Below are 72,089 nucleotides of genomic sequence, written 5' to 3'. Positions count from 1 at the left end.
AATTTTTCGGTAGGGTTTTCCTTGTGGTTTTTAATTATACCGGTTAAGTAGAGTTAGTAGTTAAGTAACGGTCACTCTTAGAGAGTAGTAGTAGTAAGAAGGGTGGTCGTTACAGTTGGTATCAGAGCAGTTCCCATTCTCCAGTATCACACACACATCAGCATCATCCTTGCCGTCTTCAAGTAAGAAAGTATTTAAGTTCTTTCTTTATTGTTTTCCTTTATTATTATTTGCAGTATAGAGTGATTGCTTATAAGTGCTTAAGTAGATAAAAGTTTTTGCTATTCTTCCTTCTTCAAATACAAATATGTATGTTTAGAAAGGATAGAGAAATGTTTAGAAGTACCTACTCATAGGTGTTGAAAGTCAAGAATCATGTATAAGTAAGATATATCTAGAAAGTATAGTGATAATTTTAAGTTTTCTTTTCCTCTGCCTGACTTGATGGTAAGAAGAGGACGTCCCCGTACCGTTCGTACTGAGAATCAAGATCAGGAGAACGAAGAGCCCAGAACCCCTGGGCCTATTCTCCCTGAAGTTGTTGCTCAACTTCAGAGACAAGTAGCGAGCAGCAGCAAGTGATTGCCAATCTAATAGCCAATCAGAAGCCAGCTCCTCCCACTTCCCCAACCATTAATGTGGAGACCCCAGTGGTGACTGAAGTCCTATCGGTTGTCCTAGAAGTCGCCACAACATCTAGAAGACAAGAAGCATACCTCATCTAGTGGCTGAAGCTGAAACCAGAAAGCTTCTCAGGCACGACTGAGCCCTAGGATGCCAGGCTTGGTTCAAGACACTGGAGAGCACCATGAAGCTTCTTGACTGGCCAGAAGTCGAGAAGGTCAAGTGTGCCTCTTTCTGTCTATCTGGAGATGCTCGTATGTGGTGGGAGCGAGTTAAGAGTAAGAGAGCAGTCAACCAGATGAGTTGGGTTGATTTCGAGACAGAGTTTTACGAAGAAGTCTTCCGTCAACGGATCACCAATAAACAGTATGAGGAGCTTATGGAATTCAGACAAGGTGACCTGCCAGTAGAAGAAGCGGTTAAAAGATTTAACAGGCTAGCTCACCTTTGCCTAGAGTTAGTAAGTACAGTGAAAGAACGAGTCAGACTGATGCTCCGAATGCTGAGACCAGAAATAACACCTAATGTGAGTAGTGAAACTCACCGACCATAGATTGGTGAAGAGTTAGTCAGCAGGGCATTAATGAGCACTATTTGAACAGCAACAAGGCACAACAAACACAACACGAGCCAGTCAAGATAGAAGATAAGACAGTGGGGAAACAGAGACCCCAGTCAAGTAATCAGAACTGGAAGGATAAAGATAACAAGAAAGACCCGAGCAGGAAAACGTTCGGGTAGTCTGTGAATATCCAGAGGTATTTCTAGAAGAGCTACCTGGATTCCCTCCCAACAGAGAAGTGGATCCAATTTCAAAAGCTCCATACCGCATGTCTCTAGCAGAGCTAAAAGAGTTATAAGAACAATTTCAGGAGTTACTTTGACAAGGGTTTCATCCGCCCTAGTCATTCACCCCGTGAAACTCCAGAGTTGTTCGTTAAGAAGAAAGACGGATCCATGCCAATGTGCATAGATTTTAGAGCACTGAGCAAAGTAGCAGTTAAGGACAAATACCCTCTTTCTAGAATAGATGATCTATTTGATCAGCTAAAGAAGACAACAGTGTTCCCTAAAATAGACCTGCGTTTTGGGAACCATCAGTTGAAAGTGAAAGAAAGGGAGATCAGAAGCTTCCTTGGTTTAGCTAAGTACTACAGAAAATTCGTGGAGGACTTTTCTAGAATTGCCTCTCCACTAACAGCCTCACCAGGAAGAACAAGAAGTTTGAATGGTTAGATAAATGTGAGCAGAGTTTCCAAGAGCTCAAGAAGAGACTGATCAGTGCTTCTATCCCGACAGTTCCAGAAAGTGACAAGAGTTTTGACATCTACAGTGATGCTTCCAAGATGGGCTTAGGAGTTGTACTCATGCAGGAAGGAAAAGTTATAGCTTATGCTTCAAGACAACTCAAAGACTACGAGAAGAACTATCCCACTCATGATCTAGAGCTGGCAGCTGTAGTCTTTGCACTGAAACTCTGGCGACACTACTTGTATGGAGTCCAGTGCAGAATCTTCACAGACCATCAGAGTCTTAAGTACTTCTTCACTCAGAAGGACTTAAACATGAGACAGCGCAGGTGGTTAGAGTTGGTCAAAGATTATGACTGTGAAATCCTCTACCACCCAGGTAAAGCTAATAAAGTGGCAGATGCACTAAGCAGAAAGTCCAGTGCATCCTTGATGTCCTTATCATCATTAGCCCTGCCACTACAGAAGGAGTTGTCAGATTTCGGACTTGAAATTATTTATGGGCAACATTCTGCATTGACCCTAGAGTCAACCCTGCTTGAGGATGTACAGAAAAAGCAAAGCGAAGATCCAGATATTCAAAAGATCAAGCAAGGGATACAAGAAGAAGGAAGTTCAGAATTTCGAGTATCAGATAGTGGAATTCTTTATCAGGGAAATCGCCTTTGTGTTCCCAATGATGAAGAGCTGAGAAAGAAAATTTTAGAAGAAGCCCATAGTACACCATACTCAATGCATCCTGGTTCTACCAAGATGTACCAAGACGTGAAACAGAAGTTCTGGTGGTCTGGACTCAAAAGAGATGTAGCTAAATATGTCAGTACCTGCTTGACATGTCAGAGGGTCAAAGCAGAACACCAGAGATCAGGAGGAGTTTTACAACCTCTTCCAATACCAGAGTGGAAGTGGGAAGACATATCCATGGACTTCATAACAGGTCTCCCAAGAACCGCAAATGGATATGATGCGATATGGGTGATAGTGGACAGATTGACCAAGTCTGCTCATTTTCTAGCCATCAAAGTGTCTCACTCTATAGAGCAGTTAGCACAGCTGTATGTTAAAGAGGTGATCAGACTTCACGGAGTTCCCAAATCTATTATTTCTGATAGAGATGGGCGCTTCACCTCTCACTTTTGGGAGTGTGTACAGACTGCACTAGGCACCAAGCTCAAGTTCAGCACAGCCTTCCATCCTCAGACTGATGGACAGACAGAGCGAGTAAATCAGATCCTAGAAGATATGCTCAGGGCTTGTGCACTAGATTTTAAAGGCAGTTGGTGCAAGTATCTATGCTTAGCTGAGTTTGCCTACAACAATAACTATCAAGCCACCATCAAGATGGCATCTTATGAGGCGTTGTATGGTAGGAAGTGCAGATCACCTATTTGCTGGCAAGAAGCGAGTGAAAGAAAAGAAATGGAAGTAGAGCTGGGCATTTAGACTGAGATGATAGATGAGACCACTCAGGCTATCCAGAAGATCAGACAGAGGATTGAGACTGCCCAGAGTAGGCAGAAAAGTTATGCTGACACACGTCGTAGGCCACTTGAGTTCCAAGTAGGGGATTCAGTTTTTCTCAAAGTCGCTCCTATGAAGGGAGTGATGAGATTTGGCAAGAAGGGCAAATTAAGTCCTCGCTACGAAGGACCTTACATGATCATAGAGAGGATTGGGAAGTAGCTTACAAGCTGGATTTACCACAGGACAGGTCAGCAATACACAATGTGTTTCATGTCACCATGTTAAAAGAAGTGCCTCCATGACCCTAGCCAAGTGATTGAGCCTCAGTCAGTGCAGATCCAAGAGGATCTTAGTTTTGAGAGTAGACCTACACAGATAGTCGACAGAGCAGTCAAGAGACTAAGAAGCAAAGAAGTACCACTAGTGAAGGTCGTCTGGCAGAACTAGAAGCACGAGGAAGTCACTTGGGAGCGGGAGGAAAGTATGAGACAGAAGTATCCAGAATTGTTCTAAGTTCGAGGACGAACTTTTTATAAGGTATGGGGAATTGTAACGACCCAATTTTCCTTATTCCGAGTTCCAAATGTCCATAAAAATATTTGGAAATACTTTTAAAATATTCTAGAGATTTTTAGGAATTTTTAGAGTATTTTTACGTAATTTTTGGAGGTCGTTTGATATTTTTACAAAACGAAAGGAAGTTGACAAAAAATTTGTCAAAACCGAAGCTCGAACCCACGACCTCGGGTCGGACTGACCCAACAGGACACGACTCAACCAGCTTAGCTATATGGGCTTTGTTAACCTTATATGGACAGAATTAAGTTTAAGCAATAGTTAGGTAATCGAATATTGGGGTTATAAAGGGAGAACTTAGGGCTTGATTTCCCGTGACCTAATTCCTACCTCTCTTCTTCCTCGCGCGTGCGCGGCGCCGACCCTTCTCGAGCGAAATCGCGGCAGCGAGCGATCACGTCTCCGACGGCCGGTGAGGTTGTTCTCCGAGGGGTTTTCTTCACTTCTCGTCAAGGAGAAGCTTTAAGCACGAAGAAGAGCCGAGATTTGAAGCTTTACCCGAACCCTAGATCTCTTCCTTTTCGGTTGTAAGTCCAAGAACAGCGAGGTGAGTTGCTTCTCACCTGCAGTAGGAGTAGTTCCCTTCGATTGGTTTTTGAAAGATTTTGGTTTTGTGCTGCTGTGAGTTTCCTGAATTGGGATTTGGTGTTTCCTTGTTTCTCTTGATTTTTTTGAAGCATGCTGTGAAGTTGTTGCTTGTTTGTGAATAAGATTGTACTCGGTTTTCCTTTGGGATTTACTGATGCGAGATGAAGATTTATTGAGGATGTTTGGTATAGGTAAAGTATGCGGTTTGTTTCCTGCAGGCTTGTATTGGAAATTCGGAGTTGATCAAGGATGATGTTATGTATAGTTTCAGAATGTTGGACTATATTGATAGTGAGGATGTCAATGGATGTTGTTCTGTCATTGAATTGCAATGAATCTGGTGTGGTATTCGGTTTAAATGTGTTTTACAAGTTGTAACATAGTCTTGGTATTCTGAATAAACAAGTTTAGTTACTGGTTTTATTAAACCCAAGTTATAGTCCTTATACATGGGGTTCTGGATTCTCTATATGTGGTTTAGTATTCACTATATGGTTTTCCAGTATGTGGTCAAATGATTCTTATAGTTTCCTTGCCGTAGAACAGAACAGGAGGATTAGTGGTGGTTTAGGCTTGCTTTTGACTTCCTTACTGCCTTGAATATCATATCAGATTAAAATGTTATTTAAAGATTTCATAATTAAGATTTTAGTTAGCTATGGTGACCATGTATCTATGATTTCACTAATTTCTGGGCATGCATAACTTGAGGACTTGAATCTCATTGTATATGTTTCACCTGCCAAACCTTTGAGAGGAACCTGCTGGCTGAATATTATGGTATAAATGTCACGAACAACCCCTTTAGAGTTTAAGTGCAGAATTTTCCACCTTGTTCTTTAGTGGTGCAGTTTGGTTCTTCATTAAGTGTAGATTTAGTTTAGTTCTTTAGCAAATGTAGATTTTCAATAAGAGTATATTTTCTAGTTAGGTTTGCTATGAGTTGAGCATGACCAATTTTCTTTGCTATTAGATATGCACGAGTATATGGTTTAGTTTCTTTAGAGTGCAGATTTGAAGTTTACTACTTCCTTAACGAGCAAGAATGACTCTTTAATTACATAAGCATGAGTTTCTGTCTTTAAGAACTATAAGCAAGAAAGACTAAGGTTTAGACTTGATTTCAATTCCAGAATATTGAATATCAAAAGCGCACACAAGGTGTTTGCTTAAATGCCAAGTAAGGGCAAGTATAAAGAAGTTATAGTTAAAAAGAAAGTATTTTACTTTTAAAGGGCATGTACCGGAGACAAGTTCCAAGGGATGGGCTCCAAGTTGCCCCTAGGCACATGGCCTAGAAGTATCTTAGTAGTTTCGGGATTAGCTACCTCGATTCTTATTAAGAATGCGCGCAAAGTGGTACAATGCCGGGCTCAAGAGAAGTTGATTATTATTTTGAAGTATTAAAGTATAAGTTTTGAAACAAATGAAACAAGCTTCAAATATGATTAGAATTAGAAAGTTTAGTTTCTTGTTATTTGAAGCATGTAGTAGTAGTTTCAATTGTTTCCTTGCTACTAGATTATTCAGCATGTTTAGCTTTACATGTTTAGTAGTTTTACATGTTTAGTAGTTTTACATGTTTAGTAGCTTTACATGTTTAGTAGCTTTACATGTTTAGTATGTTTCCTTTATTGGATTTTGAGCATGATTAGCTATACATGTTTAGTATTTCAGATAGTATGATTCCTTTGCTATTTATGAGCATGAGTAGTTTTATATGTTAGCATTCAGTTTTAGCATGTTTTTATTTATATACATGCATATCGAGTTTTTGTGAGTAGATAGCGCTCACTAAGCTTTATGCTTATAGACTGCACTTCCTCCTACTGCAGATAAAGGAAAGGAAAAGATTTAGCAAGGAAGGCGACAAGGTGGTGGTGATGAAGGTGTGTGATGACTGGACTATGGAGAGATCCAGAGTTTGCTAGCAAATGTTCAGGATTTACCTGTTTAGAGTTTCAGTTTATGTTCTACTTCTCTTTAAATGTTATTATGAGTTGAGATTGTAATTAAGTTTATTCCGCACTTGTAGTTGGGTCCTATTGTTGGAGTGATATAGTTGTTTGCTATTGTTAGAGTAGTTCCTTCTTCTTATTGTGTTATTATACTGCGTGGTTGTGAAGATATATGTTCCAATCGCCTGTGGCTGAGTATAGTATATTTGTATTGATGATTTGGTCACCGGTACAGGGGAGACTCTGTCGAAATTTTTCGGTAGGGTTTTCCTCGTGGTTTTTAATTATACCGGTTAAGTAGAGTTAGTAGTTAAGTAACGGTCACTCTTAGAGAGTAGTAGTAGTAAGAAGGGTGGTCGTTACATCAACACAGCAACATCAATTCTAACAGAAGAAAGTGTGATCTTGTACGCTGCTCCGAAAGCTTCAACTAGACTCTGCTACTCCGACAATCGACAACCACTTCATTCATCTTTGTATTTGTCGATATAATCTTTTAAAGTCTTATACTTTTACTTATTCACTTGTAAAGATTTGCGCTATATAGTTGTTACCCACCGAAAGTGGTCAACGACTGCGGGCCTTCGAGTAGGAGTCGAGATAGGCTCCGTACGAATTAATTCGACTTTGTCTTCTGTGTGTGCTTGCATTTACTTTCCACTGCGTTTAGTTACTCAAACGATTTCCGAAAACCCTAAAATAGCCGTGAGCGCTATTCACCCCCCCTTCTTCTAGCGCTATCCAACAATATGTTCCTACAACTATAGCAGCAACTCTTACGCCATTGCCTACTCGTAGGTCCACTTCGCCCTTTGTCAATATTATACTATTTCTCAAGCCCTACACATTAGTACAAATGTGAGATGTACATCCGGTATCTAATACCCATGAAGAAGAAATGGATAGATTAACTTCTATAACATGTATACCTAAGGCAGAAGTTTCACTTCTCTTCCTTTTCACTTCCTCTAGTTATAATTTGTAGTTCCTCTTCCAATGTCCGGTCTCACCACATTGGAAGCAGGTTTCTTCCTTAGCCACCCCCACCTTTGGGTTTCAAAGCATGAGATTTGCCCTTGCCTTTGGCTTGGGTCTTACCCTTACCTTTGGGCTTCCATTTGCCTTTGCCCTTTGGCACCATTAAAATGGTGCTAGGCTTTGCCTTCTTAAGGTTGTGTTCAGCATTTCTCAACATGCTCAACATCTCAGGCAATGGTTTGTCAATTTCATTCATGTTATAGTTCATGACAAATTGACTATAGCTTTCGGGCAATGATTGCAGGATTAGGTCAATGGCCAATTCTTGTCCTAGTGGAAATCCCAGTCTTTGTAGGTTCTCCACATACCCGATCATTTTGAGCACATAAGGCCCTATGGGACTTCTTTCTTACATTTTGCATTGAAACAGAGTTTTAGAGATCTCAAATTTCTCATGCCTTGCTTGTCCTTGATATAGTTGTCTAAGGTGTTCGACCATATCATAAGTGCCCATGTTCTCATGTTGCTTCTGAAGCTTAGAGTTCATGGTAGCGAGCATAAGGCATGATACATCTAATGCATCATCTTGATGCTTCTTATAAGCATCCTTATCAGCTCTAGTGGCAGTAGTGGGGGGTGCTTCAAGAATCGGCTGCTCTAGGATGTATAGTTTTCTTTCTTGCTTAAGAACTATTCTCATGTTTCTGTACCACTCTAGGAAGTTAGCTCCATTGAGCTTGTCCTTATCAAGGATAGATCGCAGAGAGAGAGAGTATTTGACGTATTTGACGACATGATGATCTACAACAATAAAATGTAGAAATAAGTATCATATTTTGATCATTTAACTAGGCCTTTAATTAACTAATTCTCCCACTAAATTGTAAAGCTTTGGTAGAAGCAAGTCATGGATATGGTTTTACCGACACTACTAGCTCCAAATCCAATCGCGATAACATTTATGTGGAACAAGATCCATATTATACCGCATCTTGAGTTAGCTTTGGCTAATCGCCCAAACTTAGTATAATTTAGGTAGGCAACATTTACCAATTACATCATATGTAACTCTTGTATCATTGTGTGAACAAGACTATTTGTTCATTTGCCCATCTTATGAAATCAACATTATAACACATCTTGAGTTAGCTTTGGCTAATCACCCAAGACTAGTATAATTGAATTATATCGTATGGGATATTCCTCTAAGTTCTCAACTTAGTTAAATCATACCTAAAGTTCAATAGTCGGACATCATTACTATCCTGTCGCACTCTACCAAGATAAAATGAGTTACTTTGCTTTGGCAAACCTGACTACAAATGATCGAGGTAGTAGTGGGTATCGAACTTTGGTTGGCATATTTGAAAGACCTAATCATGATTAAACTACACATGCATCGCATACAATCATAGCATATCATGGCATACATCGCATATATGCATAAAAGAAATCGTGACATGGTTATGGCCCCATAATCTATGATCCTCTCAAGCCAATGAGAAGATCGAAAAGTCAACCTAGGCAAAAGCATCTTCTTCAAGTGCTTCCTTGGTCGTCATGTGTTGTTGTCCTTCTCCCTTTCTCATCATCGTCAAGTAGACTTATTCTTCTCTAATTTAAACATTACAAAATATAAAGAAAACTCGAGTTACATTCGAGTGTAGTCTAAATTTACAACTAGAATAAAAGAGGAGAGGCATGACACACAGGTCGTATTATGAATTACAACACATACATCCAATCACATCGGGGTTTAAGGGTCATAACCATGCACCATGTCATATAAAATTCTCAATCTATTATGACAAAATTTACTATGATTTAAACAACTAATTATGAGCCACAAAGCCATGATGGTTTCGCTAAAAACCTCTTGGTCAAAACTTGGTCATAATCATGCAAATCATAATAAACATGTCATGCAATTTCTATATCACATATGAAATTCTAACTACTTAGTATATGCCTTCGCAAGTGGCTCTGATACCACTGTAAGGAACTAGAGCGCTAAACACACAAAAGCGTAGCGAAAAACATCTAGTTCCTTTCCAGAAATCCATGCGAAAGTAAACCATATACTAAGTACTAATTTTTATACATGAGAAAGTTATACCTTTGTTGTGTGCCCTTCACAATCTCGATAGCAACGTTTCTTTAGATGCAGATCTTAGTGCGATCAAGTGGTCGCACCTCTATGGTATCCACACGAACAAGTCTCGTTTGTCTCACAAACTCACCAAGAGGAGAATGAAACAACCAAAGGTTGTGCTAGCAACCCTTCTTGGAAGTTTCGACCAAGTGGAAGAGAGGAGGAGGAAGAAGAGCAAGAACACCAAAAACTCATCATGAAAATGAATCCAAAATCTCCCTTTATAGATTCATGAAATTGCCTCATGCCTTAATGTCAATTGCCTTGAATGACATTAATATTTGTCTTCATCCAATGAATCCAATGCATCCTATGTATGAGCAATTCAAATGGTTCACTCTTCATCCAATGAATCCAATGCATCCAATGCATGCAATGTATGAGCAATTCAAATTGTTCACTCTTCATCCAATGCATCCAATGCATGAGTAATTCAAGTTGTACACTCCTCTTTCTTCATGAATTCAAATTCATGAAATCATATAATGAGTCCAACTCATTAATCATCAAATAATTCATGAAATCATATAATGAGTCCAACTCATTAATCATCAATCGAATTGATTCAATGAGTCTAATTTGAATTGAACTCAATCCAATAGTTGGATTTAACTGTCTTACTTAATGAGTCCAATTTCAGTTAGACTTAATCCAATGATCCATCATATAAATCCATCTCCATTGACTTGTTCTTTGTGTGTGACCCAATAGGTTCTCGTAACGTTGGCAATGTATCCAAATCAACATTTAAATACATAAGCAATGAGTGACATCTAGCAAGGCATCATTGCTACCCAAGTGATGAGAATGTCGAGATCCGACTTAACCTTTCCATGGCTATTACCTTGTATGACTCAATCCTTCTATCCTCGATATCTAGATTGATCAATGAGGCATAGACCATGTCATCCTCTTATCAATCTTTATGTTTCTTGATCTCTAAGTTGACACACTCAATTAAGCAAGCTCAATATCGCATATTGACTCATTTAAGCATAGTCATGCATTCTTGTGTCAAACTAATCAAGGGGCTCATAGATATCACTTCCGTCATATGGAAGGGATAGATCCCATCTACATCACTCACATCCCTCCGCATAACTTATTGCATATCCAGTGATCGACTTTATGGTCCACCCTGTTACGAGTGACGTTTGTCGATATCAAAGTATACAACTCCTTATGTAGGGAACCGTAGTGACTTCAGGTCTAAGGACTATTCATACTAATAGTCACATGAGAATATTTATGACACTTATATAATGATCTATGAAACATTCTCATGGCTGGTCATTCAGTATATATTCTCTAATATATACTCATGTGTCAACCTAATGTCTCATATCCATGACTTATGAGATTAAGTCATTCGTTGACCTACATGTTAGTCTCAACGCATTAATATTGTGCTTTCATATTAATGCTTGACTAAGAATAGTTAAGAGTAGTGTTCTATGTATATTTACAATATCTCACTATCAATTCAACCAATTGATATGTTGTAGATTAGATCCTCCTACTCTAAGACATTATTATACTTATTCATTCGGCACTGAATTAAAGTAAATATAATAACTAACTTTGCCTTTATTAATAATGAAATATGATACAAAAGGAGCTCTTTACAATCATCTCATAATTGGTAATAGGGCTAATACTAACACTCCAGACTTGGCCTTCGTGTTCGATTGAGTCACCTTCTTCTTCTTTAGTGCTTTCTGAACTAGTTTGAGTAATTCAGTGGTGATTTCATTTTCGAGATCCGATTCATCTTTGGATTTGGGTTCAATTTGGCACTTGATTTTTGGTTCTCTTATTCTACTTTCACCTGCAATCAAAGCAATACCTTTCTCGGCCAGATGTGTATTAATTTGTTCGTGCAATTCAAATTCTGAAAATAACTCATCTAGTCTAATTAAAGAAAGGTCCTTGGATACTTTGTAAGCATCTATCATTGATGTCCACAAGGTATTCCTCGGAAAAGCATTATGTGTATACCTTATTACTTCGCGGTTCTCCACTTTCTGCCCGATCGCGTGAAGTTCATTCACTAGATCTTGTATTCGCGCGTGAAGTTGGCTAGCCGTCTCACCTTCCTGCATTTTTTATGTTATATAACTTATTTAAAATTAGATCGTGCGTACTTACTTTCATATCGAAGGTGCCTTCGTGCAGCTCAATTAGCTTCTCCCATAATTCTTTCACACTTGACAATGTACCAACTCGGTTCAGCTCTTCCTTTGTTAGACCACAGTGAAGAGTACACGTTGCTTTGGCATTAACCTCGACCCTCTTTATTATACTTGCGTCCCAGTTCTCACATGATACTAGTTTTCCCATGTTGTCGAGTGGGAGTGAGATGTCAATTTTGATGATCATCCACATCTCAAATTGGGTTTGGAGGTAGGACTTCATTCGACCCTTCCAATAGCTGAAGTCTTCGTCGGAGAAGAGAGGCAGGCGGGCTTTGTTGTAGCCTTCTTGGTGGGCCATTGTAGAGGAAACTCTCACACACAAAAAGAAAAAGAACCAAATATTCCAAGACTTGGTCTTGGATTAGTAGTGCGGGAGAAAAATTAACAATAACTAAAATTTTATTAAAAAAATAATAAAATATTAATAAAATAAAAATATTAAAAAAATATTATTATAAATTTTTGAAAATGTGATATTTCGCTAATACCAACTAATAGTGAAAAGATGAAAATGAATTTTTAAAAAAAATAGTTTTGGAGGGAAAAAATGAAAGGCGTACCGTTCAGAGCGACCCCGCTCTGATACCAATTGTTGGATCGAAAGCGCTAGAGGGGATGAATAGCGCTCATAGCTATTTCGTTCGTTTAAGAAAACTCAAAGTAAAACACGCAGCAGAAATGAGAGAGAAAGAGAGATAGAACAAAGACACCAAGAATTTAATTGGTTCGGAGCCTGTGGCAACTCCTACTCCAAGGCCCGCATGTAAGAGTACTTTCGATGGACAATCACTAAATCGATCCGGAATAAGTACAAGTACAATGATTGATTACAAGTAATAAGAAAACTTTAAAGAATACCAACAACTCAGAAATATGGATCTTCAGTGTGACTATTATCGGAGCAGCTTTTGAGCATCGAGGAAGCATTTTCTGAGTAGCTCGAAGGAGCGAAAGTCGTTCGTTGTGTTGTTCTGCAGCATCTAGTCGAGGCTCCTTATATAGGATGTTCCGGGTGCCCGGAACCCCTCTGGGCGCTTGGACCATGTGGCTCAGTCACTCCGCACGCGCCACGTCAACTTCCCCATAACTTTTGGATTCCATGCACCTGGACCGACTCTGGGCGCCCAGACCAGCTCGGGGCGCCCGGACTAGTTCCGGGCACCCGGACCCCTTATGGGCGCCCGTGCCAACTTTATCCAGCTCCTTATTTTCTACAAAACAAAGTAAGTCCAGAAAAAAATAATATAATATGAAATTATGGTAGTCACTGACTATTCGGTTCTGATTTCGGATTTCCATCCGGAAACCCTAGGTTGAATCGACGCTTACTGTTCCCTCACCGAGGAATGCTTCCTCACCTACTCCACTCAGGAGAGTTTACCTGTTGCCAGTTGATCCTCCAGACCAACTGGATTTTTGCTCAGCGTCCGAAGCTTCCGGTCTTCATGTTGGACGTCCATGCCACGACCCGTCCTGTCTTCCACCCGGTTCGCGACACTAGGATTTTAACCTAGGGTTACCACCCCCTGGGATTTTGCTAAAATCTCTCAACCCGCCAAGACTTTCCGCCTAGGCTTACCACCTCCTAGGACCTAGGGTTACCACCCTTTAGGATTTTCCACCTACCTAACCGCAGCTAGGACTTTTTCCTAAGTACACTTAGGGCATTCCTACAAACTCATTCAAACATGTTAGACCATAAATATTCTTAACTTTGAACCCTTTTCCATTATCAAAACTTAGGTTCGATCGTCGGATGCTTCCCGCACCAACATCTATCTTGTTTAGAAGAATAAAAGAAGGCTATCATCACACATATCACCAGGTTAGGGGTTGAGGCGTTGTGACATAATGTTGATAGTTCAAGATACATGACTATCATCTCGACTTCAAGCAGTCCATGGCTAGAGTTCGTAACAATTTCGAAGGTTTGCAATATCGGCTATTGGTGCATCACCAACCAAGGTACAAGATTTAATTTCCAAAAAGGAGAAGTAAATTATGTGTTATACTTTTATAAACTTCTGACATTGATATTAGAGCCAAGTTGGTGTCATGCACTTCGTTGACCAACTAATCAATGAATTTACAAGTGAGAAACTGGTGAACCAGATTGAATATCACACGCGCAGAGTTTTCTTAGGATATCTAGGCATGTAGAGATGCTCAGGAAGGCCGAGAAGAAATGCTCAACATGCGTGTTCAATCACACACAAAACTTCTCATTTGTGCTCTTAGTATAGGTGCTTGGGAACACGATCGAGTCGTGGTGCTCGAGAAGAACTACAGTGCTTGGGTTCTCGACACACGAATGTGATTCTTGGGAGTAGAGGTCTGCAGTTCTTAGTATGTAGAGATGCTCAGAACGAAGGGTTATGCAGCATGCGTACTGCTCGACACTTGTCTGAATTACACTCAGTTTATAAATCAGAGTGGGAGGCAACCACTTGACCTTGGATTGAACCGAGCGTCTCAAGGTAAGATGAAGAGGTCCAACTCCAAGATGTGTGACATAAAGCTACCGGTGTTTGGCGGTGTGTGGATTCACAGTGACACATAGGTTAGCCTAGAGAGTATAAAGTGACTACTTGTGTACAACATCTTAATCCGAATGGTGAGAGGCAATTCAGGTTGTGGTGTATGGTGTTTGTCGACTCATACTCTCATCTTGAAATTTATATTCGAGTCATTTTAATTAAGATGATTTTTAGGGTACACAAAGTTAAGATATTAAGCATCAAATGTCACTAACGTCTCTCTATTCTATGTAAAAGAGATATGGCTGTAACAAAGAATGTCATATTGGATCTCGTGAAGGGAGACAAGATGAATGGTGATAACTATAAAATATAGCACTGGAAGGTTCAGTTTGTTTTTGAGGAACAAGAACTTAGGGAGGTTCTTAAGCATGAGATGGTAGACCCCCGGGAAGGTACCACAACACAAGCAAGACAGGATTAGGAGGTATATAGTACTTGGAAAAAGAAGGATGACCAAGCTAGGGTAATTCTTCTCAGTAATATATATGATGAACTAATCCCAATTTATGAGCAGTATACTACAACTATGTTAGTCTAGAATGATCTTAAAGAGCATTATAGTACCACGTCAACTCCTAAGTAAGAAGAGGTTTGATCATACTATGAAGCAGCATTTAATACATATGTCGAGCATGATTGCCTCTCTGAAGAATATGGGGGAGCCTATGTCAAATGAGCTTTAAGTATTAGGAGTGATACAGTCCTTGCCTGACTTTTGGGATACTGTTAAGACCTATCTCACACACACTGAAAGTATCCGTACTTTCATGGATGTGAGTAGGCATTGTGAACTCAAGGAGTATCAGGAGGTGATCAGATCTACTTCAGGTTATGCTCACTTTGCAAAGTTGAGTAAGGGCTCCTAGGGTACAAAGCACAAGTGGCGCAAGTATGAGAAGAAGACCAAAGGTTGTGGCAAGAAGAAGCCATTTATAAAGACCGATGAAAAAGGACAAGGACAGAAAGGCAAGAAAAAGGAGCTCATAAAGAGCAATGTCCGATGCTACGTATGTGGTAAGCCAGGGCATTTCGCACGTGAGTGTAGCGAGCAAAAGGCATATCCTTCTTCTTTACATGGTATGAGTTATGTGTCATCTAGTGTGATGTTCGCTAACTCATCTTCTTTATGGATTGTAGACTCAAGAGCCAAAGACCATGTAAGTCGTGATAGGAGTGAATATGTGGAATTTCATCATTTAAGCCTACATGCGAGAAGATTGTATGTGGGAAATGGGGCATTTGTGGAGGTGAGAGGGATTGGCACTTGTAAGGTGTTGCTGTAAAATAATCAAGTCATGTATCTTCATGACATGCTATATGCTCCAAAAATAAGGCAGAATTTAGTTTTTGTTCATAGTCTAGACCAATTAGGATATTGTGTTGTAATTGGAAACTCTAAGGTTTCCATCTGGTATGATAGTACTTTAATATGTTTTGGTTTAGTACATAAGGGACTATATGCACTGAAATTGATTTCCTTTCATGAGTTTTATCCTATATCTACCATTGCCACTACAAGAAAAAAGCTAATAGACAACGCTTTTAAAGCGTTGTCTTTGTGCCTGAAAAAGCGTTGTTAAATGCACTGTTGTTAAAAGTCTGCTCAACGACAACGCTTTTAAAGCGTTGTCATTTGTAGCAAAGACAACGCTTTTACAACGCTTTAAAAGCGTTGTGTATTTTTTGCAAAAACATCATTATTACAACGCTTTAAAAGTGTTGTTGTTTTTGGCAAAGACAATACTTGTGCAACACTTTAAAAGCGTTGTCTTTTAAAAAAAAATCTATTTACAAAATCATTTTTTTATATTTACAAAACTATTAATTTTCTTTTACCATGTCCAAATTCGAATTTGACATATAAAATAGCATTAATTAGCTTAGCTAATGATTTCAAACTCGTACCAAACAATAGAATTCAACTACAAAGTATTAGTATTTACAGGAGAATTCAACTATACACAAAGACTGAATATTTCTGTTTCAAAGTAGTTAATGACATTCAAATTTAAAACAAAAAAAAGCACAAATCCACCAGACTTAGCATCCCTTGTTTGGTTCCTGCTTTTGGTGATCCTGGTTGCCGTCTCAAACTCAATAGCCTCCATTCTCACCTTCCCCATTGAATATGTATTCCTAATGGAACTGAGAAGCTTGAAACCTCCTGATGCAGCTATATACTGCTGGAGGATGTACTGTGCTGAAGAAGTCTCCTGCCACAACAAGTTAAAAAACAAATGCTTAAAAGCTATGTTTAACAAGGAAAATATGAGCTGAAAAATAGGATGAATTTATCAAATTATGGAAGGAAATGCGTCATGTATTTTTATTATCAAATCCTACAAATAGGAATTTTACTTGAGGAACCGGAGAATGTAAAAGTCAACAGGATTAGCATTTCGTCTGACAAGTTGCATTACCGGGATTAAAATAACCGTAGTAAATCATGTGAAATATGATATTATTACCACCTAGATACTATTAAATACTCACAACCTTCAGAATTGCCATAGTAGCCCTTTTCAATCTTCAGAATATAAGGAATTCCATTTTTATTTCAGGTAACTCTCTCAGGACTGGTTTAAGTTTATAAAAGAAATTGAACATAAAAAATCCAACTTACTATTTGATCCTGCAAAATTGAAATGACAGAGATCAAGACACATGACAAATTGGGAATATCTTCAATTCACAAAGTAACTTCTATTCCTTGATAACGAAAGCAAAGTTTAAAACATAAAGAAAATTGCAGATATTCACATCAGAATCCTTCTCTTTGTTGTGAATGAATTAAGCTAGAGTATAAGCCCTTATGTCATTTGTAGAGAAACTATAGAATCTGATCTTGAGTGTGTGCATATGCACAATTCTGTGACAATATCAATAGGAGATAAAAAAGAATAAATGCAGTTAAATCCATGTACGATGGGAATATTGAACTTATGTCATATTTTCCAATGTATGAATAAATTGAATAGAAAAAACTACAGTAAATTGATTAATAATCACCAGTATATCTAAAAATTCTCTAGTATATTAGTTTGTGTTAAAACATATTTGAAATGGAGACGACCAAGTAAATAATATCCTTTATGAATATGACATGCTCTTACATTGCCACAAAATGCTGAGAATGAATAAATATAGTTGCTACAAGAAACATAAACCAAAAGAATGTTGAATTATATTGGGAAGTTATGAAAATTAATACAGGCATATAATGGCCAGATGCATGCATATGCATTTTCACTGTCAATTTAATAATCTTCAATAGAGGAGGAAATATAATTAGCAGGCAGAAGATAATCGGCTGCATAAAAATGAATAAGCATTTCCCTGCTAACCTGATTATCTTAACAGTGATCATGCAATTCAATAATGAAGGCACATTATATTTTACTCCCCCGATCTTCTTGTTTGGTCAAAACCAATACTATGTTGTGTTAGCTTTCAACATGTAGATAGTCTAATTCACAACTATTTTGGGTCAGCGCATGGATCTTTCCCATAAATTGAGCTCTATGCAAGACAACTTGTAACATTCAAATCAATTAGACGTTTTTATTATATTAACTTGAATTTTCATTGGTCTGACTCTACCTCTTCCACCTTTAATTCTAATTGATTCAACTTATCCAATTCCATGATTCTTGGTGGTAATTGAATATGTCCATACCATGTCAATCTTTTTATCCCAAAATTGCGAACTGAAGAACTATCAAAGATATTCAAACAGACACATGTTTCAACATCTTTCTTTTTTGTTTTAGCAGCATTCATGCACATGGTAACATTTCAAGAATTCTTTTCCTTTTTATTTCAACCATGCTTAAGAAGACAGCCGAGATGTTACCTGAAGAAGATCATTGAATTCCAAGTATTCCTGATCATGAGCGTCAACAACATCATCATCATCCTCAGCATCGGGTTTGTACAGTCCTAAATTGTGTTGGCTCTCTGTTTTTTTTTTCATTTCTAAATACAGTAAAATTGCTTACCTGAATCATCATCAAGGTATTGGCAGGACTGGTCTCGAGTTCGGTGTAGGGTAGGATGTCGTTCTGCTCGAGCATCATGGGGCCAGTGCCTCGCAGATGACCTCGGCGGGGTTCTGGCCATGCTTGTAAATGTGGAGGGAGTCGACGAGGCCGCGGTGGGTCGGGTATCGTCCGATCCAGTCGAGCGTCAGCGATCCCGGAGGCGTCGGCTCCGCCGACCGGACGTAGCCCTCGGAAGTCTTTGTGACGGTGAAGGTCATGTGCTCCGCCGCGGGCTCTCTGACCTCGGCCTTCCCCGCGACTGTGATGGAGAAAGCCCCCTCGCAACCTCCTCCCTTAGCACCGAGAAGAATCCTTGCTTCTTCTCCCCACGACCGTGATTAGGGCATTTGCGTGAAGGAATTCAGAGGAGAGGAGGTTCGCGGAGAGGAATTCGCCGGAGAGGGGTTTGCTGGAGAGGACGTGAGAGGAGGAGTTGAAAGGAGAGGGTGTTCGCGGAGAGGAGTTTGTTGGAGAGGAGTTGGATGGAGAAGGTCGCGTGAGATGAGGAGTTGGGAGAAGGGTTCGGGATCAAAAACGATCGGAAGATAGAAGTTGGGAGAAGGGTCCGGGTTTTCTACTCCTTACCTAGATCCAACGGTTTGTATTAATCAAGATTTAGATCCAACGGTTTGTATTAATCAAGATTTAGATGAGATTTTAAACATAGACAACACTTTTTATAAAACGTTATCGTAGACACTAAAAATTAGTCTAACAGACAATGCTTTTTACGAAGCATTTTCTTTGACCCGTAAAAATCACTAATACACAACGGTGTTTAGAAAAGCGATGTCTATTAATAAGAAAATAATGAAACAGACAACGCTTTTCACTAAAAGCGTTGTTAAAAAAAATAGACAACGCTTTTTATAAAAAGCGTTGTCGTTTAAGTGTTGTAGAATCCCAATTTTCTTGTTGTGTGCCTTTACATCTGATAGTGTAGTAGATGTTTGGCATTACAGACTTGGTCATATAAGGCAAGAGAGGATGGGTCGGTTAGTAGCATGTGGCACATTAGGCCAGCTAACCAAGGTCGAGTTACCCTTATATGAGTTTTGTCTAGACGGAAAAACTACAAGAAAACCATTTGGAAAAGCAATAAGTGCTGGGACGCTATTGCAGTTAGTCCATTCTGACATTTGTGGACCCATGAATGCGAGCTTGAAATGGAGCCACATAATTTATTACCTTTATAGACGATTTCATGCATTTTGGTTATGTCTACCTAATCTCACACAAGTCTGAGGCACTAAGGTGCTTCAGAAGGTTTATTAGCGAGGTAGAAAATCAGCTAGACATGAGCGTGAACATTCTCAGAACCGATCAGGGGTGCGAGTATCTATCTAAGCAATTTAAAGAGCTTTGTTTCAAAAAAGGCATTACAAGACAGCTGACTATTCTTGCTACTCCTCAACAAAATGGAGTCACTGAGAGAAGAAATAGGACTCTATTGGAAATTGTAAGGTCCATGATGGCACTAGCCAATTTACAAATCTCCCATTGGAGGATGCGTTATTGACTGCAGTTTATGTCCTTAATCGTGTTCTAACAAAGTCTGTGGTTAGCACCCCATACGAACTTTGGACAGGGAGGCAGCCTGTCTTTAGCCATCTTAGGGCATGGGGTTGTGCTGCGTATGTTAGTGATTCCTCGCACAAGTATGGCAAGTTAGGCCCATGAGGAAAGAAGTGTATCTTCATCAGATACTCTGAACACTCCAATGGATATGTGTTCCTAGGAGAACATACGAACGATACAATAACTAAGATTGAATCTTGTGATTCTATGTTTCTTGAGAATGACTTTCATAAGAGAGGAGAAATCAATCGAGACTACACCTTATATATGGATGAGCCTAAAGGTGCAGTCGAGCCCAGTAGCGAGAATAAAGACCTGGTTATGGATCTTGGTTCTAGTGGGAGTGGTCATCTAAAGGTGGGGAGGTTCTCTCTCCTTGTAGGAGTGGTCGGGGAAATATATCTCATTGTCATTTCTCGATTGAAAATGAGGTTCTCATTGTGACTCTAGAGGATGATGATGAACCAAGTACCTTTGGAGAGGCTCTTGAAGGTTCTAAAAAGGTCCAATGGTTAATGGTTATGCAAGAAGAAATGGAATCAGTGAAAGTCAACAAGGTCTGACACTTAGTTGACTTACCTAAGGGTAGAAAGGCTATTAGGAACAAGTGAGTTCTCAAAATCAAGAGAAAGGTCGATGGATCGATCGAGAGATACAAAGCTCATCTGGTAGTGTTACGAAGCGCAAGTGCACGGTTACGTCGTCAGTAATACAAAAGATATCGAACCCATAGGGACTATTGATTAAGCACTAGTTAACTTCACACGGTGAATTTTCTAGACAAACGTAAGATTGGTTGGAAGAGAGAGTAAGAGGAAGAGAAAAGAGAAGAGAGAGTAAGAGGGAATGGAGTGAGAGAAGGGTAAGAGGATGAATGATAGATACTAGGATTTCGGTTTCGTTGCGATGGTAGTTAATGTCCTTATGCATTGTTCATCTCCCTAACTCCATGCTTACACTCGTGTAAGAGTTCTAACTAAAGTCCAGTACTATCCCATGAAGATCGCACCGAAGAGTTTACTCATGTTCTATCGCCATTAAGTAGAAGAGGTAATTTAGGAAGTCCGATTATAGGAAACATCCTTCTATCACAAGGGCCCATGATCCACATTCCTAGATTACACAAGTCACTTCCTAACAGTAAATTAATGCAATTAAGTAGAAGAGATAATTTAGGAAGTCCGATTATAGGGAACATCCTTCTGTCACCAGGGCCCACGGTCCACATTCATAGATTACACAAGTCACTTCCTAACATTAATTTGAGAGAACCCTTTAACCTTTAATTATTTTTCCTAGTAGAGAGTTGATCCCCGTTTCAAGGAACTGTCATAGAAAGGGATACCTTCTATCACAGTCCCATGATTTTACATTCCAAGGCTATTCCTCTACATGGTGATCTAACCCGACATCTACATGGATTTACCTCACACACATTTTGTCAAACACATACAAGGCACAACACACATAGATGATGATATAAACACTTCATTGCATAGGAAAATATCCAAATACATAGTTCATACATTCATAATCATATCACAACTACTTTCTACATCCTAGATCTAGAGATCTACTCCATATCAAAGGAAATTCAACCAAAGAAGAAGAAAGAAGCAAACTACAACTCAATACAAAGAAGTAGAGAGAGGAGAGTGCTTATCCTTGAAGCGTGGCGTCCTTGGGGGCGTCCCCTTGCTCCAGAGGTGGATGGATCAACGAAGATGTGGTTTCTAGGGTTCCCCCAAAGGGGAGAACACTCCTCTAAGGAATGGGGAAGAGCTCCAAGCCAAAGATGAGTAAAAAGAGGAGAAAACTGTAAGGAAATAGGGCGCTAAACACGCGAAAGTGCAGCGGAAAACATCTAGTTCCTTTCCAATAGATCCATGCGAAGGGAAACCATATACTAAGTATTAATTATCTACATGAGAAAACTATACCTTTGTTGTGTGCCCTTCGCAATCCCAATTCCAACGTTTCTTTAGATGTGGATCTTAGCGCGATCAAGTGGTCGCGCCTCTATGGTATCCACACGAACAAGTCTCGTTTGTCTCACAAACTCACAAGGTGGAGAATGAAACAACCAAAGGTTGTGCTAGCTGTTAGGACCGATGATCGCGGCTAGAAAGGGGGGTATGAATAGCCGCCCCAAATTCTTCCCGTTTCTTCCTACGATTAGGGTTAGCGCAGCGGAAATAACTAAATAGAAACGAAAGCGGAGAATAGCAAACCTCAAACTCGTCGATGTAACGAGATTCGGAGATGAAACTCCTACTCCTCGGCGTGTCCGTAAGGTGGACGAAGCCTATCAATCCGTCGGTGGATGAGTCCCCGGAAAACCGGCTAATATAAACTCCTTATGGGTGGAGAAACCTCACCACAATGTTTTGCAAAAGTAATACAGGAGTAGAAAGCAGCAAGAAGCAAAATACAATACAAATGTATGAAACACCTTCGCTTACTTGCCTTCTCTTCGACTGGATGAAGCAGCAGCTTCAAGCGACGCCTACAACAGCAGGAACCCAGCCGAAAGGAAGCTCACACGAAGCTTAGACGAGAGCTCAGCAAAGGTCTAGAGAAGAAACCAGGAAGAACTTGCAGAAGCAAGAAGAAGCAGAGAGGAAGAAGAAGTTGCAGTAGCAGCCCTCGATCTCTTCTTATAACCTCTGATATCCTGAGCCAACCTGCGAACCTGCAAGCAAAAAGAACAGAACACAGGAGCCCGAAATAACCTAGTCGTTGAGTCACAACGGCTAGTGCTGGACCGATCAGGCTCTAACCTGATCGGTCCACACTGCCCCTGATCGGTCTTGGGGACCGATCAGGCTATGTCCTGATCGGTCCCTTGGACCGATCAGCCTTTCTCCTTCTTCTCTTCTGTTTGCTTCCTGATCGGTCTTCAGACCGATCAGATAATCCACAAAAGCATTCTGTTTGATTACTGATCGGTCACTAGACCGATCAGCCGTATCACTGGATAGGTCCCCAGATCGATCCAGAGCTTGGTTTTTACCCAAACCAAGTCCTAAACCTTCCAAACCAACATCCGGTCAATCTTGACCTGTTGGTACATCATGCTTAGCATCCGGTCACTCCCTTGACATGCTAAGACTCCCCACCAAGTGTCCGGTCAATCCCTTTGACCCACTTGGACTTTTCTCTTCGTGTCCAGTATCCGGTCACTCCCTTGACCTACTTGACCTTCTCAACACCAGATGTCCGCCCTTGATCCATCTGGATTTTCCCTTGCCCGGCTTCACTCACCAGGACTTTTACCTAGCTTCACTCACTAGGGTTTTCACCTGGCTTCACTCACTAGGATTTCCAATCTGCCCGGCTTCACTCACCAGGACTTTCCAACTGCCTGGCTTCACTCACCAGGACTTTCCAACTGCCTGGCTTCACTCACCAGGACTTTCCCACTACCTGGCCTCACTCACCAGGACTTTCCAACTGCCTGGCTTTACTCACCAAGACTTTTCCGTCTGCCTGGCTTCACTCACCAGGACTTTCCACATCTGGTCCAGAGAACGAGCTACCGAGCCCTCTCTGACCACAGTTCGGAGAACGAGCTACCGAGCCCTCTCCGACTTCCATCCGGTCCAGAGAACGAGCTCCCGAGCCCTCTCTGACCACAGTCCAGAGAACGAGCTACCGAGCCCTCTCCGACCTCCCATGTGCCAAGTCTCCATACTTGGACTTCTCCGTGCCAAGTCTCCATACAGGGACTTTTCCCATGCCAAGTCTCCATACTTGGACTTTTCCCGTGCCAAGCTCCCTGCTTGGACTTTTCCCGTGCCAAGCTCCCTGCTTGGACTTTTCGGAGTCAGGTCAACACACCTCGGGTCAACCAGGTCAACCTTGACCACGGGTTGCACCCACAATCTCCCAAGCTTGTATCCTTGTCAAACATCAAGATACAAACATTGTCAAACATAACTCGTCAAACATCAAAACACAACTCGAGTCAAGTCAACTCGAGTCTGGTCAACCAGGACAACCTTGACCTAAGGTTGCACCAACACTAGCAACCTTTCTTGGAGGTTTCAGCCAAGTGTAAGAGAGGAGGAGGAAGAAGATCTAGAGCACCAAAAACTCATCATGAAAATGAATCCAAAAACCCCTTTTTATAGATTCATGAAGTTGCCTCATGCCTTAATGTCAATTGTCTTGATTGACATTAATATTTGTCTTCATCCAATGAATCCAATGCATGTGCAATTCAAATGGTTCACTCTTCATCCAATGAATTCAATGCATCCAATGCATGAAATGCATGAGCAATTCAAATTGTTCACTCTTCATCCAATGCATCCAACACATGAGTAACTCAAGTTGTATACTCCTCTTTCTTCATGAATTCAAATTTCATGAAATCATATAATGATTCCAACTCATTCTTCATTAAATAATTCATAAAATCATATAATCAGTCCAACTCATTAATCATCAAATAATTCATGAAATCATATAATGAGTCCAACTCATAAATCATTAATCCAATTAATTCAATGAGTCTAATTTGAATTGGACTCAATCCAATAGTTGGATTTAATTGAGTCTTACTCAATGAGTCCAATTTAAATTAGACTTAATCCAATGATTCATCATATGAATCCATCTCCATTGACTTGCTCTTTGTTTGTGACTCAATAGGTTCTCGTAACGTTGGCAATGTATCCAAATCAACATTTAAATACATAAGCAATGAGTGACATCTAGCAAGGCATCATTGCTACCCAAGTGACAAGAATGTCGAGATCCGACTTAACCTTTCCGTGGCTATTATCTTGTATGACTCAATCCTTCTATCGTCGATATCTAGATTGATCAATGAGGCATAGACCGTGTCATCCTCTTATCAATCTTTATGTTTCTTGATCTCTAAGTAAACACACTCAATTAAATAAGCTCAATATCGCATATTGACTCATTTAAGCATGACCATGCATTCTTGTGTCCTACTAATCAAGGGGCACATAGATATCACTTCTGTCATATGGAAGGGATAGATCTCATCTACATCACTCACATCCCTCCGCATAACTTATTGCATACCCAGTGATCGACTTTATAGTCCACCCTGTTACGGGTGACGTTTGATGATACCAAAGTATACAACTCCTTATGTAGGGAACCGTAGTGACTTCAGGTCTAAGGACTATTCATACTAATAGTCATATGAGAATGTTTATGACACTCATATAACGATCCATGAAACATTCTCATGGCGGGTCATTCAGTATATATTCTCTAATATATACCCATATGTCAACCTGATATCTCATATCCATGACTTGTGAGATTAAGCCATCTGTTGACCTACATGCTAGTCTCAATGCATTAATATTGTCCTTGCATATTAATGTTTGATTAGGAATAGTTAAGAGTAGTGTTCTATGTATATCTACAATATCTCTCTATCAATTCAACCAATTGATATGTTGTTGATTAATACTCCTACTCTAGGACATTATTATACATATTCATTCGGCACTGAATTGAAATAAATATAATAATCAAATTCACCTTAATAAATAATGAAATATGATACAAAAGGAGCCCTTTACATCATCTCATAATTGGTACTAGGGCTAATACTAACAAAAACCCCCTTTATAGAGCAGGGCACGAGCACCACACGACCCATGACATGGACGTGTGGATCCACACGACCTCATACATCTTGCTTTCGGCCAACGTGACATGGTCGTGTGGCTCACATGGTCGTGTTTTGCTTTAAGCACTAGATGGCCTACACGGTCGTGTGGCTCACATAGCCTGGCTATACTTGCTCTCTGGAAAATGTTGCACGGTCATGTGGCGCACACGACTTAGGCATGCACGGCCTCTGGAGAAGTGGCACAGTCATGCCATTTGGCACGGCCTTGCCTTGCTTTGCCTCTGGATTGTTGGCACGGTCGTGCCATTTGGCATGGCCATATTCTGCCTAGCCAAGGGGAGATTGGTACGGTTGTGTGGGTTCACACAGCCATGGCATGATTTACTTTAGGATGGCCACACGGACGTGTGGCCTACATGACCCAAGCTTGATTTCTTCTGCAATTACTCCCGTGCGCGTGTTTACTCCATTTTCACTCCAATATCCGTCATGTCAATCAAAATATGCATAGAGAAGATCTCTGAATAGAATATAATGGAAGTATAACATTATAATGAAATAGGGTGCAATAAACATAGATTACGCTAATGAAATATAAGTAGATGTGTGTTAAAGTTGTTGGTTGCTACTCGCAATACCATCCAAGTTCACCTGTACAAAAATTTATACAAGCATAGAACTATCCTAGCTGTCTATGTGCTTTACTGAAGTTAAATTTGGATTGCAAACGATGCTTAACATTATTAATTCAAAATATCCTTCAGAAGTTAATCTTGGATTGGAAACAATACTTAACATTTTTACTCCAAATTTAACCGATATGATCTTCCTAAGTTAAACCATATTACAAAAGTTATCAAATATCTATTTCAAAGATTGGCTTCCAGGTTAAATATGGCGAGGCACTAGGCCTTCTTGGGTATGGGATCATCCACCACTTCCTAGACAAAGCCTCTCAAAGAAATCGGATATTTAACTTCTTACAGTAAACTAGGTTTAACTACAGATATCTCAATAGAAACACATTATCGAAACATGAAATTGAAAAATAAAATCGATAACAAAAATGATAACTTAAAACTGATAACCTCTTGTGTTTGGTTTTTCAAGATCTATACAAAAGATGAACTAGTTATGATGTGGAAACTAATAACTAGTTATACCTTTTGTAGCTTATAGACCTCTTGATCTTTTGCTGTATTCCTCAACTTTTCTTAGACGTCGTGTGGGCGACGATCTTCCAAGATGAAATCCACCCAAGCTTCTTCCTTTGCTTCCAAGATTCGGCCACCAACTAACCTCCAAGGGATGCTAGACAAGAGAGCTTCCTTCTCTCCTTCTTCTCCTTCAAGCAACCGGCCACCAAGAGAAAGCAATGCTTGATGTCGCCGACCTCCAAGAGAGAAAAGAAAAGGAGAAGAGAAAATGATAAGGGTCAACCACCAAAGGATTGGAAGAGAGTAATAGAAGATGTGTTATCTCTTGAGGCACCCCCTCCATCTCTTTTATAATCCTTGGTCTTGGCAAAAAAGGAAAGTTTCAAACATAATTAAAACTTCCTTATTTTCCTTGCCAATGACTAAAAAGGAAATTTTTAAAACAAAAAAATAAAACTTCCTTTTAAAGTTTGTCATGGTCGGCCCTACACATGTGCTCCAAACAAGGAAAGTTTTAAACATAACATTAAAACTTCCTTATTTGTTTCCGGTAAGAAATTTTTAATAAAAAATTTCTCTTTTAAATCCCTTGTTGGTTATAAAAGGAAAATTTTATAAATTAAAATATCTCTTTTAAAAACATGTGGATGGTTAAAAAAAAAGAAAGTTTTATCAAAAATTAAAATATTTCTTTTAACTACAAATAAGGAAAGATATCAAACCTCTCTCTTAATCATTTGTAGAAAACTATAAAATGAAAGATTTTAAAATTTAAAAACTCTCTTTTAAAACCATGGCTTCCACAAAAGGAAAGATTTTAAAATTTAAAATACCCTTTTATTTTAATGTGGTTGGCCACCTAGCTTGGGCTCCAAGTTTGGCCGGCCACAACATGGCTCCACTCTTTAGCTTGATCGGCCCTAACTTGGGCTCCAAGCTTGGGTTGGCCGGCCACAACAAGATGGGTAAGAAGCTTGGCTTTAAGTGGATATAAGGCTTTATAAATAAGAGGTTATAACAGGGACCGAGAGAAGGAATTGGTTTTGGTCTCCCGATGAGCTTGAGCTTCCCGTGTTCGCCCCGAACACTCAACTCAAGTTCATCAATAATAACTCATACCACTAAAGAGTTATTATTGCACTACCGCACCAATCCCATATTACAATATGGGCTCCTTCTTATCATAAGTGTGTTAGTCTCCCTGTGTTTAAGATATCGAATGCCCACTACTTAAATGAGTTATTGACAACTCACTTAATTAATATCTAGCTCCAAGAGTAGTACCACTCAACTTTATTGTCATGTCGGACTAAGTCCACCTGTAGGGTTTATATGACAATCCTTATGAGCTCCTCAAAGGGACATCATCAACCTAGATTACTAGGACACAGATCATTCTATAATCAACAACATACCATATAAATAATATCATTTCCCAACTTATCGGGCCTATTGATTTAACGAACTAAATCTCACCCTTTGATAAATTAAAGAAATAAATATTAAGTATACGTGCTTGTTATTATATCATGATTAAGAGTACGTACTTCCATAATAACAGAGGTTTTGTTCTTTTATATAGTCAGTATAAAAAGAAACTACCTCAAATGATCCTGCTCAATACACTCATAGTGTACTAGTGTAATTTTATAGTCAAGATAAACTAATACCAAATTACACTACAACCATTCCAATGGTTTGTCCCATTCCATCTTGGTTGTGAGCTACTATTTATAATTTATAAGGAACTGATAACAGGATCTTCTATATGTCACCTCACACCATGTTATCTACAATATAAATTAAATGGACAACTACACTTAGCATAAATATAGACATTTGGCCAATGTGATTCTTATTTCAAAATAAATATTTATACAAAAAGCTAGACTTTTAGTATACACTCTAATAAAAGTATGATTAAAAGTGTATATAATCTACGCACATCAGGTAGTCAAGGGTTACACACAAACAAAGTGCATTGACTATGAGGAGCCTTTCTCCCCAGTAGTCAAGTTTACATCGATCCGTTTACTTTTAACTATTGTCACCAATTTAGATTTAGAGTTACACCAGATGGATATTAAGACCGCTTTCCTTAATGAAAGTTTGGATGAGGAGATTTACATGGAACAACCCTCTGGGCTTGTTTTAGTAGGTTAAGAAGATAAGGTTTGTCACTTCAAAAGTTGATATATGGCATAAAGCAATTATCCAGGCGGTAGTACCTAAGATTTCATGAGGAGGTAATATTTTATGGTTTTATAATGTTCGAGGAGGATCATTGTGTCTATTTAAAAAGGTTAGAAGACTCTTTTATGATTTTATCATTATATGTTGATGATATAATGTTGGTTGTGAACAATATTGAGTATCTTATAACTATGAAAACATGGTTGTCATCTAACTTTGACAAGAAAGACATGAGTGAAGCTGAGTTCATCCTTGGAGTAAAGTTCTGGAGGGATCGCTCAAGAAGAGTGTTGGCTCTTTCACAAGACACCTACATTAAGAAAATTCTCGAGCGCTTTGGGATGGGTGATTATAATCCCATTGATACTCCAATCACTAAAGGTGAAGGTCTAAGCTTGGATATGTGTCCTAAAACTCAAGTTGAAATAAGGAAAATGAGTAAAGTACCTTATTCTAGTATAGTGAGAAGTCTAATGTATGCAATGCTATGTACACGACAGGATATATGCTATGTAGTCGGTTTGGTATGTAGATATCAAGCAAATCCTAGAAAGGCTCACTAGAGAGCAGTGAAGAGGATTTTTCGATATCTAAAAGGGACTGCAAACTTCTCTTTGTGTTATAGAGGAGGTGATTTGCGACTTGTGAGATACTCAGATGCCAATTGGGGAGGTGATATGGATAAACACAAATCTACATCAGGTTTTACTTTCTTGCTCAATGGCGAATCCATTTGTTGGAGTAGTAAGAAGCAAACATGTGTTTCTCTATCTACGATGGAGGCTGAGTTCTTGGCTTGCTCATTAGCAGTTCAAGAGAGTGTTTGGCTCTGAAGACTATTAGATGACTTAGGGATTATAGCGGATAGTGAGAGGCCAGTAATAATTTATTGTGATAATCAGGCTGCTATATCTTACACTCGAGACCCTAAGTTTCATAGTAGAACCAAACACATAGATACCAGATATCACTATGTGAGAGACATCATTGAGAAGAATGAAATGACTGTCAAGTACATTTCAACACACAATATGTATGCTGACCCCTTCACCAAACCTATTAGTAGAGACTTTTTTATGGGACATAGAGAGTCACTAGGTTTGTGTACTTATGTCATGTCTTAGTTTGTATTAACTTTGTTGGATCGTAAAGTTCGTTAGAGAGGGGGTGAATAGCGATCATCAAAAATCGTAAATTAAATCGAGTACGCAGCGGAAGAGAAAAATTGAAGCAACGCTAACAAACCAATTTTACTTGGTTCGGAGCCTTCGTCGACTCCTACTCCAAGGCCCGCACGTGAGAGTACTTTTGTTGGGCAATCATTAATAATTCTCAAAAAGTATTACACAATTTAGTACACGAACTATAAAAAATACCAACAACAAGGAAAATGAAACTGAGTCGCAGGTTGTTAGAGGAGCTTCGCAGCGTCGCAGGAGTGTCTTTCGAGCAGTGCGCAATAGAGCAATCGTAGAAGGAGTTGTGTTTATCTCTTGGTGGAAGACTGCTTATATAAGCAATTCCGAGCACCTGGATCCCTTCCGAGCGCCTGGACCGTGATGTCGGCCAACTAATCAGTGCGCTCCACGCTGGCGACGAGATAGACTTTTGCATTCTGGGTACCCGGATCCCTTCCGGGCGCCCAGACCACTTTTTCCAGTAAAACCTTTTTCCTATAAGAAAAAGATTAGTCCAAGGTAATAAACATTATACTATCATGCAAAACAAAAGTTAGCACAAATATAATAGAAACAAAGTAGTAATTAGATTCTGTCTCCTCGAAATCAGAATCTAGTCAAAATCTCAACTTAGATTTCTGAAATGGATCTAAGTTGGATTGATGCCTACTGTTCTCTCAAACAGGGAACGCGCCCTTACCAAGTCACTCCTCTCGAGTGACTTACCTTAACTTACCATCCTGCCAAACATCCGGTCAGCCCGTCGACCTGTCTAGACTTCGTGCCAGCTATCCGATTGACCCATTGACCTAGCTGGACTTCGAGCCAGATATCTAGTCAGCCCATCAGCCTATCTAAACTTCATACCAGCTATATGGTTAGTCTATCGACATAGCTAGATTTCTTGTCAGATATCTGTTTAGCCCATCGACCTATCTGGACTTCTCCTGCATACTTAGTTAGATCGTTAGATCACAACAAACCTAACTTAACTTATTTTGTCATTCATTAAAACTTGAGTTAGACTGTTAGTGTTAACCGCACCAACAATCTCCCCTTTTTGATGCAATGACAACCTGAGTTAAGTTAGTAAAAAATATGCAAAAATAACTAGACAGATGATATGCTTTTAGATTGATTTTGGTATTTTGTCTAGATTTGCAAACATAATTCACCTAACCCTCCCCTTTGGCATTCATAAAAAAATAAGCATAGACAAGTTAGGGAAAATTGACTAAGGAAAGAAAAAGTTGACAACAAAAAATTTTCCAGGTTCACTTAGGGAAGTTTAACTTAGTAAAATAAGTTAATAAGTTGGAAAAAAATACTTTTCAAAATTGAATGTTAGAAAACTTTAAGTCAAGATTTTCAAAATTAAAGTTGAAATTTTTTACCAATTTTTCATAAATTTTTTTCAAAAACAAGGAATACAAAATTTGATAATGCTAGAGTTTTCAAAAATAATGTTTAAAGTTAAAAATAACAAGGAATAGTTTTTCAAAAAGATTTTGAAAACTTTTTTGAAATAGGGAATTTTGAAAAAGATATAAGGGAACATAGTAATTTTTCAAAAACATTTGGAAAACTTTTTAGAAATAGGGAAAGACATAGGGATATTTTCAAAAATAACATGGTAAAACTTAAGTAAGATTTTGAAACTTTCTGAAAAACTGAGTTTTTAAGATACCTTTTCAAAAACTTAAACTTGTTAAACTATTATTTATAGCTATCTTTAAAACTTTTTTAAAAAATAAACTATAAAGTTTTGAGGATGCTAGTAGTTTTAATGATGGAAGAAGTTTTTTTTATTAAAATATTAATACTCCCCCTGAACCTGAGATTATTTTTGAAATAAGGCTTTTAAAAATATTTACCAAAAAACATTTAAAGCAAGATTTTCAAAGTAATTTTTTTTAAATTGAGGTAGGATTTTAAAAAGAGATTTTAAAGAGAAATTTGATAAGGAATAATTAAAAAAAAATCTAAGGATTTTTTAATAAAAAAAGGCTTAAGGAAATAATTTTCTAAGTAAATATTTTAAAAAAATTGATCCTCTCCCTGAATTTGATACTCCCCCTGAATTTATTATTCTCCTAAATTTATTACTCTCCCTTAATTTATACTAGAATTTGAGTATGTTAAAATGTGCAACACATTTTTAAGGCCCTTGCTCCCCCTTAACCTAGCACGTTCTGGTTATCTTTGTTATTAACAATGATTTCTACCTTAGTACCTAGGGAATTTTCTATTCATAACACTAATTTTCATCAAAATTATTTATACGTTATTATGATTGTTCACTTAAGTTTGATTAAATAATTAATTTTAGATTTAGGTGCATGAAGTTAACCTTTAGTTTAAGGTTGAAAAAAATAATTTGGTACTAATTTAATAATAGTTAATCATTATCAATGGATTATTGATTAACTTTCACTTGACTCAATTCAATAATTTAATACTTATTTTATTAAAATAACTTACATTTCATATTAACTAACTGATTTAATGAAAGTCTATGTTATAATTTAATTTTTTTTTTACATCATCCTATTTATTAGATTTAACTTAGATTAACTAAGTCAGTATTAATTCAGAATTAAATTTTCTAAAATTATTAAACAAAGTAAACACTACAACAAAAACCCTCATAGACATCGGTTTTTCATCGGTGTCTATTACATTTTCGACCGATGTCTATGAAGGCGATGTAAAAAGTCTGCCATTTTAGACATCGGGTTAAAACCGGTGTAGTATCACTTAACGACACCGGTGATCGAATCGGTTATTAACCGGTGTAGTATCACTTAACGACACCGTTTCATCAACGGTGTAAAACCGATGTAATATTATATGTTAATAACACCAGTTTTTGCAGCGGTATACGATCGATGTAAAAATAGTTAATAACATCGGTTTTGCAACGGTGAAAAACCGATGTAATATCAATATTGTTTAACAGCACAAATTCAATTTCCGAAACAGTGAAAAACCGATAAAATACACCAATATTATTTTTACAACAATATCCATAAAATACATAAATATTCACAAATTACACATATTCTTCTTCCAACAGTATCCATAAAATACTCAAATATTCACAAATTACATAAATATTCTTCTTACAACAATATCCATAAAATATACAAATATTCTTTTTACAATATCAAAAGGTAATAGATATTGTACACATCAAGGTAGTATCCGCAATTTACATTCCATGCAAATGCATGCATCATCCAAAATTTTCAAAAATCAAATATCTTTCCTACTCAAATGTAATCTAGCATGCATTCATCCCACTTGAACCGCACTTCATCAATTTCAACTCTGGAGTACTTGAGATTTGTAAACTGTAAAAACACATAAATAATATATTAGTAAACCAAGACAAAAAATCATAGTTGAAAAAAGCAGTAAGAGCACTAGGTAATAAGATGACTAATTGGAATGCTTAAAAAGAGAAACATTCATCAATTATCTCAAGCACATCATATAGTGATAGATCTATCATTCCTGGGACTTAATATAATCCAAACCAAAAATTTTAATCTAACTACATAAACAACAATTTTAATCTTTCAAATTCAATTCATTAGTAGTCGACTCAAATGACATAACTGTTTATCACTTAGAGTATATGGAAAGTAAATAAATTCACTTTTAGTTTGCAAATAATAAATTCACTTTTATCACTAAGAGTACATGGAAAGTAAATAAATTCCTCAGCTGCAATAAAGATGAGTAACATCAATTTATTTATATGATTTCCAATGATACAATAACATCAAAACAAGTTTTTATTTCAAGGAGAAAATAACTAAAATGCTAACTAGTCAACATGAATTTCAAACCTTATCCTCTTCGAGCTAGGCTTATACTAGAGGAAATCAAATGAAAGATCAGATCATAAACCCCAAGCGCAATAACTAGAGCAACGAATATCTAAAAGGGATCTATCTACTTGTTCATGTTTTACCCAAGTTCTGGATGCTCCAAGGAAAAAATGGAGGTTTGAGGGCTAAAAAGGAGCGTCAAGGGTCAAAAACAGTGTCTAACTGGAGTAGTTTTTTTTTAAAAAAAAATACACAACATAAACTAAAAAATATCAACTATAACATCCTAGGATCGGTCCTAATCAGTGTTCGACCTTATCAAGTACAAATGTACAATGCATTATGTTATATATATCATCTAAGGGGAGAGAAATTCTTAAATATGAGAGAGAATACCAAAATAAAGTAACATGTTGTTATCAAAGAAATGCATTAAAGAAAACCAGCTGACAACACATTCATATACATATTCGGTAGTAGTGAGTGCAATAGCTAAAGACTTGAAAAATGCCCTACCTTGCAGATGAACCGGTTAGCTTTGCAACTTCCTCTTCCATCCTAGAGAGAATTGCCTTTTGCTCTTCATTGGAAGCACTCACAAACTCCTTCACTAAAGCATCTAAGCTTGCCACAATACCAGCCTGCATTAGTCAAACCAATCTTCAAATACGGCTGAAGAACAAAGTTTGTCAATATGATCCTTCACAATCTATCACTCACCTGGAAAGTAAGTTGACCATTCGCATCACGGCTAGTGCCACATTTCTCATTAATAAATTTAATAAAATCATCCTACTCCCGTTCAGCCTCATATTCTTCACCAGCTTTGTTTTCCTTGGGAAAAAACTTCAAGGTAGGATAACCACTAACTCCATACCTAAAATGCAGAAGGCATCCCGCTTAACAAACTAATTTCAGAATGACAAAGTTGAAAATTCTAGTCCTCCCACATAGGAAATGACTAAATAGTCTTTAGTATAGTGAATTTTTAGATGGAATCATTCATATCAAACCAAATTATTACTAACACCCTATCATAGTAAGGATGATATACCAAAAAATATGACTAAAGAGGACTTCATCATGATAATTTGAGAAATAATCATGATTAAGCACAAAATATAGTAGGTCATAATGCACATTTTTCACACAATTTTCATGTCAGATGAATGTTGGATAAGGTTGGAAGTATTTTTAGCATTACACTTCTTCTCAAACATCAACGAATTCAAATATTAAATTTGTAGAAAACAAGAATTGTGAGTGAATCTGATCCTCCTCTCAATCAGATGTTGATTCTGCATTTAAGGTATAAACTGACATCACAATACCACAATTCCCCAAATCTAAATCTAGTACATAGGTGATTAGAAATACAAAACTCTCAGTTTGATAACTATTTATCAATATGTAAGTTTCAAAATACATATAATTCAATAACTGATACCTACTTTCAACTTACTCTAAATTAACATCATATAATATTTCTCTAAAATCTAAATAGGTAGCAGAACTAATGAAGCATTCAAGGTACACAATTGACTGAATCCACATCAATGAATCAGGTTAGATCTAGTAATCTCATAATTAAAAACATAGCAAATATGACCTTAGGCTAATCTAGGTCTTAAGCCCTGTCTCAACAAAAATACTCATAGGAGCAAGATGCTTGCAGTGGCCACACCTGTTTGAAGATAAGAAACTTAGTCATCTACAGTGGATAAGGAAAAGTATCTAATGCTACAAATGGAGAGAAAAAAAAAGAACCTCAGCAAATACACTAACCATGGTGCATAGAATTCAACAAGAACATCTTTATTTACATCAAGAACAATCTGATCAAATGTCTGGAGTCAATACTACTACATTAGAAGGGATAGTTGCTAGTTTCACATTTGTTCCTACAACAATAAGCCCACAAATAAAAGGTAAAAAATTAATTCAGGTGAAAGAATAATATTTGACCATATCTAAAATTTCCATTTCAAGAATTTTTAGTAAATATAACTTGTAATGTACCCCCTTCAGTATTCACAAACTCAGTAAGTGCTTCTGCAGTTCATGGACCTTCTTATCTGCATGATTGTTCATATTTATTATGCATCAAATGTAAAGAAGACTGTTCTGTGAAAGATTAAAGAAAAACATAAAACCAAAATGATGTATCTAATTCCAGGACAGGATCATACTCACTTTTTTGGTTCCAAGGACCCTTTAGGAAACCACTGAATTGTTGGGTATCCTGACACTCCACATTTGCTGCATATGCTATTATGTTCGTAACAGTCCACCTAAATATACCAACAAAAAAGGTAAATTAAGCCCAATCACTACATGGCAGTATAACACACTAGTAGTGTGCTACATTTAGACCCAAAATGATCAGAAAAGATAAAACCAAAAATGGAATCTTAGCAAGTTCTATTCAGTAAAAGAGATGATGCTTCTTGGCCTGATTTAGAACGATGCTAACCTTCCCAATCAAAACAAATTTAGCCTTTTTAAAGCTTGATCCAAGCTTTTCATATTCAGGGGCAAGCTTCTTGCAGTGTCCGCACCTGCGACAAAATGGTATTAGAAGGGTTAAAATTATGCAATTAAAATACACACACATGGAGATCCTTTGCTTTAAACTGGATACTTAATGGAGTCTACATTCATCTTATATAGTCTTGGCAAACAATCAGTTATGAGAATCGACCATATATAGTGCATTTCAAGTGTATCTTCTAAAGAGAAATACAAGTCGTAGTTTCAATTTCCACACAAGAAGAAACAATGGTGAAGAGCAAATAAGAATTTCAACATCAAAGGCACAGAAGTAGGTTTCAATTTCTGAACTATAAGCTAAGATAAATAGGCGTTTTGTCGCCGACAGGCCCAAGTTTAGCAAGTCCAAAATCAGACAGCTTGGCGTTGAAGTTTTCATCCAACAACACGTTTACCGCCTTCATATCCCTATAAATTAGGGAGGGTTTGCAACATCGTGCAAGTATGTGAGCCCCTTTGTAGCACCGAGAGCAATCTTCATTCGTGTGTTCCAATCGATCGGCGCCTTGTCAGGAGTCAGATTTGCATAAATCCAAAGATTTAACAAATGACTAAAAGAATATTGTTGGCCTTGGATTCCTCCACCTCCACCACAAGTGTTAAACAGTCGATCTCAGACTTGGATAATCAAACAAGTAGCAGAGAACTTACCAAATAGGTGGTCTTCCAAGGTTCCTTTGCAGATGTACTCTTAAACTAGCAGCCTCTCATCTCCCTCGGCGCAGTAGCTGATCAGGTTCACAAGATTGGGATGTCGTAGCACAATGAGCATTAGGACTTCCACCAGGAACTCGTTGCTCCCCTGATAACCATCCTGCTTAAGCTGCTTGATGGCCACAATCTGGTTTCCGAGTTCCGGTGTTCAGACGAAGCTGCAAGATGGCAGAAGCAAGGAGGAGGGGAGTAGGAGTGAGCAACTTGCCTGGTCAGAATCGAATCGCCCTTTGTAGACTCTCCCGAAGTCGGCTTCTCTGATCAGATTCGACTCCCTAAAGTTGTGAGTGGTCGTGGCGAGATCTCTGAAGGTGAATTTTCTCACGGATTTGTTCCTCTCGCCGCCGTCGGATGGAGCCGGCTTCTCATTCTCTGGCAAAAAGGAAAAAAAATGTGTTTTGAAGAGAGATCGAATTGCGCCGACCAAAAGAAGAGATTTTAGGGTTTAGAGATGGCGGCCACCAGGAGGATCGGCGGTGAAACGCGAATGGGGGCGGGAACGACCGCTGTCTTCGATTCTGCACCTCGCTTCTCTCCGGCGAGGGCTTAGACAGGGAAAACAACTTAAGTGAGTAAAAGCTCCATGAGATTGGATCTCAAGTAGCCAATGTGAGCTTGTTTAATCAAACTGTTGATAAGTTGGTAAACTTTAGTTGCTTAGTATATTAAAGGAACGAAAATGCAAATGGAAATGGTAGATTTTAGGGAACAAAAGAGATTTATAACCATCAATCAAAGGGAAAATTTTAGGGAAGTAATCCCTTTTCTCTAAAAACAAAACATCGACAGAAAAAATAAAAAATCAAAGCAAAAGCAACTCGTTTTGAGGGGGAGAAATCCCCTCTTTTTTTCCTGCCTACAAGAAACATTGTGCAGAAATCATAAATCGCTTCCACAAAACCCTTATTTTTTCCCTTATGGAGAGCAACATTTGTACAAGAATACAAGGGAAAGTAGATCGTAACCAGGAGCGGAGGAGGAGGAAGAAAGGGGAAGTGAGCAGCTGTTGCGAAGTGGTGGCTCTCTCCTCTTCAGTTTGAGGGCGATCGCCGATGAAGAACAAATGCGAGATGATCAAGCCCTTTTCTAGCCATTGTTCCTCCTCAGGAAACGAGAAATATGTGTTAGAGATCACCGCAACAAAGCAACGAGTGTCTCGAAGAGTGAGAAAATGAACCCTTCGCCGATGCTCCGCTGCTGTCACTAACTTGCCCTTTTAACAGCGAGCATTTCTATAAAATGAAGGGCTCCTCTTCTCAACCTAAGGGTGGAGTTGGAGGAGATGCGGTGTGGTTGGACGGAGAAGCAAGGGCGTCGTGTGTTGATCTTGATCGGGAGAGGAGGGGGTGTCGATCTAGGAAGGGGAAGAGGGAGATGAGGCTGAGAGAGATGGTCGGGCGGCTAGCGGTGAGGAGGAAAGTGGTGGTGGCGTTGTGACGGTATACGGTGGGCGGCGCGATATAGGTTTAGGTTTGGAGGAAAGAGTGAAGTGTTACAAATTTCGGCTAAATATTGGTGGGAAAATTAAATTATTTTATTTTATCATAGACACCGGGTTTTAAAACCGCTGTTAAAATCGATGTCTATTAATAAAAAAAATGCTCATAGACATCAGCTTAAAAAACTGATGTCTATGAGCGGAAATCTGTGCTTATAGACACCGGTTTTTGGAAAAACTGGTGTAAAATACTCAAAGACATCGGTTTTTACTTAAAACCGTTGTTGTTCCATCGATGTCTATGAGGGTTTTTCTTGTAGTGAAAGTTAAGGTTCAATTTAAGTTAATATTTAATTGAGATAAATTATGATTTAATTAAAGTAAAGTTAAAATTTTGATTAACGTTTTAATGTACAGTCAAGTTTGTTTTACAATGACGTAGAGTAAAGTAAATGTTTTAATTAGGCTAAATTAAGGTACTGATCAAGTCAACCTAAGTTCTAGAATAAAGTTAGACTAGTGTAAAATACGGCACCCAAATAATAATTATATAATAAGGTTATTGGAGAAATAACCTTATAGAATTTTTTCTGGAATTTTTAGAAATTTTTAAGAATTTAAATGGGGTCAGTATGACTAGTTTTGAGGCGATGAATTCGGGGTACAACGGAGCCTGTATGGGATACCCATTTAAATGGGAGTTGATTTAGGTTTTATCTTAAGATTTAATTAACTTAAACCTAGGTTTTATTTTCTAATTTCCCAAATTCATTTTTCCCCGATCCTTTCCTTTCCTTCCCTCACGTCTCTGCTCGACGTCGCCAATGCCAATCTCTCCCAACCATGCCACGCCGCCCATCGCTGATGCAGCCCTAACAACGTTCTTCTCCCCAGATCGTTGCCCTGGTGCAAGCATATCTTTGTCCAAAAGCGGGAGAATACGAGCCCTAGCTCTGAATTTTCGCTGGCGACCACCAAGCTCGATGTCGATAGCGGTGAGGTCGATCTCTTTGTCTCACATTTAATTCGTTCCCTAATATTGCTCACCTGCCATACCTCACAATCTTGATCTTGTCCTATGCGATGCTCGGCTCAACGACATCATTATCGATTGATGATCTACGGCACCCAATCGGATAGGGGTCTTGGAGAGAAGGATGATCACCAGAACATTGTTCTTTGCGGATTTGAGGAGGAGCGCCTACATCTTCTATTCCACCGGTGACACAGGTTGCTGCCTAGCTGCCAGAAGTGGGTTCTCCACATGAATCGGATCTATTGGTACTAAATCAGGGTAAGGTATGATTCATATCAGATTTGTAGCGATCTAGTTTCTATTTTGTTATTAGAATATGGAGATTTGATGTTTGGTACTTTGGTCAGTACTGTTCACCGGTGATCCACAACTCTGGCGATCCTGTTTTGGCAGTGATTTCCTCTGGTCATGTTTCACCAGTTGCCACCTTAGGTTTGGGTAAGTTTTGGAGTTGATTTGTAATGGTTAATTGGTGAATGAGTTATGTAGATGGATACATGATCATTATTAGTTTGTGTTGGATTGATTGGGGTTTGTATTGGGTTGGAATTTGGGGATATGTGGTTGATTGGATATATAGTGATTTGTGGATTTAGGAAAGTTTATGATGAAATTTGATTAATGGATGGATTTGGTTAGTTGTTGACGATGATGTTAGGTTGATGCGGATTTATGATAGAGATTTGATTTTATGATAGGTTATTGTGGGTTGGTATCATTATGTAGTGGATTGATAATTAAAGGATGGATTTGTTATTGGATGAAATGATGTGTTGATTTGGAGGACTTTTGGAGATGTATCATGTATAACCTAATCTAATTAGGTTGTATTATGGTTAAGGTTAGTTGGGGATTAATCCTTAATCATGTTTGATTAGGGTTATTCTAATTAGGTGGGGGAAGTTGCTTAGTTATTTCATTCATATGTAATTAGCTAAATATATTATGTGATCGCAGGACTTTGATTTGAGGTGAGCGTCTCGACGTGGGTTGGTTTATCTGATACGGTCGACAGATAAAGGCGGGTATTTCTTCCTTGGCTCTATGTAGATTTTTATTGAGCTTAGTGCATGGTTTTATGTGATGGATTAGGCCGTGGTACCTTATATCGTGTTCGTTTGTTACTTTCTTGCTTGATACTTATGCTTGATCATTGAGGTTTTCTAGTTATATCATATACAGTCTCTACTCTTGATATCTACTCTGCTCTGTTCACACGTGTAGAGTATGTATTGTAGGGATTGTCGGGTTGTTTGTATTATCATGCTAATTGTGCATATGACGGGGATTGTATGTAGGATGGTATGTGTTATAGGAGTCATCATGTTGACCTTACATTTACATGTTGTATGTACGCACGTGTTTGTTATGTACTTTTGGAGGAGTTGTATTGATTGTATGTTTGTGGTTTATACACGTGTCTGATGTGTTTTTACTAGAGGATACATGCTGATTGTACATGTGGGGTTGTGTATGCGTGTCTGGTGGGGTTATTGGAGATTTTCGGTTGACTATACATGTGTAGTTGTATACATATGTTTGGTGGGATATATGGAAGTATCATGACGATTATTTCTATGTTGTGGGGCACTTAGGTGGAGTTAGAGTTTGCATGGATGATGACGGTATCCATATCATGATTATATATATATATACCATGTTCATCATTCATTGCATACTGATGACTATCATCTCCCTTGTAGTTGAGAGGGTTGTCAGTCTTTTATAGCTGTCCATTCGGCCACTGATGGAGAGTGGTAGTTTGGAGTGGAGCTAGTCCTGTCGCGCTTACTCAGCCGCTCAGTGTTCTGTCAGCCTCGACCACTCTGAAATAGTGAGTCTTGAGGGTACAGTAGTCAGAGGGCTAGAGATGTGAGTGGTCAGGGACCCTTAGCTATGTAGTTAGATAACTACTTAGCTGACCATCCGCTTCGGCCGCCTATAGCGGTGAATGTACTGGAGGCTAGTACGGTTTGTCAGGGACCCAAGCCTCTCAGCCATACAGGGGTCGTGGTGTCTAGAGAGGTGGCAGGGGTGACCATGGAGCATGCATACACATTTTTGCGTATGATGCGCAGTGCATCTTTGGAGATATATTTGCATACATGTCTAGTAGATTCTAGATGCATGTGATTGTGGTTGTTGCACTTGTTTGAGATATGCTTGTTGCATATGATTGTCATGCTGCATACATGTCATTTATTTTACATGTATATGTAGTTGTATTTATATTGCATAGGTGTCATGAGTGGGTTTGTTGCAGATCCGGTGAGTTTACTGATCATTGTATCATGTGTCGATTCTAGATTGGGTATGTATCTTTCATTATGTTAGTTGTGGTTTGTACAGTTTATATGTTAGATTATTATGTCAGATATGTTTAGGTACATTGATTATGATAGTATTATCATGTTCTTTATTCCATACTGAGACTATATACTTGTGATCCCCATGTTTGTTTATGGACCATGTATTATCTTGTCTATTACCCGCTGAGTTACCTGTACTCACCACCGCATGTATACATTTATGTTTTCAGGCAGCTGGTAGATGGTTGGTGTCACTCGGAGTATCCTGTCTACCGGGTCCTACGTCACATCCGAAGATAGTTTTACCTAGTGTTTATTTTCATTTGTATATCCTTTTATTATTTTTGGCATTGTATTTGTGTTTAGCCATGTGGCTATCTTATGGTTTTGGTGTTGTATTTGTGTTTGAGCCGTGCGGACATGCATTGTATTTATTTGGTTTGTGTGGGTTTTTCCTTCGTTTTTCCGCTATGTTTCTAGTACAACTGTGTGGGCTGCTTTATATATAACTGCGTGGTTGTGATTGTTTCATTCCAGCTGAGTGGGTTGTGATTTTAACTGCATGGTTGTGTATATATTCCAGCCGTATGTGGTTGATGTATATTTTGTATGTATTGATGCTTTAGATTGTCACCGGTACAGGGGAGATGTTGTCGGATTTTTGTCTAGCAGAGACTTCTTTGGGGCGTGATAATTAGTCCCCTTGGGATGGTCTAATAGCTAGTGTTGGTCCCCGTGGTTGTTTTGATGTGATCAACCAGGTTAGGTTAGGTCCTGTTTGGTTTTGATCCCTGTGTCTAAGTGTGCAGGAGCTTAGGAACGTAGGAAGTTGAGCTGAAGACGCAGCTAGCGAGAAGGACGGCACGGGAAGGGAGCCGATGGGCTTGGTGCATCCGAAGGATGAAAGAGCTGCGGAAGAATACACCGATGGACGAGAAGAACGTGTGCGGCGTTCGAGGGATGAGAAGTTGGGGCGGAAGCCTGCTCGAGGAGAAGGCCGAAAATTGGGTTCGAGTGAGCCTTATTTTGGTTGGCCGCAATGACCCAAGTAATCGAAACTTCGGAAGCTAAAGTGAAGATGAAGAAATGATGGCAAATCAACTGGAGGTACCCTCAACAGTCGTTGGAAGCGCCCTCAACTATTGAGGGCGCCCTCAAAGGGCACCCTCAGCTGGGGTCAAACTACCTGTTAACGGGTGGATAAAACTTTATCCGCTTATCGACTTGGAGGCGCCCTCAACCCCTTTGGAGGTACCCTCAAGACTCAAGATAGGATTTTCAGGAGCTATATAAAGGCCCCTGGAGCTAGGAATTAATCATTAAACTTAGTATTCAATTCCTAGCAACTCTTAGAGCTTTCTTAGTGTGTAAAAGGCTTCTCTGCCTACAGTGAAAGAGACATTTCTATTGGAGCTTTTCAACTGTCTTGGATTAATAACCACCAAGGTTGTAACCAAGTTAAATTTCTTGTCTCTTCTTTTCTGTTATTTTATTTTATTATTGTTGTTGTTTTAGAGTTGAAAGAACGAGTAGGGTATTTCTTTATTACAGGAAATTCACCCCTACCCTCTTGTCGGCCCCGCTGCACCAACAAGTGGTATCAGAGCGAGACTGCTTCAGAAGGACTGACCGCTGACTAAAGCATCAAGATCAAGATAATGGCCAACACAAGTATTCATCCCTCGAAATTCGAGAGAGACTTTGCTACATGGAAATGCAGAATGGAGGTATTCTTCAAAATAGAATTTGATATTCTTTTAGTTATAAAATATGGTTTTGCAGTCCCTAAAGACAAGGAAGAATACAACTGGACGAAAAAGGAACAAGCTGATTTTGTGGCCAACGAAAAGGCAGAGTTCCATCTGCTCAGCGTTCTGTCACCCTAGGAGGTAAGTCGGATCGGAAGCTACGACTCCGCCAAAGACCTCTAGGAAAAATTCCTAGAGGTCCACGAAGTCACCTCAGAAGCAAAGTTAGCAAGGCGTCACATCCTCCGAACTCAGCTTACAAATCTCTGGATGAACAATGGTGAGAAGGTAGCGTAACTCCGAGCAAGAATCATGGAGCTAATAACTCAACTGAACAACATCGGAGAATCGGTAACAAACCGAGACTTGATCTGGTATGCGCTCAACGCCTTCCCAAGAACTCCATAATGGGCGCCCTTAGTAGATGCATACTATATCTCTAAGGACTTTGAGGTAAGTACACTAAAAAATTTATTTTCTACATTTGAACTTTACGAGTCTCGAATTGCAGAAGATAAACAAATAGAGAAGTCAAATCTCAATGTTTCCCTACAAGCCGAGATGGACGATCCCGACTCTGAAGCGTCGATCGATGAAATTGAAGTGGCGCTATTGGTAAGGAAGTTAAATAAGTTTATTAAGACTAATAAATTTAGATCGTAGTCGAGAAAGCATTAACGTAACAAAAGGACTGCCCGATGCTACAACTGCAACGAGGAAGGGCACATCAAGGATGACTGCTCAAAATTAAAGAAAAGAGACAAGGAGAAGTCCCAAAGACCGACACCCTCTAAATGCAAGAGTCTGAAGGCTACATGGGATGAATCATCATCCTCTGAATCTGAAGTCAAAAGCCTTCTCGGGATTAGCATTGATGGCCAACCATAAAATTGAAGAAGAAACCTGTAAGATATCGGAAAAATTAAATAATAAATATTATTGGACGGAAAATTTTATTAGATTTTTCCGATATTTTTAGAAATTTTCTGGGAATTTTTCGGAACTCATACAACGAGTTTTGAGGGGACAAATTGACGTGTGCAGATAAAGCCTATTTGGAATACCCATTTAAGTGGGAATTGATTTGGGAATAAACTTAGACTTTAATTAGTCTAACCTAGGTTTAAATCTAATTTTCCCTAGTTTCTTTCCCGATTCTTACTCTTTCTCCCCGATAACCCCTTTGCCCGAGCTTTCCCCTCTTCGGCGATTTCTCCTCTCCGCCTCTTGGTGTCGCCGGCGCAAGCAACCACCGGAGCTTTGAAGGGGAAACAAGTTTCCGGTTCTTCTTCCTCACCTCTCGGTTTCCTCTCTCTCGATTGCTTCCTCTCCCTCTCGATTTCTCTCTCACGGGCGATCCGACGCACTCGACGGCGATGGAGGGCAACTTGTTTCCCCGATAGAATCGGCCTTACCGCGCCGCCTGATGACCGTCACCGGAATCTTGAAGGGCTGACGCTGACCAAGTTGTCTCCGGTGGAGCGATCTCTTGATTGGTCGTTTCTTGCTCCCGATAGACACGGTATTGGCTTTAGGGCACGGTGAGGGATTTGGGATCGCGTCGCCTCCCTTGCAGATTGGTCTCCTTGTCCCTCCTTTGCGATCTGGTCACTGGAGAGTGACCCGTATCTCCACACCAGCTGGATTAGATCGGGCAATACCACCTGGAGGTGAGCAATTGAGGTATGTTTCATCTAGATTCATACAACTTCAAGAATCTTGTCTATTGGATCTCCATTGTGACATTTTATGTTGTTTGGATTAATGGGTGGCATCAGATATGCTAGTTGGTGGATTTCTCCTCTGCCGAGCTTTGTTTCTCCACTTCTTGTAGCTATTGAAGTCTCGGTGAAGAGATGTTAGAAGGATGGATGTATGGATGCTTCTTTGGTAGCTGTCAGCAGGGATCTTGTTGGTTGTGAGCTCTTGATTGTAGTCATACCTTAAGGTAAGTGTTATACAGTGTATTTTGGTTCTTATCAGTAGTGTGTTACATAATTAGGTCTTCTATGGATTGTGTGGGGTTTTGTATTGCTTGGATTTATGAGTGGTGGGATGCGGATTGGATGAATTATTGTGGATTAAGGATTAAGGTTTTGCCTCTAGTGGTAAGTATTGTTTTGGTTGATATAGATTATTATGTGATCTTTTTTAGGATCATTGGATTTGGTTGTTAGGTTGATGTGGATTTATGATAGAGATTTGATTTTATGATAGGTTATTGTGGATTATGATTGGTTTTAGAAGGAGTGGATTAAGGATGGATTTATTATCGTATTGGATTTGGATCATTAGGTGGAGATAAACATGATCGTTATTGGTATGTGTTGATTGATTGGGGTTTGTGTTAGGTTGGGATTTGTGGATATGGTGATTGGTTGATATAGATTGTTATGTGATCATTCTTTGGATTATTGGATTGATTGTTGGTTGGGTTATCAGATATGGTGGTTAAGGATTATTTGGAGGATTAGTCAGGGATCAGATTTGATTAGAGTGATCCTATTGGGTTAGGAATTTTATTTAGCTATTTAATTCATATGAAATTAGCTAAATAAAATATATATTGATCGCAGGACTTGGATTCGGGACGAGCGTCTCGACACGGGATTACTTGGCACGATATACACTTTAAGGCGGGTATTTCTTCCTTGGCCTCTTTATAGTTTCTTTGAAACTTAGTGCATGGTTATTATTGGATGAATTAGGTTGCTTTATCTTATATCATGATCGGTTGTGGTTTTCCCTGCTTGATACTTTGCTTGAGCTTAGAGATGATCTAGTTTTATCATATACAGTCTCAACTTTTGATATCTACTCTGCTGGGATTACGCGTGTAGAGTATGTATAGTAGGGATTATCGAGTTGTTGGATTTATCATGCTGATTTATGCATATAATGTTGATTGTATGTAGCTTGGTATGTATTTTAGGAGTCATCATGTTGACCCTACATTTGCATGTTGTATGTATACACGTGTTTGGTTATGTATTTTTGGAGGAGTTGTGTTGATTGTATGTTTATGGTTTATACATGTGTCTGATGTGGTTATTATTGGAGGATACACGTTGATTGTACTTACGTTCGGTGCATATGTGTCCAGTGGATTATTGGAGATTTTTGGTTGATTATACGCGTATAGTTGTGTACATGTGTTTGGTGGGATGTATGGATTTATCATGACGATTATATTCATGTTGTGGAGTGCTTATGTGGAGTTAGAGTTTGCATGGATGATGACGGTGTCTGTATCATGATTATATATATATATATATCATGTTCATCATTCATTGCATACTGACGACTATCGTCTCCTTTGTAGTTGAGAGGGTTGTCAGTCTTTTATAGCTATCCACTCTACCACTGATGGAGAGTGGTAGCTGGGAGTGGAGCTATGTCCTGTCGCGCTTACTCAGCTGCTCATTGTTTTTACTCTATCAGCCTCGACCACTCTGGAGTAGTGAGTCTTGAGGGTACAGTAGTCAGGGGGCTTGAGTTGTGAGTGGTCAGGGACCCTTAGCTATGTAGTTAGATAACTACATAGTATACTGTCGCCTCAGTCGCTTTATAGCGGTTACGTGCGTGAGGCTTCTACGGTTTGTCACGGACCCAAGCCTCTCAGCCATACATGGGTCGTGGTGTCTCGAGAGGTGGCGGGGGTGACCATGGAGCATGCATGCACATTTGCATTTGATGCGCGGTGCACCGTTGGAGATATATATTTGCATACATGCCTAGTAGATACTAGTTGCATGTGATTGTGGTTGTTGCACTTATTTGAGATATGATTGTTGCATATGGTTGTCATACTGCATACATGTCATTTATTTTACATGTATATGCAGTCGTATTTATATTGCACAGGTGTCACGGGTATATCTGTTGCAGATCCAGTGAGTTTACTGATCATTGTACTATGTGTCGATTCCAGATTGGGTATGTATCTGTCATTATGTTAGTTGTGGTTTGTACAGTTTTTATGTCAGGTTATTATGTCAGATATGTTGGGTGTATTGATTATGATAGTATGATCATGTTCTTTATTCCCTACTGAGACTTGTGATCTCCATGTTGTTTATGGACCATGCACTATCTTGTCTATTACCCGCTGAGTTATCTATACTCACCACCGCATGTATACATTTATGTTTTCAGGTAGCTTGTAGATGGTTGGTGTCGCTCGGAGTATCCTGTCTGTCGGGTCCTACGTCACATCCGAAGATCGTGCTTGTTTTCTTTTGTATATTCTTTTCTTATTTTGGCATTGTATTTGTGTTTAGCCATGTGGCTATCTTATTCGTTTGGTATTGTATTTGTGTTTAAGACGTGTCGGCATTCATTGTATTTATTCGATTTGTGTGGGCTTTCCTTCGTTTTTCTGTTGTGTTTTAGTACAGTCGTGTGGGATGTTTTATATATAAATACGTGGTTGTGATTTTTTCATTCCAACTGAGTGGGCTGTTATTATAACTACGTGGTTGTGTATATAAATATTCCAGCCGCATGTGGCTGATGTATTTTGTTTGTATTGATGCATCAGACTGTCACCGGTACAAGGGAGATGCTGCTGGATTTTTGTCTGGCAGAGACTCCTTTGGGGGCGTGACAAAACCAACTCAGAGATGAGCATAGATGAAGAGGGAGGATCATTAGAAGAAGAAAGCCGAGATGAAGGGGGAGCATCAGAAATTAAGGTAAGCTACGTGCTCTAACTCCCAAGTAGTCCTTTCAGTTCATTAAAGTGTTTACCAAAGATTTAGTTAAATTAGAAAGGAAAACGACGAATTAAAATTAAACTTAGCAAAGGCATGCCCTCTAGAAATGTACGATAATCTAAAATTAGAGAATGAAAAATTGAAATTTGAAATTGAAAAATTGAAAAATGATCATGCATGCTTAAATAAATTTCAAAAATCAAAACTTAAGTTGTATGGAAAATTAAACTGGTACATTAGAAAACATCAGGGGCAACTCAAAAAATTTCTAGAAATTATTTACCCCTTAAGTTTTTGATTAATCTTGTAGGAAGGAATCTATACTAGGTTCCAAAATCATTTCTAGATTAAATTTTTGTAAGTTAGCGCTTTCAGCAAGAAAAACTAAACAGCTAATTTCTTTATGAGACTTTGTCTAAGAAAATGGTTGTTGCTCTAATAACCAAGAAGTCCTAGTGCCTCGCCACTGCCTGGAAGCTAAAATATTGAAATAAAATGTTTAATTAACTTACTGATAAAGAATGAAAATATAAATTAGATAATGCTTTAACAAGTGTTTTTAACATTTTTTTTTTAAATTTCTCAAAAATATTTTGTTTAAATTGCCTAAAGGTTAGAGGTCTTTGTTAACTAAAAATTAATTTTAAAAAATTCCTACCCCATTTTTGTTGTGATCAAAGGGGGGGGGGGCAAGATATGAACAAGTTTAGGGAGAGTTAATATTATTTTCTTGGTACTTAAAAAAAATTGAATACGAACAAGTTAATATTTTTTTTACTTAGAAAATTACAAATTCTATTTATTGCAATCTTTGTGCTTAAAATATTAGTTTAGTAATTTCTTTAAATTACTTCTTGTCTGGTTTTTTCCCTAACTTGAAATTGAGTTGATCCATATCAAAAAGGGGGAGATTGTTGGTCCCCGTGGTTGTTTTGATGTGATCAACCAAGTTAGGTTAGGTCCTGTTTGGTTTTGATCCCTGCGTCTAAGTGTGCAGGAGCTTAGGACCGCAAGAAGTCGAGTAGAAGACACAGCTAGCGAGAAGGACGACACAGGAAGGGAGATGACGGGCTCGGTGCGTCCGAATGATGAAAGAGCTGCGGAAGAGTATACTGGTGGATGAGAAGAATGTACATGGCGTTCGAGGGATGAGAAGCCAGGGCGGAAGTGTGCTCGAGGAGAAGGCCAGAAATTGGGTTCGGGTGAGCCCTATTTCGGTTGGCCGCAATCACCCAAGCAATTGGAACTTCGGAAGCTAATGTGAAGATGAAGAAATGCTGGAAAATTAGCTGGAGGCGCCCTCAACAGTCGTTGGAGGCGCATCCGCCCTCACCAGAGTGAGGGCGCCCTCAACTTCATTGAGGGCACCCTCAAAGGGCACCCTTAGCTAGGTCAAACTGCCTGTTAACGAGAGGATAAAACTTTATCCGCTTATCCACTTGGAGGCGCCCTCAACCCCTTTGGAGACGCCCTCAAGACTCGAGATAGGATTTCTAGAAGTTATATAAAGGCCCATGAAGCTAGGAATTAATCATTAAACTCAATATTCAATTCTTAGCAACTCTTAGAGATTTCTTAGTGTGTAAAAGGCTTCTCCTCCTGTAGTGAAGGAGACATTTCTAGTGGAGCTTTTCAACTGCCTTGGATTAACAACCACCTAGGTTGTAACTAAGTTAAATTTCATGTCTCTTCTTTTTTGTTATTTTATTTTATTATTGTTGTTGTTTTAGAGTTGAAAGAATAAGGAGGGTATTTTCTTATTGCAGGCAGTTCACCCCTCCCCTCTTGTCAGCCCCGCTGCACCAACAGCTAGCACATGAGGTGTTGCCACCAAGAGATTTGGGGTTTGAATCTCAGCAAAGCCGAGGTAAATGTCTCTCTTATGTGCTAGTCACTATTTCAAAGGCTAGTAACCGCACGTGATTTACCTCCTCCGTGTTGAACCTGGGACGGGTTGGCGGGGGCGCTGGGGGCGAGCGTACTGGCCTTTTGCCACCTTGAATAAAATTAGACTAAACACTTGTTAATTATTTAATTAAGTCTAAAGTTTAAGTTAATTGAATTTTAATTGATTTAATTGTTTAAGTGTCTAAATGAATAATTTTTCTTTTAAAAGATTTTTAAAAATGATTTTTTAAAAGAGATTTTTCTTTAAAAAAAATTAAATAATTTTAATTTTAAGCTTAATTTTACTTTAAGTTTAATTTTAATTTTAATTATAAATTTAATTTAACTTTTAATTTAAAGTGCTAAGTTTTAAATTTAAGTTTTAATTTTAGTTTAAAATTTAAGTTTTAAATTAAGCTATAAATTTAAGCTTTAATTTCAGTTTTAAATTTAAGTTTTAAGTTTAAGTTTTAAATTTTAAATTTAAATTCAAGTTTTAAATTTAAGTTTTAAATTAAGTTTTAAATTTAACATTTTAATTTAAAGTTTTAAATTTTAAGTTTTACATTTAACATTTCAAATTAAAGTTTTAAATTTGACATTTTAATTTAAAGTTTTATATTTAAGTTTTAAATTTAACTTAATTTAATTAATTTAATTTAATTTAATTTTGTTAGGTTTAATTTAATTTAATTTTAGTTTAATATAATTTAATTTTACTTTAATTTAATTTAATTTAATTTCACTTAATTTAATTAATCCTAATTTAATTTATTTTATTTTAATTTATTCTAAAATTAATTATATTTCATTTATTTTACTTTAATTTAATTTAATTTAATTTTAATATAATTTTAATTTAATTTTAATTTAATTTTAGTTTAATTTTAAAGTAATTTTAATTTTTATTGAATTTTAATTTTAATTTTAATAGAATTTTAATTTAATTTAATTTATTTTATTTTAAATTTTGATATAATTTTAATTTTAATTTTAATTTATTTTTAATTTTAATTTAATTTAATTTAAATTTTATTTTAATATAAATTTTAATTGAATTTCAATTTTAATTGAATTTAATCTTAATTTTATTTTTATTTTAATATAAATTTTTATTAAATTTTACTTTAATTTAATAATTTGATTTAATTTAATTTAATTTAAATTTCATTTAAATTTAATTTAATTTTAATCTAATTTTAATTTTAATTTAATTTAAATTGAATTTTAATTTAATTTAAATTTAAATTTTAATTGAATTTAATTTTAATTTTAATTTTATTTCAACATAAATTTTAATTGAGTTTAATTTTAATTTAATAATTTGATTTAATTTAATTTATTTTACTTTATTTTAATTTTAATTTACTTTAATTTTCATTTAATTTAAATTTTAATTGAATTTTAATTTAATTTAAATTTAAATTTAAATTTAAATTGAATTTAATTTTAATTTTCATTTGTTTTAAATTTTAATTGAATTGAATTTTAATTGTTATTTATTTTATAATTTAATTTAACTTAATTTGATTTTGATTTAATTTTAAATTTTGAATTAATTTTAATTTTAATCTTAATTAATTTCATTTAATTTTAATTTTTATTAATTTAATTTTAATTTTGTGTTAATTCTATTTTAATAATATAATTTTAACTTAATCTAGTTTAATTTGATTTTAATTTAATTTTTAATTTTGATTTAATTTTAATTTAATAATTTAATTTATTTTAATTTGATTTTAATTTAATTTAATAATTTAATTTTAATTTTAATTTAAATTTAGTTTTATTTTAATTTAGTTCAATTTGATACTAATTTAATTTTAATTTAATTAATAATTTAATTTTAATTTTAATTCAGTTTAATTTTAATTTAGTTCAATTTTATTTAAATTTAATTTTAATATAATTTAATTTTTTTATTCCATTTTTAATTTATGTTAAATTTAGCTCTTAATTTAAATTTAAATTTTATTTTATATTTAACTCATAATTGAATTTTAATTTATTTTAAATTGAACTCTTATTTTTAAAATTTAAGTTTAGTTTAATTTTAATTTTAAGTTTAATTTAAATTTAAATTTAATTTAATTTAATTTTTATTTTAAGTCCTTAGCAATTAAAAGCGTGTACAAAAATTGTTTAAGTACATAACTTTTCCTAGCAACCCGCATGTTCGATCAGACATGTGTTTGATTAATAGAGCAAGTACTTGATGGATCAAAGCATACCTTGATCGAAATACAAGATTGCTGGTCTCTTGTGTTGGTATTCAAGATCGATACAAAGAAAACTAAACTAATTACACAGCGGAATCAAAGAACTAGTTGTACCTTTCTTTTGTAGTCAAAGACCTCTTGATCTTCTGTTGTATTCCTCACCTCTTCTTAGACGTCGTGTGAGCGACGATCTACCAAGACAACAAACACCCTTCCCTTCTTTTCTCCCAAACCACCGACCACCGAGAGAGGCTCTAGGATGGGGCTCCTTCTCCTCTTTTCCACTTTTCCAAGCCGCCGCCCACAAGGAGAAGAAGAGGCGCCCGCCCTAGCAAGGAGGAGAAGAGGTGCCGACCCTAGCAAAGAAGAGGTGCCGGCCTTAGCAAAGAAGAGGCAACGACCCTAACAAGGAGGAGCCGCTGGCCCTAGCAAGGAAGAGAAGAGAAATGTGGGAAAATTAGGTTTTGCGGCGCCACCTACTCCCTTTTATAACCCTTGCCGCTGGCCCTAGGAAGGAGGGATTAACGAAATTGTGGATGGGTGGATGCGAGACTTTATATTGTAACGACCCGCCTTCTACTAACTAGGCTATGAGGCCGATCGTTACATTAATCTGTGCTAAACTATTCCCTGACCATCACTAAAACTAGATGCGGAAGCTGTGCTAATTAAAATTTTACTCAACTACTAACATTTCTTGGTTCTATACATACTAAGGTAGGTAAACTAACTATTCATGACATGTTTTACCTTCCCCATGGTTAAGGAACTGAACATAGACATTTTCCCGCTGATATCAGACCTCCCAATCGATCCATTGATCGATTGGAATGTCGGATCGATCCAGTGATCGATCTAGCACGCTACTGTGCTCGGGCAATAATTTGGATCGATCGGCTGATCGATCCAGGCTGGTCAATCGATCCATTGATCGATCCCAGAGCTCTCTGTTCGCGACGAAAATGGCAGGATCAATCAGCGTATCGATCCAGAAGCCTACTGCTCGCGGAAGAGATTGTTCAATCGATCAGCTGATCGATTGGGAACCCCCAATCGATCCACCGATCGATTGGGGTTTCTGATTTTGCAGTTAAGCTCTGATTTCGGCACTGTTTCGTGCCTCAATCACATTACAAGTGCTAAAATGACTAAGAAACACTCTAACGACAACAACTAACATTCTAACAACATAAAAGAGGTGTTCTAAGCATAATAAAGTGCATTGCTAACTAATTCATAGGGATTAACATACTCAAGTGCAAAATGATAAAAACACTGAAAAGTTCTAATGTTTGAAACAAAGCTTGCTAAGGTTCCCCAAGATCTCTATTCCAAGTTCCTGCCCACACACATCTTCGTAGCATTGCCCTCCAGCCTCCGCTAGTCCATCTTCCCTTTACCTTTATCTGCAGTATAAGGAAAAGAAAGTATCTATAAGCTTTCGCTTAGTAAGAAACCATCTATTCACTAAAACATGCATACGATAAGTTCATGCTTTGAAAGATACTGATTGAAAACATAGTGGAGAATGCTAAGCATGGCATACTATCATACAAAACATAGAACTGATAACTAATCATGGCAATAACTGAAGTGTCAACAAGAAGTGACTAAACTGAACATAACTAAGTTAAACTAAGCTGAACTAGGACTGATTTCAAAATATGATCACATGATTGATTGTGAGTTTGGAAAAACTATTATCGTAATAGATCAAAATACGTAATCATACTACTAATGGGCCCGACGACTGTACATGCTATGCGCGCATCCTTAACTAGACCCGGGGTTGCAAATCCCGAATTTAGTAAGGTTTACTAGGTTATCTAAACCTAGGGACCGACTATGGGAGCCCAGCCCCAATGGATATCTAATCCTGTACAGTGCCCCTACTGAAAATAAAATACTGAATCATAGCTAATTAATTTATCTTTCTCTTACTAGGTTGTCTGAACCTAGAGGCGACTGTGGGTGCCCACCCATTGGATCGTAGCCCCATATAAGCTGTAGCAAGACTAACTAAACTATTTAAATGCTTCTATTGCATTTACTGAGCTATTAGAAATGTCTACTGTAGCATTTTACTGAGCTAAGCATTTTATCGAACACTTGGTGTGCTCCAACTCTCCTCTCTATTAGGGAGACCACCTCTAGGCACCCGATAACGTCTAGAATCTCCAACTGAAAGGAGAAAACGTGTCTGGCCCATCTAGAGGTGCTCAACTAGATCCCTAAACCTGAAAAGGAGGGTCAAATACACCCTATGCGTCGAAAAGTCTACATATAGCTAATTTAAAAACATTCAATCGTACGAAAAGCTACTTATACTGTAGGTGAGGGGTTTCTTACCTCGTACGCTAATTTTCTTACAACTCTATTCGCTAGAATTCCGGTGGAGATGATCCTTTCGACAATCTCCTCGCTCCAACGCGTTCTTCTCGTGGAGGGGAACGTTCTTGTGCCCTTGATGTTGCCGGAAGGTGTCCTTGAAGCCCTAGGAGAGAACCCTTGCTTGTTCTTGTGGTTGGCGCCGAGAGAAGGAGAGGAGAAGTGGGCGGCGGAATTAGGTTGGGGTGGAGAAAAGCTACGATCCAAGAAAATAACTCTTCACTTAATTATTTCCTATTTATATTAAGTGATAATTCCGGCCCAACTCCAACTTAAATAAAATTGTTTCCCTTTCCTTTCAGCACGGCCCTGCTGGGTTCACTTGGTTACCATGGTTCACCATAAGGCATAGGACCCATAGGTCTCGGGTTCAATTCCCGCTTAGACTATTTTCATTTTTTTTTTATTTTTGCTACTTCCGCTACTCCAAAAATTCCATAAAAAATCTTCTAAAATTCCAGAAAAATCATAGAATATTCCTAAAATAATTTTAAGAATTTTCGGGTGTTACAATCCCCCATACCTTATAAAAAGTTCGTCCTCGAACTTAGAATAATTCTGGGTACTTCTGTCTCCCAAGTTGCCTCTTCTGCTGTGTGACTGTGCCAAATAACTTTGACTAATGGTACTTCTTTGTTCCATAATTTCTTAACTGCTCGGTCTATTATCTGAATAGGCCGACTGTCATAGCTGAGGTCTTCGCGGATCTGTACCGACTGGGGCTCAATCACCTGGGCGGCATCTGGGGTATGCTTCTTCAGTATAGAGACATGAAATACATTGTGGACAGCTGACATTTCCTGGGGTAGCTCTAACTCATATGCTACCTTACCCACTCTTCTGCTGATAAGGTATGGTCCCACATATCTAGGACTTAGTTTGCCCTTCTTCCCAAAACGCATTACTCCCTTCATGGGAGCTACTCTGAGGAACACTGAATCCCTAACTGAAAATTCTAAGGGTCTGCGCCGTGTATCAGCATAGCTTTTCTGGCGGCTCTGAGCTATCTCTATCCTCTGGCGGATCTGCTGTATAGCTGCTGTGGTATCTGCCACTAGATCTGTCTGAAGTTCTAGTTCTTTCTGTTCACCACTCTCATACCAGCAGATTGGAGATCTACACCTCCGCTCATAGAGAGCCTCGTAAGGTGCCATACCGATAGTGGCCTGATAGCTGTTGTTGTACGCAAATTCTGCTAAACTCAGATATTTGCACCAACTTCCTTTGAAATCTAGGGCACATGCTCAGAGCATATCTTCAAGTACCTGATTTACTCGCTCTGTCTATCCATCTGTCTGAGGATGGAAGGCTGTGCTGAACTTTAACTTAGTGCCCAAAGCTGACTGTACACACTCCCAGAAGTGTGATGTGAATCTACTGTCCCGGTCTGAAATAATGGTTCGTGGGACTCCATGTAATCTAATGATCTCCTTGAGATACAACTGAGCTAGCTGTTCCATGGAGTAGGATATCCTAATAGCTAAGAAGTGGGCTAATTTAGTCAACCTGTCGACTACTACCCAGATGGTATCAAAACCATTCGTGGTTCTGGGTAATCCCACTACGAAATCCATAGAAATGTCCTCCCACTTCCATTCTGGAATCTGAATAGGCTGCAAAACTCCTCCTGATCTCTGATGTTCTGCCTTAACCCTCTAACAGGTTAGGCAGGTGCTGACGTATCGAGCGATGTCTCTCTTCATCCCAGGCCACCAAAAACGTTTCTTCAAGTCATGGTACATTTTGGTGGAGCCTGGATGCATCACATAGGGAGTCTTGTGAGCCTCATCTAAAATCTTCCTTCTGAGTTCCTCCTGATCTGGAACGCATAATCTGTCGCCAAAATACAATACCCCACTACCAGACACTCTGAATTCTCCACCGTCTGATTCTGCTACTCCTTGCTTGGTTTTCTGAATTTCAGGATCCTGTTCCTGAGCTGTCTGAAGATCACCAAGCAAGGTAGACTCTAACATCATAGTAGAGAGCTGTCTAACTATGAGTTCAAGACCAAAGTCTGTGATCTCCTTCTGTAGGGGCGGTGACATGGCTGCTAGAGATAATAGAGCAGCACTAGACTTTCTGCTAAGTGCATATGCTACCCTATTCGCCTTTCCTGGGTGGTAGAGGATGTCTATATCGTAGTCCTTGACCAGTTCTAGCCATCTGCGCTGTCGCATATTCAGATCCTTCTGAGTGAAGAAGTACTTCAAACTCTGATGATCTGTATACACTCTGCACTGAGCTCCATACAAGTAATGTCTCCAAATTTTGAGAGCGAACACCACTGCTGCAAGCTCAAGGTCATGAGTAGGATAGTTCTTCTCATAATCCTTGAGTTGTCTGGAGGCGTAGGCGATTACCTTGCCATCTTGCATCAGCACTGCTCCTAGTCCCAACTTAGAGGCATCACTATATATATCAAAGCTATCTGTGTTCTCTGGTAGAGTCAGAATAGGTGCACTGGTCAATCTCCTCTTTAGCTCGCTAAAGCTGTTCTCATAGTCCTATGTCCACTGATATTTCTTGTTCTTTCTGGTGAGAGCTATCAGTGGGGAGGCTATCCTGGAGAAGTCCTCTACGAACTTTCTGTAATAACCTGCTAATCCCAGAAAACTTCTGATCTCGCTAGCGTTCTTGGGTCTTTTCCAGTTACTCACAGCTTCTATCTTACTGGGATCTACCATAATACCATCCTTTGAGATGATGTGACCCAGGAAGGACACCTGATCTAACTAAAATTCACATTTTGTGAACTTGGCGTACAACTGGTTTTACTGAAGGGTCTGCAGTACTATTTTCAGGTGCTCTGCGTGTTCTTCCTGAGTTCCTGAATAGATAAGAATATCATCGATAAACACGATAACAAACTTGTCTAAGTATTCCCTGAATACTCTGTTCATGAGGTCCATGAAAGTAGCTGGAGCATTTGTCACGACGAAGGGCATGACTACGAACTCATAATGTCCGTATCTGGTTTTGAATGCTGTCTTGGGTATGTCTCCTTCTTTGACCTTCACCTGATGATAACCTGATCTGAGGTATATCTTAGAGAACACTGCTGCTCCCTTTAGCTGATCGAACAGGTAATCTATTCTGGGAAGAGGATACCTGTTCTTGATCGTGACTTGATTCAGCGCTCTGTGATCTATGCACAGGCGCATGCTCCTGTCCTTCTTCTTCACGAACAATACAGGCGCTCCCCATGGTGAGTGACTAGGGCGTATGAAGCCTTTGTCAAGCAGCTCCTGTAGTTGCTCATGAAGTTCCTTCAGTTCTGCTGGAGCCATGCGGTAAGGTGCTTTGGAAATAGGATTTGTACCGGGAATGAGCTCTATCTCAAATTCAATCTCTCTGTCTGGTGCTAGGCCTGGTAACTCTTCAGGGAAGACTGCTGGGTAGTCATATACGACTTGGACCTCTGCTAGATATCGGTCCTTGTCCTGACTGGTACTGACCACGTGTGCTAAAAATCTCGTACATCTTGAATCCATTAATTTCTGTGCCTTCATAGCTGAGATAAACTTCTTAGCCTTTCTCTTGGGTTCTCCGAAGAACTCGAACTGTGCTTCTACTTCAGGTTGGAATACAACTTTCTGTTTACGACACTCTATAGAAGCACCGTATCTGATCAGGAAGTTCATTCCAAAGATGACATCATAGTCAATCATATCTAGCACTATCAGATCACAAAAGAGTTCTCTGTCTGCTATAATGACTGGCACTGCTCTGAGCCAGTGCGTGGATGCCATAATTTCTCCCGAAGGTAACGTCGTCAGAAACTGACTACTGAGTACCTCTGGGGGGTATCGCTAATTTCTTTGCAAATGCCCTGGATATATAAGAATGGGTTGCCCCAGTATCGAATAAGACAGTTGTATTTTGCTGTAAAATACTAATCTGACCTGAAACAACTGTCGAGGCATTCGCTACGTCCTCTCTGGTGAGTGAGTAGATCCTCGCATTGATTGTAGCTGGTGGGGCTTCTAATATGCCCTGACTGATGTGTGGACCATCTAAAACGGCCTGCATCTGATGTAGTTGTGTTGGCTGGCCTCCATACTGAATCGGTTGGGGTAGAGGGAGACTAGTCTTATTCGAGCACTACTTAGCCATATGCCCTTCCTGTCCACACTCAAAGCATCCTCGTGTGCCCTTACGACAAACTCCAGGGTGGAATTTCCCACAAGTAGCACACTTTGGGTAACTAAGCTGCTTGCTAGCTGGTCCTCCTTTTGGATAACTCCCTGGTTTGCGCTTGTTGCTGGAGTTCCCTTTCCAGTTGGAGTTGTGACCCTGTTGTTTCTGAGTACCTGAGCCTCCTTGACTTTTGGATTCTGAGAGGACTTGCTTCTGCTGCTTGATACTATTCTGGTAGTGCTCGGTGGTCAGAGCACTGCTAACTAGTTCTTCAGTGGTTTGCGGCCTATGAATGCCGCCAGCCACGTTCATCGCTATTTCCGGTCTCAGCATCTTGAGCATCAACCGGACTCGTTCCTTCTCTATGCCGACTAGCTTAGGGCATAGACGAGCCAATCTGTTGAATTTCTTCACGGCTTCCTCAACTGATAGGTTGCCCTGGCGAAACTCAGTGAACTCGTCGTAGTGGCGGTTCGTGACCCGCATGTGAAAGAACTCCTCGAAGAATTCTTTCTCGAAGTCAACCCATGTCATCTGATTTACGGGGCGCTTCGCTCTAATTCTCTCCCACCACATTCGTGCATCTCCTGTCAGACAGAAGGAGGCGCACTTCACCTTCTCGTGTTCTGGCCAGTCCAGAAGCTCCATCGTGCTCTCCAGTGTTTTGAACCAGGCTTGAGCATCCCATGGTTCACTGGTGCCTGAGAAGTTCTCGGGCTTGACTCTCTGCCACTGGATCAGATAGGCTTCTCTCCTTGCCTCTGTTGCTGGGGCTACTGGTGCTGCAGGCTGGACTGGTGGAACCTCTAAGACCACTGGTGTCGCTAAGTTTGGTTCCGGGGTAACTGTGGGAGTATTCTGCTGATTAGCCTTTAAGGTGGCTATTTCCTGTTGTTGTTCAGCTAGCTGCTGCTGTAACTGAGCCACTAATGCTGTAAGGTCTGGGGTAGGCACTGAACTTCCTGCCGCATGCTGGGGCTCAGTAGCTGGTGCCCTTCTAGCTGGGCGTCCTCGTGCCATTTCTAGAGACATAGAGGACATACATGACTAACACAATCATAAGGGACTAACTATTGTTATCATGTTAACTACTATCATAAACAAGCATGCTTTAGTTATATCTAGATAAGAAACAAGAAACATAGAAAAAGTGAGAGACGTTCTTACTTGGAAGCAGCAGGTTCAATGTTGATGTGTGTGTAGGAAGTATGGAAACTTGGCTCTGATACCATTCTGTAACGACCCGCCTTCTACTGACTAGGCTGTGAGGCCGATCATTATATTAATCTGTGCTAAACTATTCCCTGACCATCACTAAAACTAGATGCGGAAGCTGTGCTAATTAAAATTTTACTCAACTACTAACATTTCTTGGTTCTATACATACTAAGGTAGGTAAACTAACTATTCATGACAAGTTTTACCTTCCCCATGGTCAAGGAACTGAACATAGACATTTTCCCGCTGATATCAGACCTCCCAATTGATCCATTGATCGATTGGAACATCGGATCGATCCAGTGATCGATCCAGCACGCTACTGTACTCGGGCAATAATTTGGATCGATCGGCTGATCGATCCAGGCTGGTCAATCGATCCATTGATCGATCCCAGAGCTCTCTGTTCGCGACGAAAATGGCTGGATCGATCAGCGTATCGATCCAGAAGCCTACTGCTCATGGAACAGATTGTCCAATCGATCAGCTGATCGATTAGGAACCCCCAATCGATCCACCGATCGATTGGGGTTTCTGATTTTGCAGTTAAGCTCTGATTTCAACACTGTTTCGTGCCTCAATCACATTACAAGTGCTAAAATGACTAAGAAACACTCTAACGACAACAACTAACATTCTAACAACATAAAAGAGGTGTTCTAAGCATAATAAAGTGCATGGCTAACTAATTCATAGCGACTAACATACTCAAGTGCAAAATGATAAAAACACTGAAAAGTTCTAATGTTTGAAACAAAGCTTGCTAAGGTTCCCCAAGATCTCTATTCCAAGTTCCTGCCCACACACATCTTCGTAGCATTGCCCTCCAGCCTCCGCTAGTCCATCTTCCCTTTACCTTTATCTGCAGTATAAGAAAAAGAAAGTATCTATAAGCTTTCGCTTAGTAAGAAACCATCTACTCACTAAAACATGCATACGATAAGTTCATGCTTTGAAAGATGCTGATTGAAAACATAATGGAGAATGCTAAGCATGGCATACTATCATACAAAACATAGAACTGATAACTAATCATGGCAATAACTGAAGTGTCAACAAGAAGTGACTAAACTGAACATAACTAAGTTAAACTATGTTGAATTAGGACTGATTTCAAAATATGATCACATGATTGATTGTGAGTTTGGAAAAACTATTATCGTAATAGATCAAAATACGTAATCATACTACTAATGGGCCCGGCGACTATACATGCTATGCGCGCATCCTTAACTAGACCCGGGGTTGCAAATCCCGAATTTAGTAAGGTTTACTAGGTTATCTAAACCTAGGGACCGACTATGGGAGCCCAGCCCCAATGGATATCTAATCCTGTACAGTGCCCCTACTGAAAATAAAATACTGAATCATAGCTAATTAATTTATCTTTCTCTTACTAGGTTGTCTGAACCTAGAGGCGACTGTGGGTGCCCACCCATTGGACCGTAGCCCCATATAAGCTGTAGCAAGACTAACTAAACTATTTAAATGCTTCTATTGCATTTACTGAGCTATTAGAAATGTCTACTGTAGCATTTTACTGAGCTAAGCATTTTATCGAACACTTGGTGTGCTCCAACTCTCCTCTCTATTAGTGAGACCACCTCTAGGCACCCAACTGTTGGGTTTTTCGGGCCGCGAAAACCGCTTTTCGCGTCGCGGAAACCCCGAATCGCCCAAGCCACGGATCTCGTGCAAAGTAAAACCGAACGAAAATACGAGTACGAGTTTGAAAAACTTTAATCTACAGTAGATCTACATAAGGATAAACCATTTATACCTTTGATGCGATGCCCTTCGCGTTCCCGCTCGTCCAAGTGATGCCGGATCTCAAGACCGTCAAGCGCCGGTTCTCTAGAAGTATCCACACGGACACACTAGATGGAGATGACCAAAAACCAAGGTGTGCTAGCACCTATGTGGTTCGGCCAAGGGAGGAGAGGGAGAGGGAGAGCTTGAGAAGAAGGAGGAAGAAGATGCACCACTTGAATGAAAAATCAAATTCTCATTCACACAAAGAGTGGCCGGCCACTTTCTCCACAAGAATAACTCCCCATTAAATGCAATTAATGTGGAGTTAATAAGAAAATGGCTTTGTAACTTCCATGAGGTGGCACTCTAGGATGATGTGGATCAACACTATTGGTCCACATATTGCCACCTCACTAAATGACATGGCAACAAGTGTAACCTCCTCATTTAATGTGGGCCGGCCACATTAAATGCTATGGAGGCTTGTAACCTCCATGAGGTGGCACACATTGATGATGTGGAGCAATCCTATTGGTCCACATCTTGCCAACTCACTAGTGATGTGGCAAAAAGTCAAGTCAAACATGACTTTTTCTCTTCCTCTCAAATCAAGTCAAACTTGATCAAATCTCTCTCATGGTTGATCTAATCCAACCATATGATTCAAGCCAACTTAATATAATGAATCTAATTAATTAAATTAAGTTGATTTAATGAGTCATAATCTAAATTAGACTCATTAAATACATGAATCAACTTGAGTCCAACTCAATTAGCCCAATTTGGATTACTCTTAATCCAATATGATTCATCAAATGAATCTAATCCTCTTGGTTCATCATATGAACCTAATCTCCATCTAATTGTCCTAAGTGTGTGACCCTATAGGTTCTTGTAACGTTGGCAATGCCCTAAACCCATTTAGGAGCATAAGTAATGAGTGGTATCTAGCAACACATCATTACTACCCAAGTTACAAGAATGTCGAGATCCGACATCACCTTGTGACTACCAATTGTGACTCCTCACAATATGTGACATTGTCCTTCTATCCTAGACATCTAGATTGATCAATATGAGGCATAGACCGTGTCATCCTCTAATCAATATAAATCTTGAACTCCAAGTAGACTCACTCGATCAAATGAACTCAACATCTAATGTTGACTCATTTGGGCATGGTCATGCACTTAGTGGTCTCACTCTATCAAGAATACCGATGTCGCTCCCGTCATATGGGAGGGATAGATCCCATCTACATCACTCATATCCCTCTGCATAATTCGTTATATACCCAGTAATCGCCTTTATAGTCCACCCAGTTACGACGAAACCAAAGCACATAACTCCTTATGTAGGGATCCATGGTGACTTCAGGTCTAAGGACTAATAGTCATACTAATAGCCACATGAGAAAGTATATGACACTCATATAACGATCCATGATACTTTCTCATGGCGGGTCATTCAGTATACATTCTCTAATGCATACCCATGTGTCAGCTTGATATCTCTATATCCATGACTTGTGAGATCAAGTCATCGAGCTGACCTACATGCTAGTCTTATTGTATTAACATTGTCCCTGAATGCTAATACTCGACTAGGAATGATTTAGAGTAGTGTTCCCTATATCATCTCACTATCGATTCAACTAATCGATTGATATAGGTATGAACGTTCTACTCAAGGACGCTATTATACTTAGTCTATTTGGCACTAATATAAATAAGTATAACAACCAAACAAATGCCTTTATTAATATATAAGAATATGATATACATGAGTCCATACAATCATCAAATGATTGGCTCTAGGGCTCTAACTAACAATCTCCCACTAGCACTAGAGCCAATCAGTATAGGCTCTAAGGCCTAATGACCTAGTGTAACCATCATGCTTCCTCTGTGCCAAAGCCTTGGTCAAGGGATCTGCGATGTTAGCCTCTGTAGGTACTCTGCAAATCTTCACATCTCCTCTATCGATAATCTCTCGAATGAGATGGAAGCGCCGTAGTATGTGCTTGGTCCGCTGGTGTGAGCGAGGTTCCTTCGCCTGTGCTATAGCTCCATTGTTGTCACAATAGAGCTCAACTGGGTCAGCGATGCTAGGAACCACCCCAAGTTCAGTGATGAACTTGCGGATCCAAACTGCCTCCTTTGCTGCCTCTGATGCAGCAATATACTCGGCTTCTGTTGTAGAATCAGCTACTGTATCCTGCTTCGAACTCTTCCAGCTGACAGCACCACCATTAATGCAAAATACGAACCCTGACTGCGATCGGTAATCATCCTGATCGGTCTGAAAGCTGGCATCACTGTAACCCTTTACAGTTAGCTCATCATTGCCTCCATATATCAAGAAATATTCTTTAGTCCTTCTCAAGTACTTAAGAATATTCTTGACCGCTATCCAGTGACTTTCACCTGGATCTGACTGGTATCTGCTCGTCATGCTCAAAGCATACGAGACATCAGGTCGAGTACATAGCATGGCGTACATGATCGATCCTATGGCTGAGGCATAAGGGATCTGATCCATGCGGTCTCTCTCCTCTCTAGAAGAGGGACCTTGAGTCTTCGAAAGACTCACGCCATGTGACATCGGCAGAAATCCCTTCTTGGAGTTCTGCATGGCAAATCGAAGGAGTACCTTGTCAATGTATGTACTCTGACTTAGGCCAAGCAATCTTTTAGATCTATCTCTAAAGATCTGTATCCCTAGAATGCGGGATGCCTCACCTAAGTCCTTCATTGAGAAGCAACTCCCTAGACAGGTCTTGACAGACTGAAGCATAGGGATGTCCTTCCCAATGAGTAGTATGTCATCCACATACAATATGAGGAAAACAACTATGTCCCCTACAACCTTCTTGTAGACACAAGGCTCATCTTCATTCTTGATGAAACCAAACTGTTTGATCGCATCATCAAATCGAAGATTCCAGCTCCGAGAAGCTTGCTTTAGTCCATAAATGGACCTATGCAGCTTGCATACTCTGCTAGTATGCTGTGGATCTACAAAACCCTCAGGTTGTGTCATGTACACATCCTCGAGTAGGTTTCCATTCAGAAACGTGGTTTTGACATCCATCTGCCATATCTCATAGTCATGGTAGGCTGCAATAGCAAGCATGATCCGAATGGACTTAAACATCGCTACTGGAGAAAAGGTTTCATCATAGTCAATACCATGAATCTGCTTGAAACCTTTAGCTACCAAGCGACCCTTATAGATAAGTCCATCCATGTCAGTCTTTCTCTTAAAGACCCACTTGCACCCAATGGGTTTTACCCCTTCAGGTGGATCAACCAAAGTCCATACTTGGTTGGTGTACATGGATTCTATCTCGGATCTCATGGCTTCTAGCCATTTCTCGGAATCTGGTCTCATCACAGCTTCTTGATAGGTGGTAGGCTCATCCTCTATGAGCACAATGTCATCATGGTCAGACAAGAGAAATGAGTATCTCTCAGGCTGACGACGTACCCTATCAGACCTGCGAAGAGGTATGTCTACTTCAACTGGTTGTTGTTCCTCAACTCTTTGTGGAACATCATCCACAACACTTTGTGGTTCCAGTTCAATTTCCATCGAGGCATCAGTGCTATTGTTCGCATCTTGAACTTCTTCAAGATCGAACGCGCTCCCACTAGTCTTTCTAGAAACAAAGTCCCTTTCTAGAAAGACCCCAGTCTTTGCCACAACTACCTTGTGCTGACTGGGAATGTAGAAGTAATATCCCTTAGTTTCCTTGGGATATCCAATGAAATAGCACTTGTCGGATTTGGGTCCTAATTTTTCTGAGACTTGACGTCGTACGTAAGCCTCACAACCCCAAATCCTCATGAAAGACACCTGGGCATCTCTCCCAGTCCATATCCTATATGGTATCTTTATCGCGGCCTTTGATGGAACTCGGTTGAGTATGAAAGCTGCCGTGTCTAGAGCATATCCCCATAGATATGTCGGAAGATCTGTGTGACTCATCATAGATCGTACCATATCTAATAAGGTACGATTCCTCCTTTCGGATACACCATTCCACTGTGGTGTTCCAGGAGGAGTGAGTTGAGATAAAATCCCACACTCAGCTAAGTAGTCACGAAACTCATGGCTTAAGTATTCACCACCTCGATCTGATCGAAGTACCTTAATACTCTTGCCAAGCTGGTTCTGTACTTCATTCTTGAATTCTTTGAACTTTTCAAAGGATTCAGACTTATGTGTCATCAAGTACACATAACCGTATCTACTGAAATCATCAGTAAATGTGATGAAGTACCTATAACCACCTCTAGCAGCGACATTGAAAGGGCCACATACATCACTATGTATGAGTCCTAACAAATCAGTCGCTCTCTCGCCGTGCCCACTAAAGGGAGTCTTGGTCTTCTTGCCTCGTAGGCATGACTCGCATATCTCATATGATTCAAAATCAAATGAGTCCAGCAAACCATCCTTATGGAGCTGGGATAAGCGCTTGTCATTTATATGACCTAAGCGACAGTGCCAGAGGTAAGTTTGGTTCAAGTCATTCGACTTGATCCTCTTGGTATTTATGTTATAGACAGGGTTCTCTAGGTCTAGAATGTAGAGTCCGTTTATCATAGGTGCACTACAATAGAACATATCGTTTAAAAAGACGGAACAACCTTTGTTCTTTATTATAAACGAGTATCCTCTCTTGTCCAAACAAGAAACTGATATTATGTTCTTTGTCAAGGCAGGCACATAACAACAATCGTCTAATTCTAGTACTAGCCCAGAGGGCAGAGATAGATGATAAGTTCCTACAGCAATAGCAGCAACTCGTGCTCCATTGCCTACTCGTAGGTCTATCTCACCCTTCGTCAATGCTCTGCTATTCCTCAGCGCTTGTACATTAGTACAAATGTGCGAAGCACATCCGGTATCTAATACCCACGATGAAGAAATAGAGAGGTTGACTTCTATAACATTTATACCTGAAGTAGAAATCTTATTTCTCTTCTTCTTAAGATCTTCCAGGTATTCTTTGAAGTTCCTCTTCCAGTGCCCTGCTTGTCCTTGATATAGTTGACGAAGATGTGCAACCATATCGTAAGCACCCATCAACTCATGTTGCTTCTGAAGCTCAGAGTTCATGGTTGCGAGTATTAGACAGGACACATCGAATGCGTCATCTTGATGCTTCTTGTAAGCATCTCGGTCTGCTCGAGTGGCAGTGGCAGGAGGAGCCTCCGGAATGGGCTGCTCCAGAACGTACAGTTTACGTTCTTGGGTGAGAACTATTCTCAGGTTCCTGTACCAGTCCAGGAAATTTGCTCCGTTGAGCTTGTCCTTCTTAAGGACAGATCGCAGAGAGAAGGAATTCGTGTTTGACGTCATGGTTATCTACAACAGAAAATTTGCAGAAATAAATATCATATTCTTTAAAACATTTAATTAGGCCTTTAATTAAATGATGCTCCCACTGAATTCTATAATTCTTGTGGGACAAGATCCACATCATACTAACCCTTGAGTTAGCTTTGGCTAATACGTCCAAGGCTTAGTATGATCGGTAGGTAACGATTACCAATTACATCTCTATGCAACTCTTGTTTATAGAATCAATATCCGCATTTATATTAAAACTCGAGTTAGCTTTGGCTAATACGCCCGAGAATTAATATAGATGTGATTTTGACCTATATTTTCCAACCGTTGGAAGAATGCCTATAGTTGACTCGATCCAACCGAGTAACTAGGAATACTCAATCTAATTGAGTTTGTATTCACCCATGCGTTGATAGGCGGGACCAAGATTGTCCCTCCGTACCCTACCAAGATAGTATGTGTTGCTCTGCTTTGGCAGATTCAACAACATCATGCGATCGAGGTAGTGGTAGGTATCACGGCACGGTTAGGCATTTAGAGTTGGTTCGATCTAGATCTAATCTAATCAAGAAGGATGCATCTTGTGCACGACTTAGATCTAATCTAATCGCAAGGGTGCATCATGTGCACGACTTAGATCTAATCTAATCGTTAAGGCACTAATTAATTAATTAACTATTAAACATGCATCAGATACATAATAATTAATTAATTAATCTATTTGTGATTTAGTCATGGCCCTACTACGATCTTCTCAAGCCAATGAGAAGATCGAATGGTCAACCTAGGGTCAACAGCTTCTCCAAGCTCCTCCCTTTGACCACCTTGTGTTGCTCGTGCCCGCCTCGGTACTCCATCTCGTGTGGACCCTCCACCGCTCCAATTTGTACATTACAATTTGAAACTCGAGTTACATTCGAGCCTAAATCTAATTTACAACCAGAATATAAGAGAGAGGCACGACTCGCAGGTCGCTAAAATAAAATAAAATTACAAGCACACACATCACAAAACGACACGCAGGCCGTATTATGAATTACAACACATTATCCAATCAAATTGGGCTTTGGGCCATGACTATCACAAATTAATATATAATTCAAAATTATATATTTTTCATAATTTTCTATAATTTTAAAATTAATTTTTACAATTTTACGAATAAAATTTCCCGGCGGTCCAGTTTAGCGGTTTCGGGCGCAATCGCGGAACGGATCCCCTTGCGGGGCCCAGGGGCATCGCCCCTACCCGCGATCTAACCATCGCGAGGGTTCCTTTGCGATCCAACAGCGCCTAAACCCGCTGTCCCAAAACGATTTGGGTCGAGACATTGCCGTTTCGGAAAAATCTTCCCGGCGGGTTCGTTTTTAGCGATTTCGGGTGCGATCGCGGAGCAAATCCCCTTGCGGGGTTAGGGGCAGTACCCCTACCCACGATCTAACCATCGTGAGTTGCTCCTTTGCGATCTAATGGCACCCAAGCCCGCTGTCCCAAATGGATTTGGGGCAAAACGAAGCCGGTTTTGAAAGATCTTTCCGGTAGCCGAAGCCTACAAGTGCCGAGACACTTGTGCTTCGCTTCTACGGAAAAATTACCCATAAAATCATATAAAAACTAATTTTTACAGAAAATCACAGAAGGTTTTATTTTTCATAAAAATAAAAACAAACTCGTACAAGCCTTGCACGTGGCTCTGATACCACTGTTGGGTTTTTCGGGCCGCGAAAACCGCTTTTCGCGTCGCGGAAACCCCGAATCGCCCAAGCCACGGATCTCGTGCAAAGTAAAACCGAACGAAAATACGAGTACAAGTTTGAAAAACTTTAATCTACAGTAGATCTACATAAGGATAAACCATTTATACCTTTGATGCGATGCCCTTCGCGTTCCCGCTCGTCCAAGTGATGCCGGATCTCAAGACCGTCAAGCGCCGGTCCTCTAGAAGTATCCACACGGACACACTAGATGGAGATGACCAAAAACCAAGGTGTGCTAGCACCTATGTGGTTCGGCCAAGGGAGGAGAGGGAGAGGGAGAGCTTGAGAAGAAGGAGGAAGAAGATGCACCACTTGAATGAAAAATCAAATTCTCATTCACACAAAGAGTGGCCGGCCACTTTCTCCACAAGAATAACTCCCCATTAAATGCAATTAATGTGGAGTTAATAAGAAAATGGCTTTGTAACTTCCATGAGGTGGCACTCTAGGATGATGTGGATCAACACTATTGGTCCACATATTGCCACCTCACTAAATGACATGGCAACAAGTGTAACCTCCTCATTTAATGTGGGCCGGCCACATTAAATGCTATGGAGGCTTGTAACCTCCATGAGGTGGCACACATTGATGATGTGGAGCAATCCTATTGGTCCACATCTTGCCAACTCACTAGTGATGTGGCAAAAAGTCAAGTCAAACATGACTTTTTCTCTTCCTCTCAAATCAAGTCAAACTTGATCAAATCTCTCTCATGGTTGATCTAATCCAACCATATGATTCAAGCCAACTTAATATAATGAATCTAATTAATTAAATTAAGTTGATTTAATGAGTCATAATCTAAATTAGACTCATTAAATACATGAATCAACTTGAGTCCAACTCAATTAGCCCAATTTGGATTACTCTTAATCCAATATGATTCATCAAATGAATCTAATCCTCTTGGTTCATCATATGAACCTAATCTCCATCTAATTGTCCTAAGTGTGTGACCCTATAGGTTCTTGTAACGTTGGCAATGCCCTAAACCCATTTAGGAGCATAAGTAATGAGTGGTATCTAGCAACACATCATTACTACCCAAGTTACAAGAATGTCGAGATCCGACATCACCTTGTGACTACCAATTGTGACTCCTCACAATATGTGACATTGTCCTTCTATCCTAGACATCTACATTGATCAATATGAGGCATAGACCGTGTCATCCTCTAATCAATATAAATCTTGAACTCCAAGTAGACTCACTCGATCAAATGAGCTCAACATCTAATGTTGACTCATTTGGGCATGGCCATGCACTTAGTGGTCTCACTCTATCAAGAATACCGATGTCGCTCCCGTCATATGGGAGGGATAGATCCCATCTACATCACTCATATCCCTCTGCATAATTCGTTATATACCCAGTAATCGCCTTTATAGTCCACCCATTTACGGGTGACGTTTGACGAAACCAAAGCACATAACTCCTTATGTAGGGATCCATGGTGACTTCAGGTCTAAGGACTAATAGTCATACTAATAGCCACATGAGAAAGTATATGACACTCATATAACGATCCATGATACTTTCTCATGGCGGGTCATTCAGTATACATTCTCTAATGCATACCCATGTGTCAGCTTGATATCTCTATATCCATGACTTGTGAGAGCAAGTCATCGAGCTGACCTACATGCTAGTCTTATTGTATTAACATTGTCCCTGAATGCTAATACTCGACTAGGAATGATTTAGAGTAGTGTTCCCTATATCATCTCACTATCGATTCAATTAATCGATTGATATAGGTATGAACGTTCTACTCAAGGACGCTATTATACTTAGTCTATTTGGCACTAATATAAATAAGTATAACAACCAAACAAATGCCTTTATTAATATATGAGAATATGATATACATGAGTTCATACAATCATCAAATGATTGGCTCTAGGGCTCTAACTAACACCAACAACGTCTAGAATCTCCAACTGAAAGGAGAAAACTTGTCTGGCCCATCTAGAGGTGCTCAACTAGATCCCTAAACCTGAAAAGGAGGGTCAAATACACCCTATGCGTTGAAAAGTCTACATATAGCTAATTTAAAAACATTCAATCATACTAAAAGCTACTTATACTGCAGGTGAGGGGTTTCTTACCTCGTACGCTAATTTTCTTACAACTCTATTCGCTAGAATTTCGGTGGAGACGATCCTTTCGACAATCTCCTCGCTTCAACGCGTTCTTCTCACGGAGGGGAACGTTCTTGTGCCCTTGATGTTGTCGGAAGGTGTCCTTGAAGCCCTAGGAGAGAACCCTTGCTTGTTCTTGTGGTTGGCACCGAGAGAAGGAGAGGAGAAGTGGGCGGCGGAGTTAGGTTGGGGTGGAGAAAAGCTATGATCCAAGAAAATAACTCTTCACTTAATTATTTCCTATTTATATTAAGTGATAATTCCGACCCAACTCCAACTTAAATAAAATTGTTTCCCTTTCCTTTCAGCACGGCCCTGCTGGGTTCACTTGGTTACCATGGTTCACCATAAGGCATAGGACCCATAGGTCTCGGGTTCAATTCCCGCTTAGGCTATTTTCGTTTTCTATTTATTTTTGCTACTTCCGCTACTCCAAAAATTCCATAAAAAATCTTCTAAAATTCCAGAAAAATCATAGAATATTCCTAAAATAATTTTGAGAATTTTTGGGCGTTACATATATAGAGGTTACAATAGACACCTAGTGGAAGAATTGGTTTAGGCCTCCTGATGGGCTTAGACTTCCTATGTTCGGCCCGAACACTCAACTCAAGTCCATCAATAATAACTCATACCACTAAAGGGTTATTTTTTAAACTACCGCACCAATCCCATATTACAATATAGGCTCCTTCTTATCATGTGTGCATTAATCTCCCTGTGTTTAAGATATCGTATGCCCGTTAATTAAATGAGTTACTGACAACTCAATTAATTAACAT

At 39.1% G+C, this 72,089-nt stretch overlaps 1 long non-coding RNA gene and 1 pseudogene across 1 annotated transcript; both read right to left on the bottom strand.

Moving 5' to 3' along the window:
- Positions 1-34,442: 34,442 nt before the first annotated feature.
- On the bottom strand, positions 34,443-36,884 carry LOC122023133 (annotated as a pseudogene).
- Positions 36,885-37,518: 634 nt separating this feature from the next.
- Positions 37,519-37,752, bottom strand: LOC122023393. The gene is made up of 2 exons (XR_006123106.1): positions 37,657-37,752; positions 37,519-37,566 (listed from the first exon to the last, which is right to left on the bottom strand). It is a non-coding gene; the product is annotated as an uncharacterized LOC122023393 (long non-coding RNA).
- Between the last annotated feature and the right edge of the window lie 34,337 nt (positions 37,753-72,089).

The sequence above is a fragment of the Zingiber officinale genome, chromosome 9B (genome assembly GCF_018446385.1).
Source record: "Zingiber officinale cultivar Zhangliang chromosome 9B, Zo_v1.1, whole genome shotgun sequence".
Classification (NCBI taxonomy): Eukaryota; Viridiplantae; Streptophyta; class Magnoliopsida; order Zingiberales; family Zingiberaceae; genus Zingiber; species Zingiber officinale.
This window is presented reverse-complemented; position numbering and strand designations above follow the sequence as displayed.